This window comes from Ylistrum balloti, unplaced genomic scaffold (genome assembly GCF_031769215.1).
Source record: "Ylistrum balloti isolate Yb309-2 unplaced genomic scaffold, AGI_CSIRO_Ybal_v1 Utg369618, whole genome shotgun sequence".
NCBI classification, from domain to species: Eukaryota; Metazoa; Mollusca; class Bivalvia; order Pectinida; family Pectinidae; genus Ylistrum; species Ylistrum balloti.
Genome location: NW_026781890.1, coordinates 474,665 through 546,753, shown reverse-complemented (window position 1 = coordinate 546,753; position 72,089 = coordinate 474,665). Strand labels below are relative to the sequence as shown.

The window sequence follows — 72,089 nt, the reverse complement described above, 5'->3', positions numbered from 1 at the left end:
GACTTTGGGTAGGGAATTCGTGTCAAATCCCTGTGTCACTATAATACATATATATGGACTTTGGGTCGGGAATTCGTGTCAAATCCCTGTGTCACTATAATACATATATATGGACTTTGGGTCGGGAATTCGTGTCAAATCCCTGTGTCACTATAATACATATATATGGACCTTGGGTCGGGAATTCGTGTCAAATCCCTGTGTCACTATAATACATATATATGGACCTTGGGTCGGGAATTCGTGTCAAATCCCTGTGTCACTATAATACATATATATGGACTTTGGGTCGGGAATTCGTGTCAAATCCCTGTGTCACTATAATACATATATATGGACTTTGGGTCGGGAATTCGTTCCTAATCCCTGTGTCACTATAATACATATATATGGACCTTGGGTCGGGAATTCATGCCCTATCCCATGTGATGCAGTCCATACTCTTCCAAAATGCTGAACTTTAAGCGAGGAGTACTAACTAGCCTTCCTCACAAGGTCGAACGCCCAACTAAAGGTCAAACGACACAGTGTCAAGGAAGGCATAAGGAATTAGAAAGACTATCAGAAACAGTAGAAAAATAGTCTGATCCAAGTTCATTTTGTAAATATTTTAGATATTTGCTGAAAACAACGATTAGAAATATTATATTTCTTTTTTGATCATTCACATTTAATACTCTATAAGTTACATACATTTGTAATGGGACATTCGTTTTTGTAATGACACCGTAAATAGATTAATCGCACAGAAACTGAGAAGTGAAACTTGCAAACGCATTAATTTTATTGAGAACTAAATATTGATCAATGTTTTGTTCAACAAAACCAGTTCCACACGTGTGAAAAACGCTGTTTTGTTCAGTGTATTCTATTTAAAACTCCACAAAAGGCTAAGTCTGTCTTATTATGGCTTCATTGGTATATCAAACGTAGAAAACTAAAACATATTTAAGAATAAACTGGCTATCCCTGGTGCGGTGTAATTCGTTTGTAGCATCGTCCAACTGTATTGATAAAGTCTGTTAAAAAGAAGAGGAATCCTGGGGAGATAATGAGTCGAAAGTTACGTTCATGATGAGAAAATTATCAAATAAGCATTTGTGAAATAAAATGATTCTTGTCCGTTCGATCCAATTTTCCCTCTTACAATGAGTGTTGTGTTCGTGTTTGTCTAGGGTGTGTATTCGTTCATACTGGAGATGAACACTCTTTGTACGAGACAACAATAATAAATTGACAAGACCAGGCCACACTTTTATCAACCGTCTTCAAAGCCTAATAAACATAAGAATTATATATTAATATCCTAGCCTTTTTTCGTAGCTTGTGTTTTTCTTTTTTTTTTTTTTTTTTTTTTTTTTTTTTTTTTTAACGAACGATGGTTCTCAATAATTCACTATAATTCATATATATGGACCTTGGGTCGGGAATTCGTGCCCAATCCCTGTGTCACTATAATACATATATATGGACCTTGGGTCGGGAATTCGTGCCCAATCCCTGTGTCACTATAATACATATATATGGACCTTGGGTCGGGAATTCGTGTCAAATCCCTGTGTCACTATAATACATATATATGTTTTAGAAAAGGAAAAAATATATGGACTTTGTCGTAGTGATGAGTGACCATCCCTGTGTTTACGTATAATAAATATATATTTTGTTGATCAGTCGGGAATTACTCGTGTCCTCAAATCCCTGTGTCACTATAATACATATACTACTGATGACTTTGGTTTGGTAAGTAGAATAATGTTTGATCGGTAACTTTGGTTTCTACAGGTAATCTTACTATTATGTATATGTAGCTCTATAATCCCCTTCAGTGGGCCACACATTCCCAGATATTGGCGATGTGTTTAGGATTTCCTAATGATGCTGGACGTTTACATCAACACACTTACATTAATCAATGATACAAAAGCGTCTGGTTTTTAGACAACTTAAGAACATTCCTCCAATGAGCAGATATCTAACAAATACTGGAGGAGTGAACCTTACTGAGGAATATTTCTTTCTAAATATAACGGGGAAGATCACAATAAAGGCCTTTTTGGCGTGTGTAAAGTAACTTTAATGTTGAATTGTGTATTCTCAATTCTAATTTTAAAATGCTGAAGGACCCCAATAACACAAATAGATTCTTAGTTAAACGCAATGCTTTGTACTTCTCAATGAATGTACAACGCCATCAGACCAATTCGGGAACTATGATGATAAACTACGCTTGTGTTGGTTTTGTTTTCAACAGTTTAAAAACAGTCGCTACGACTAAAAGGTTACCTGAACATACTCCCGTAAGTCAAAAAAGTAAATATAGTGTTTCGAATTTTACGATGTGTTAAATCGTACAGTTAGTATCTTAATTAAGTATAACTTTGATCCCTACGCGCGCGCGTGTGTGTGGTTTTTTTCTCTCGCAAATTGCTTTGTTGTTGTCTTGCTTTACCTTGGTGTTTATGTAAACGAACCTAAAAGATTTGAATTTTCAATAATTGCGCGACATCCGTCGGCCTGTTTGTGTGTTCATCAACTGTTATAAAAAAACAATAATAAAAGATCTTGTCTTTATGTATGCAAATTACAGAAATGTAAGTAAATCCTTCATGGGCTACTTAAGACGGAACATTTAAATACTTTTTAAACGTGTTTTTTCGAAATGTATTTCTACAGTGAACTTGTCGAAAGGGCATTTCTTATTCACTGCTGCTCTCGAATAAATATTATGGAAGAATAGATCCTTACTGAAGCACCCGATATCTTTATGGCAGCAGATTCGTCTGTAACTTTGTATCAATATTATTTTCACTACATGCCAGTGAATTAAAAGAAAACCAAGAAAATATCAACATGTCACCATAATCTTAAGACAAATCTAAATTCAATAAAAAAAAACTTGTGCAAAATATGAGCAAAGGAAAGTTTTACATGGAGACTCATGAAAAAGTACAAGAGTAAGCTAATGCTGCTTCACCGACGACAACCGCCTTACGATTTAGTTGAGAAAGGTATGACTAAATGACATACATGTGGGTCAACTTGGTTGATTTTCTTACTAAACTCTGTTAATGGTATTGACCAAAAGGCCATAACAAAACAGAGTGTCAGGCATGAAAGGAAATAACCAACAATACAACAGAATCTTAGTCCAAACCCAACCTCGATTAACTTTAAAGGGGCCGTTGTAAAGGTTTGTCATTATCTTCATGTAGACGTGCGATATATCTGACATTGTAAAGATAAGATGTGGATGTGCGAATCCGAAAATATCTCGTCTATAGACTGAATTAATTACATCAAATTGAGGTTTATATCTGTGTCCTTATACAACTGTTAAACTCAAATATATTGTATCGTTTCTTTTTTAGATAAAGTTAAACAACTCATGGCAAGTAGATTCACAATGATTGTAAAGGCACAGTGTCGTACTGTACAAAAGGACAAAGGCACTCATATTTACTTGCACCAAAACATGCAATTAATGATATTCAATCTTACAGTCAAACATTTGATTTAATGTCTTTTAGGAGAACACGCGTTAAAGCAGTGGAAGGCATTAGAGATCTGTTAGATTAGCGATTACACAATTACTTTAAGAAAACCCACAGTAAAGTTTTAATGACATGTGGTTTTAACATTGTAATTTAAGATGTGTGCTTTCCTATATTAGTATCCCCGTTAAACATATCACAGATCCAGCTATCCAGAGGACAGGTATAATATCTTGTCGAAATGTTTCAGGTTTCACTATTACTGAAAAGTCAGCGTGCAATGAAGTACTTAACTACCTAAATTTGTCCACTTTCCTGCTCTACACAACTAACTATTGTAAACCTAGATATTACACACCTATCTATTACCCATCTAACTATTATACACATAACTATTACACACTTAAATATTACAAACCTAACTATTACACACAAAACTATTACACATCTTACTATTACACACCTAACTATTACATATATAACTATTACATACCTATCTATTACATACCTAACTATTACACATATAACTATAACACATATAACTATTACACATATAACTATTACACCTATCTATTACACACCTAACTGTTACACATATAACTATTGCCCATCTAACTATTACACACCTAACTATTACACACCTAACTATTACACACAATACTACTGCACACCTATCTATTACACACCTAACTATTACACATCTATTACACCTATCTATTACATACCTATTTCACATATAACTATTGCACACCTTACTATTACACATATAACTATTACACCTATCTATTACACACCTAACTATTACTTACCTAACTATTACACACAAAACTATTGCACACCTATCTTTTACACACCTAACTATTACACATATCACTATTGCACGCCTAACTATTACACACAAAACTATTACACATCTAACTATTACACATTGACCTATAACACATCTTACTGTTACACATTTACCTATATCACATCTTACTGTTACACATTTACCTATATCACATCTTACTGTTACACATTTATCTATATCACACCTAACTATTACACATTTACCTATATCACATCTTACTGTTACACATTTACCTATATCACATCTTACTGTTACACATTTACCTATATCACACCTAACCATTACACATTTACCTATATCACATCTTACTGTTACACATTTACCTATATCACATCTTACTGTTACACATTTACCTATATCACATCTTACTGTTACACATTTACCTATATCACACCTAACTATTACATATTTACCTATATCACATCTTACTGTTACACATTTACCTATATCGCATCTTACTGTTACACATTTACCTATATCACACCTAACTATTACACATTTACCTATACCACACCTAACTATTACACATTTACCTATATCAAACCTAACTATTACACATTTACCTATATCACACCTAACTATTACACATTTACCTATATCACACCTAACTATTACACATTTACCTATATCACACCTAACTATTACACATTTACCTATATCACATCTTACTGTTACACATTTACCTATATCGCATCTTACTGTTACACATTTACCTATATCACACCTAACTATTACACATTTACCTATACCACACCTAACTATTACACATTTACCTATATCAAACCTAACTATTACACATTTACCTATATCACACCTATTACACAATTACCTATATCACATCTTACTGTTACACATTTACCTATATCACATCTTACTGTTACACATTTACCTATATCACATCTTACTGTTACACATTTACCTATATCACACCTAACTATTACACATTTACCTATATCACACCTAACTATTACATATTTACCTATATCACATCTTACTGTTACACATTTACCTATATCACACCTAACTATTACATATTTACCTATATCACATCTTACTGTTACACATTTACCTATATCGCATCTTACTGTTACACATTTACCTATATCACACCTAACTATTACATATTTACCTATATCACATCTTACTGTTACACATTTACCTATATCACATCTTACTGTTACACATTTACCTATATCACACCTAACTATTACATATTTACCTATATCACATCTTACTGTTACACATTTACCTATATCGCATCTTACTGTTACACATTTACCTATATCACACCTAACTATTACACATTTACCTATACCACACCTAACTATTACACATTTACCTATATCAAACCTAACTATTACACATTTACCTATATCACACCTAACTATTACACATTTACCTATATCACACCTAACTATTACACATTTACCTATATCACACCTAACTATTACACATTTACCTATATCACATCTTACTGTTACACATTTACCTATATCGCATCTTACTGTTACACATTTACCTATATCACACCTAACTATTACACATTTACCTATACCACACCTAACTATTACACATTTACCTATATCAAACCTAACTATTACACATTTACCTATATCACACCTAACTATTACACATTTACCTATATCACACCTAACTATTACACATTTACATATATCACACCTAACTATTACACATTTACCTATACCACACCTAACTATTACACATTTACCTATATCACACCTAACTATTACACATTTACCTATATCACACCTAACTATTACACATTTACCTATATCACACCTAACTATTACACATTTACCTATATCACACCTAACTATTACACATTTACCTATATCACACCTAACTATTACACATTTACCTATACCACACCTAACTATTACACATTTACCTATATCACATCTTACTGTTACACATTTACCTATATCACATTTACTGTTACACATTTACCTATATCACACCTAACTATTACACATTTACCTATATCACACCAAACTATTACACATTTACCTATATCACACCTAACTATTACACATTTACCTATATCACACCTAACTATTACACATTTACCTATATCACACCTTACTGTTACACATTTACCTATATCACGTTTACTGTTACACATTTACCTATATCACACCTAACTATTACACATTTACCTATATCACACCTAACTATTACACATTTACCTATATCACACCTAACTATTACACATTTACCTATACCACACCTAACTGTTACACATTTACCTATATCACACCTAACTATTACACATTTACCTATATCACACCTAACTATTACACATTTACCTATATCACACCTAACTATTACACATTTACCTATATCACACCTATTACACAATTACCTATATCACACCTAACTATTACACATTTACCTATATCACACCTAACTATTACACATTTACCTATATCACACCTAACTATTACACATTTACCTACATCACATCTTACTGCTACACATTCATTACACTTCAAACTGTACAGTATATACATTTGATCCGTTGTTTTCTCTATATTAAGTGACTAGGTGTAGTCCCCAAATATTTCATATTCCTTGCTACTTGTGCTATATTGTATTCTTAATTTACATGATTTTTGTTTCAGGAGTACTTACGATTTGGACAATATGGTGAAAATTCCTGCGTATACGATCACTAAGGCAATGGAGAAACAACACAAAAGCAAGCGTTTCATTGATATAGATCTGAAATCAATTCCCGACCCAGAGATGTCTTCTGTTAAAAGTATAAGCTTTAATCGGACCTATACTGTCGGTGACCACTTCCATGTAAAAATCATTCTCCGGGACGTACTTGGTCGTAGGCTTCAAAGTGGCGGCGATGTACTTAGAATATGGTTGGTTAATTACAAGTTGGAAGCTAATGTAATCGGAACGACCACCTACATAGGAAACGGGACATATATCGGCCAAGTACTCCTGCCTTGGAAAGGGCATGCAACCCTGCTTGTGTCGATTGCTCAAACGAGACAAGCAATAACTTCTGTCATGTCTGTTATAAATGGTTACGGAAACCTGTACGAAATGTATGGACTTTTTAGCAATGAAGTGGATCCGTATCATGGAGAGACTGAAAAAACGCTTTGTAGTACGGTGGCCAATCCCAGAATGGGCAAAGATGTGTGCAATCTGACGTCTCAGAACTTTGGGTATTCTTGGTTCTGTGCGAAGCCTAAATGTCTCCGTTGTCAGGATTGGAAAGCAGTGCGTGGACGAATGCTCACGTATCTACCGGAATACATCGTTAATAAAACCAGGTAATGTGGTGTGATTTAGATTAGTTTCATAAACGTTATAATCAAACAGCATGGTCTGAAGCGTGTTGTTTCTTATTTTTGTTTGTGGTTTATACATATATATATATATATATGTTTGCTTAAATTGTGCAAAATTTGAACAAGACACGGCGACGTAGTCACATATAGCAATGTTTGACGTCATCAGCTTCTTTTCCTTCTGGACACCGTTGCATCATCCTCATTATCATCACAAGGTTGGTCTGGTGGCGCACTGGTTACATACTATCTTCCGCTTCGATTGTCTGAAGGGATATGTATATCAAGTGTGATTAGTATTACTTAAATTGCTATCAAGATACTCAAGCGTATGGTGATAAGGTTGATTGCCGATTGGAAGCGAGAATGATACTAATTTCGACAAAGTGCCATTTGAAGCAGGCAAAGTCCATTCTAAGCAAGGACACGCCCACCGTCCATCCTTTGACGTTTTACTTATATTTGTGTCTTGAAGTCGCCCGGCAGAGTGTAGACTCGTTTTCATACAAGGTGCTTGTAGTGAAAACTGTGGGAGTTATCGCGATTTCTTGACTCTTGACTTTTAAAGTAAACGGACTAGCTCCAAAAGCGCTGTATCACTTGTTAGTTAGGAGCTGGGAGTAACCCTAGAGGGTCCAGTATGTTAACCAAACACCGTCATTTTCTACATTTGGTGTCAGTATTCGGCGAAACTTCGTTGTATTTTGATATTTCCCTTCATTGTTTTCCTTTTTTTTTTGGTCACCGGTGTATTGTACTCGTGCTCGTGGTCGCCATTTTGGCACTTCGTGGGAACACGTGTACAACACAACGTGCTATTTTAGGGTTTTATTATTTATTTTTTATTATATTTTTTTTTTCAATAAACAAAAGTTATACATGTCTGAACTACCTAAAAGTCTAGGTAGAGTGCTGGAATTAGTATTGATTTTTGTTTCGTCTTGGAGAAGGATTCGACAATACTGAAACGGTATTTTGATAAGACATTTAAGTTCATCTTACCAATGAATGAATCAAATTGATCCCGTCAAGTGTATGTCTCGTCGTTTCGACAAGGATTTTTTAGGTTTTGTTTTCTAAGATTTGTCGATCTGTTTTACCATTAGAAGGTAGATAACTTGCGTTTGTTACATTTATCCTAGTACGGTTTGTTAATGTAATAAATGGTGGGAGATAAATGTATCCAACAGATAAAGAATGTAAGATGTGAAAATACCTAATCATTATTAAATTTTTTTCTACGTGATGTTGTTTTATCTTCATACACATTATCTAAAAGATATTTACATTTTTATTGTTTTCTATGATACGACTCGTAAGTGACCCATATCATTGTTAAAGTTTCATAATTCTATGTGCTGATTCTATGTTGTCACAGTTTTGTTATTAACTGACAGGTAATTAAAACTGTAATATAATATGAAAGGCAATAACATGTTATTGCGAGACATGCGTTCGGTCTACCTTTTCCAGTGATATTTTCTTCTATATTTATATACCATGTGCTGTCTAGTATTCTGTGCTTCGTGTTTGTGTTCAGTATAATCAATTTCATGGCCTGACGAGATCAGGCTACCATAGTAGACGTCTTCGCGTTTTAGAACAATAATATTTATGAATTAAAATCCAATAACAGATATGGTACATTTAGTGTCCTCGGCGTGTGATGATGTAAGAATGGTACTAAGAGGTTTCCTTGATATCTAGCTGTCTTATCAGCCTTTAGTTAAATAAAAGTTAGTAGGCGTTCCTTAAAACTGCAATAGTTTACGCTTACAAGTATAATTATTTGGGTAGCACAGTTCAGCATTACATATATACCTCTCTATTGTGTCCCCTTAGGTCTAAACGTCATTGTTTCGGATTAAAACCTTTTAAATTGATTACAATATAAGGGATCAATAATATATTTGCTATATAGTAACATTTGATATAATTATTAAGTTTCTTTACTTTTTCATACAGTGAAGCTATTAGTGTCTATACATATGTACAGTGTACACGTAAATTGGACATAGGTGTGTTTGTTGATATCAGGGTTTGAAATCCGTCCGTTGTTTTACAAACCGGTCGAAACACAGAAATTAGTATCATCTCATGAATTTCAGTATGTGTAATACATTATCATACGTTTCTCCATATGTCCTCGAACTGCAGTTCCAACTAGTATGACATCATTGGCGTGACTTTAACGCGCCATTTTAAAGAAATTTGCCTTGGAAATAGTGTTTTAAATTTCTGATTCCTATAGGTTGAAATAGGCACGTGTTGACGTGGCGGCGTCATCCTAACGTTTGACAGATCGTGTTATAACATCCAGAATCTTAGACCTTTATAAACTCCCCGTAATATCGATATCTTTTTATCATGTTTCCGAAAACGGTTCTTAAGTCTACTTTCTATGTCTATTTCAGAAAACAACACATGGTGCTGAAGAAACGAGTCGAACTCCAAATACATGGGGGTAACAGTAGTTATAATATATGGTTACATTTGAAACTTATTTAAGTTTTAAATTCATTTCGTCAATTTTAGAATATTTTAGTCAGTGGTGCAATATGAAATGGAAAATTCGAAAAATTACTATAGCGTAATCATAAAACGAAAAATGGAGGGAAATCTTATACCTTTAAAACCTACACGAATATATCGCAGTCTTGCAAACACACACGCACGCAACACATGTACTCATCTCGCATACATCGAGAGGCTGTCGTAACTGACCCTGGCTTTTAATAACACTTCAAGCAATATCAACCTAACCAAAGACTCTTAACTTTTATAACTATCTACGCGATACTTACAGAACTGTTTTAATTCGGCATTATCATTACAGCGATTAAGGTCAGCCATTATTTTCTGTTGTTTCAGAAACGGAAACAATGCCAAGAAGTCGTATACCTTGTGAGAATAGACCCAAGACTTCTACTTGGACTGACCAAGTTCCAACAGGATTTTACTTTAAAAACACCTGGAACTTTATCAACTGTCGCAGTCGAACGACATGGACAGAGCAGACATACCAGCAGTGTTTGAAAGGGAGACATTTACTTATCATCGGAGACTCCACCACCAGACAAATTTTTGGTTATTTAACGGATCAATTAAAGTTATCGTTTTATCCTGCGCCAAGACCAAAGGGACCATATGTTCATTTTGTATTCGGATACAATCGTCCAAACAATGTATCCGTTTCGTGGTTTCCACATGAACATCCATTTTTTAATGCACAATACTTGTTGACGAGATCAATGCAGAGTGCTTCCAAACGATTGGACAACATTGGCAGGCACAACAATAGTGTAATCCTGATTCATTTATGGGCGCATCACGTCCGAACACCTCCGCATGTATTCAGACAGCACGTCCGGGGTATTAGCAATTCTGTGCAAAGACTGTTGCTCAGGTCGCCGAAAGTGAGTATTTTTATAAAAGGACCCCATGCTACCCTAGACAGGAAATGTATAATTCCAGTCGACTACTTAAAAAGTATTCACAAACAGATTTGGGTTGATGAATTTCGGGATCTACAAGACAAGGTCATTTTCCTTGATGTGTGGGATATGACAGCTGGAAGCGAGAACGTCTACATACACCCGGAAATAAAACTTGTTAGTGATATTGTCCATACCTTTATGTCCTACGCTTGTCCATCTTGATAAATATTGAGACAAGAAGGAAACTTAAGGAATGACTTCCACTTATGAATATATTCTAGTATAGTGTTCCCCAGATTCATTTGAAATTACAATGTATTATTTTATGTACAGTCACACCTCGATGTCTTTATTATTTTATGTACAGTCACACCTCGCCGTCTTTATTATTTTATGAACAGTCACACCTCGCCGTCTTCATTATTTTATGTACAGTCACACCTCGATGTCTTTATTATTTTATGTACAGTCACACCTAGCTGTCTTTATTATTTTATGTACAGTCACACCTCGATGTCTTTATTATTTTATGAACAGTCACACCTCGCCGTCTTCATTATTTTATGTACAGTCACACCTCGCCGTCTTTATTATTTTATGTACAGTCACACCTCGCCGTCTTTATTATTTTATGTACAGTCACACCTCGCCGTCTTCATTATTTTATGTACAGTCACACCTCGCCGTCTTTATTATTTTATGAACAGTCACACCTCGCCGTCTTCATTATTTTATGTACAGTCACACCTCGCCGTCTTTATTATTTTATGTACAGTCACACCTCGCCGTCTTTATTATTTTATGAACAGTCACACCTCGCCGTCTTCATTATTTTATGTACAGTCACACCTCGCCGTCTTTATTATTTTATGTACAGTCACACCTCGCTGTCTTTATTATTTTATGTACATTCTATATCGGTGTACATTCCATGGATTCGCTCGGCAGGGTTTGTTTTGTCTCTTTAAACACGTAGGCATGTTCTATTACATATAAGCTATCTGATGGTGGATTTGCCTAGTGCAGACCAAACGCTCATTATTTCATACTTTTACAAAAAAAAGTGTTGATTTCACAATTACTGTTCTCTTTAGCTGATTTTATAATTTGCATTATAGACCGAACACCCGGTATATCGGTCTCTATGGAGTGTGTTTAATCCTAATTTCTGTTCAAAAACTGAAAACTGGTTCACCAAACTGATAACACCATTTCTAGTCCTTTTAGATGTTAGGAAATGACTTTCATTGTCTTGTTTTCATTCTGAAGAAATTATCTGTCTTGCAATTTTAACAATATTACTGATATATAATTCGATTTTGTGTCCAATGGGTTACAACAGGCCATGACTCTAATAACGCGTCAATCATGGTAGTCGATCATGTCAGTGTAAATAAGCGATAAAAGTCCGACATTGATATAAGAGTTGTCTTTCCTTGGTTCAGGTCATTTTTGAATTTCAGTATAATAGGCCTACATACAACAATCATACATTTTTATTTATTTGGTCAATCCATTCTAATTGGAGTTGACTAGTTTTAATGTTTAATGCATGTCGCTTTGTATTTTAAAGTCTGTAGCCTTCTTTATATTAACCGTGTATGGATATCAAATCTGAACGTAATAGAAGTTTACAGTAGGTGAATTTAGTATCTGATGTAGGTGAAGAAGGCAAATGTACTGATGACACCTCGGCTCATCTTCTCAAAACTGACATGTGACATATTTCTTAATCATCACACGATTTACCAAACAAGTTCAATATAATCATCTAATTAACAAACTAGGTCCAATATTGTCATATAATTCACAAAACATGTTCAGTGTTATCACATGATTCTCAAAATATCACATGATTCACAAAACATGTCCATCATCATCACGTGATTCACAAAACGTGTCCAGCATCATCACGTGATTCACAAAACGTGTCCAGCATCATCACATGATTCACAAAACGTGTTCAATACCATCACATGATTCACAAAGCTCTTCAGAAAAAATGTGTTGAGGGCAAATGCGAGATTCAATTCTTGATATCGTTAAGATCCACTTATCTTTGAAGCGTGCTACAGATGCTGAACTACACGATCTGTAAATGTTTTAATTATAAATATCAAGGGTTTAGGATTCTGTCCAGGAAGGAGGAAATCGGATCACAGTTTTTATAGGTCAAGTCTCTCGTTCCCTTACCGTAAAGAGAAATGATCTTTCCAAGGAAGGACCCCACACTTTTAAACATATTTACAGATCATTTCCAGCAGATGTACACATCAGAATTCAACATAATGGACACATCCGTTTACCGCGATCTTCATCTATATCTCAACCAAAATGAACAGCTTCCCTCCAAGTGATAAGATGAATTATTTCTCTTACATATTTTGAATATTGTACAAAAAGACAAGGGACTAACAAATTTTAATACAAATTTAGAACACGATACATTAGACCCAGGTAACGAATTACCTATATAATACAGCTGTTTTCTAGGGCTCATCACTGATGCTAAGGGTCTGGATTTTGAAACCTAAGAGGCGACAGAGGAAGACCAAAATTGATCGAAAAAGATGTCGAATATCAATGGGAAGGAAGACTAGTCTCATTATTCAATAAATTCTATAATTGTCGTACATGTCTGATGATTCCAAAAGAAAACATGTGCATGAAAGTACACATGACATGTAGGTAACCATTCCATCAGCTGTATCTACCACTTGCAATCTCGAAGATTGTACAAATGACAAAGGTTAATAACACATTTACATAGATATTTAGAATCAGAAACAAGTGTGCCGACGACCGCAGCAGCCCAACTTGACTCGGACGCTTGCTTGTCTATTGGCTGACTTGATTTTGTTTTCATACGAGGCTGAGTTTATCAAAGAACTTATCACAACGTGTCACAAAGTCTGATTTCACTTTCAGATGACAAGAGAATCGTTGTATTGATCATGTCAAACAGAAACGAAAACCAAAGACGACATACTCTTCAATATTAGCCGTTTAACTCGATTCTTATACATCGAAATCAACAAAGTTGTATGTAAGCGTGATGGTTTCGTTTTCTGTGTAGAAAATGTTCCAGTTCTGGATGGCAACAAACCTGCACCCAGCTTTGGTGTTAACATGTCGCAGATTCAATGTTAAAGGGCTGGTTCCGAGTTTTCGTGCAAAACGTCGACAACGGATAGACAAGCTCGCACACTGGGTTTTGAGAAATGCATGTTGTCATAATGATCTCATTGGCAAAAACCATTTTTTTAATTTTAAGATTATAAAAATTGTGTCATGGTCACTTACGTCAAGCGAAGAAATCATTTGAAGCATTACGAACGCAAAATGTAATGTAGCAAATATTGTTACAAATCATACAATTAAGAAGGCTAACACATCAAACTGCTTTTATATCGTTATTTATTTGCAATCCTGATACGACACATACATATTCATCATTTGGAGTAATGTTAACGAAACAATGGTTGCAGAAGCGACACGTGATTATTGAAGTACCGTCATATATTTGGTCGTCTGTATATATCAAAATTGTACACAAGCTTTGTTTTATTTCTTAACGTTCGAAAGGAACATTTAGTGGGATCGTTTTAAAGTAATGGTACAAAGATCAGCATGAAATGGTGTTCATACCAAATACACAAGTTCAAGTTTTCACGTAACGTTTTCTAAATATAATTATAGTTGAACGCTTATTAGATATTTATGAACAAGCGTTTAGTCGTGCTTGATAAACGCCCTAGTGATATTCATGGTGTAGTTATATATTTAACACAAGATGGGAAATTAATCAGCAAAAATCGCATGATTTTTGTCATTTATAATTCTGATTAAGAAAATCAATGGTATCATTCGCGAGAAACCGAATATTTCCTTTATTATACATATACCACTAGAACATGTGCAATTAACAATTTATATAGATAATTATGGATCTGAATTGTTTTTGTGTGACATATCTTTACACATTTAATTTATGATAGGCAGTTTAATGACACTTAGATTTCCTATCGATTTCAAATCACAAAAACAAAACACTAAATCTAAGTCGTTGGTTCCATGATACACTAAACTATCAGGTGGCATACTACCCTACCCTTGACTCAGCATCTCGTTACTAGCTCTTAGCACCACAATATGATCGGACCTATTGTGTCAATTGTAGCAGAATTTGATTCCTTAATATCAAGTTAATAAGCAATTTCCTTATCTCGTGTTCACGGCTCATGTGAAGACTTCAATAAGAATTAACTGATACTGGTATGTATATATATTTGATAATGTTTTACCGGATGTGATGTTTGCCTATAAATCAATAAATTTCAATTTTGATTTGCACATTTTTCCACACTCCCATCAGAAATTGTACAGGAATGTAATTCATAATGTAATTTGCAGTCTGTTATTTGAGAAATTTGATTGTCGTACTGAAGCACAACGACTCAAATTACAAATGGAATGATCTGAAATGATGGTGTACCTAGTTTGACATCAATGACACTGTGTTTAAGGATCATACATCAATTAGTTTAGGAAATTACCTTCGTGAATCCCCATGAAACAAATAATATACATAGAACTATGACTTATCCGGAACACTAAAGTATCTTTTGTTAGGTTAAACCTTTTTAGTACAGACAAAACGTTACGAGTCGAAATTTAGGGTTCTTTCGACGGTTGACAGCTACAAAGATTAGCTGAGACCGTTATAAGTGAAGTGATAATGAGTCTTGGTGATTGATAATTGATGTCATGTTGTTGTTATACACTGGTTTGATCTGTGTTGACCTGTACTTCCAAGCTCTCGATATGACTCTGAGAAGGCGCCGGTGTGACGTCATTTCCTTGACTCTCTAAGCCTGCTGTGTTTGTGACGTCACTGTGTTGGTATATTATCATCATAACAGCTAAATAGTACCCCACACTGACGGCAAACATGCACGTAGACCCGAGCCCAGAAAGTACGAGTGAAGATGGCGTGTACAGCTGTATCTTCGGATCGTTGTACCGAACAATACTTCCCATTTCTGCAAGTACTTCGCCAAGGTTAGCCCACTCCATGGCAGCTAAATGAGAACAGAAATACAGTCATTGGTCACTGTTTTGAAACTTTATATAGCTTAAAATGTGAACTAAAACGTGTATCTTGACTAAAACGTGAATCAGAACCAAGGCACGTGAATCAGAACCAAAGGCACATGACCTTTTTTTAGAATAAGAATATTTCGTAATGCAAAAATTTATAAGTCAACTAAGCATTCAAGTATATGACTTTATCAAAATTGACAGATTATAAAAATCGATATTGCATCAGCCATTTCAAAGCTATTAACATTTATCAATAAAAATATTTAGTTGGACTAGTTTTCATGCAGTGACAATGATTTCGTTGGACATTTGTGAAATAAAGAAGATTGACCACTTGGGCAATGTCGTAGAAATACGAATATGATCTGAATCCATTAATGTTGCTATGGTAATATCAATATTGAGAAAGCCTGTCGTGGTTACATCAGATTTAGTCGTGTTGGTAGTGTGTCTGTACTGTAGCTAATTCTATATCAGTATTGCAATATGCACTTGTGTGTGCTCTGTACATGCCTTTGATATCGTAATTTATAATAAACTTTATTGCATCACACATCTGTTTCGTCGCTGTGGAAGTATAGAATTTTAGAAAGGTAACCGCTTACTGCCACTGTTTATTAACGATCATAAGGCACAATACTCGTACCTATCAAATGAAGCCCGCTATTATAAGCTTAAATAAAGTTAAATCGTTTGTTTACAGCCTGTTATCTGCTCTAGAGGAGATTGTGTACACATCTAGACACACGTACACTTAAAAACAAAACACTTGATATGACTGAATATCCTGTTTCCGCGAATGACAAATCACCCTCGTTACAGTTATCCGTTTTATAATGGTTATTATCATCGCTAAAACAGATAAATCACAACCACATCAATTTAACACTGCAGCGTCACTATAATAACACATTTATACAATATTAATTTTATGACATCGTCATACAAAGTATTTTAAAGTATTATAACAATTGTACAATTAATGGAATGGTGTTCGTTAAACTTACCGCCATTCCTATCCGAGTTATCAGATTGATTTGTCAAATAACAAAGTCTGATAGAATTTAGTGACAATAAAACACGTTAACATGATTACAATTTGCTAGAGGTATAATAATGTTATAAACATGGCTTAGACAAAAAAGTATGTTTTATCCACTGAACTTACCTTACTTTACCCAGCGCAAAATTAGTAACATAAACCTAAACAACCTATTATTTCCCTGATGTGAAATTGATTATTTGAACCAGACAGATGAATTCTTTACCTGGTGTAAGATTGGTGACACGGACCAGATATATGAATTCTTTACCTGATGGTGACACGGACCAGATATATGAATTCTTTACCTGATGGTGACACGGACCAGATATATGAATTCTTTACCTGAGGTAAAATTTGTGACACGGACCAGATATATCAATTCTTTACCGGATGTAAGATTGGTGACAGGGACCAGATATATTAATTCTTTACCTGATGTAAGATTGGTGACAGGGACCAGATATATGAATTCTTTACCTGGTGTAAGATTGGTGACAGGGACCAGATATATGAATTCTTTACCTGATGTAAGATTGGTGACACCGACCAGATATATCAATTCTTTACCTGAGGTAAAATTTGTGACACGGACCATATATATGAATTCTTTACCTGATGTAAGATTGGTGACACGGACCAGATATATGAATTCTTTACCTGATGTAAGATTGGTGACACGGACCAGATATATGAATTCTTTACCTGATGTAGACACGGAACAGATATCTGAATTCTTTACCTGATGGTGACACGGAACAGATATCTGAATTCTTTACCTGATGGTGACACGGAACAGATATCTGAATTCTTTACCTGATGTAAGATTGGTGACACGGAACAGATATCTGAATTCTTTACCTGCTGGTGACACGGACCAGATATCTGAATTCTTTACCTGATGGTGACACGGAACAGATATATTAATTCTTTACCTGGTGTAAGATTGGTGACACGGACCAGATATCTGAATTCTTTACCTGGTGGTGACACGGAACATATATATGAATTCTTTACCTGGTGTAAGATTGGTGACAGGGACCAGATATATTAATTCTTTACCTGAGGTAAAATTTGTGACACGGACCATATATATGAATTCTTTACCTGATGTAAGATTGGTGACATGGACCAGATATATCAATTCTATACCTGATGTAAGATTGGTGACAGGGACCAGATATATGAATTCTTTACCTGATGTAAGATTGGTGACATGGACCAGATATACGATTTCTTTACCGGATTTAAGATTGGTGCCACGGACCAGATATATGAATTCTTTACCTGATGGTGACACGGATCATATATACGAATTCTTTACCGGATGTAAGATTGGTGACAGGGACCATATATATTAATTCTTTACCTGAGGTAAAATTTGTGACACGGACCATATATATGAATTCTTTACCTGATATAAGATTGGTGACATGGGACCATATATATGAATTCTTTACCTGTAAGATTGGTGACATGGACCAGATATATCAATTCTTTACCTGATGTGATGGAAAATATATCAATTCTTTACCTGATGTAAGATTGGTGCCATGACACTTTACCTGGACCATATATATATGAATTCTTTACCTGATATAAGATTGGTGACATGGACCAGATATATCAATTCTTTACCTGATGTAAGATTGGTGACATGGACCAGATATATCAATTCTTTACTTGATGTAAGATTGGTGACATGGACCAGATATATGAATTCTTTACCTGATGTAAGATTGGTGCCATGGACCAGATATATGAATTCTTTACCTGATGTAAGATTGGTGCCATGGACCAGATATATCAATTCTTTACCTGATGGTGACACGGACCAGATATATGAATTCTTTACCTGAGGTAAAATTTGTGACACGGACCAGATATATCAATTCTTTACCGGATGTAAGATTGGCACGGACCAGATATATGAATTACACCAGATATATGAATTCTTTACCTGATGTAAGATTGGTGACACAGATATATGAATTCTTTACCTGATGTAAGATTATATGAATTCTTTACCTGGTGACACGGACCAGATATATGATGGTGAATTCTTCTTTACCGGATGTAAGATTGGTGACAGGGACCATATATATTAATTCTTTACCTGAGGTAAAATTTGTGACACGGACCATATATATGAATTCTTTACCTGATATAAGATTGGTGACATGGACCAGATATATCAATTCTTTACCTGATGTAAGATTGGTGCCATGGACCAGATATATCAATTCTTTACCTGATGTAAGATTGGTGACATGGACCAGATATACGAATTCTTTACCGGATTTAAGATTGGTGCCACGGACCAGATATATGAATTCTTTACCTGATGGTGACACGGATCATATATACGAATTCTTTACCTGATGGTGACACGGAACAGATATCTGAATTCTTTACCTGATGTAAGATTGGTGACACGGACCAGATATATGAATTCTTTACCTGATGTAAGATTGGTGACACCGACCAGATATATCAATTCTTTACCTGAGGTAAAATTGGTGACACGGACCAGATATATGAATTCTTTACCTGATGTAAGATTGGTGACACGGACCAGATATATGAATTCTTTACCTGATGTAAGATTGGTGATGGACCACGGGTGACCATGACCATATATGAATTCTTTACCTGATAAAATTTGTGACACGGACCAGATATATGAATTCTTTACCTGATGTAAGATTGGTGACACGGACCAGATATATTAATTCTTTACCTGATGTAAGATTGGTGACACGGACCAGATATATGAATTCTTTACCTGGTGTAAGATTGGTGACACGGAACAGATATCTGAATTCTTTACCTGATGTAAGATTGGTGACACGGACCATATATATGAATTCTTTACCTGATGTAAGATTGGTGACATGGACCAGATATATGAATTCTTTACCTGATGTAAGATTGGTGCCACGGACCAGATATATGAATTCTTTACCTGATGTAAGATTGGTGACATGGACCAGATATATGAATTCTTTACCTGATGTAAGATTGGTGACACGGACCAGATATATGAATTCTTTACCTGATGTGACACGAACAGATTCTTCTTTACCTGATGGTGACACGGAACAGATATCTGAATTCTTTACCTGATGGACACGGATATATATGAATTCTTTACCTGGGTGTAAGATTGGTGACACGGACCAGATATATTAATTCTTTACCTGGTGTAAGATTGGTGACACGGACCAGATATCTGAATTCTTTACCTGGTGGTGACACGGAACATATATATGAATTCTTTACCTGGTGTAAGATTGGTGACAGGGACCAGATATATTAATTCTTTACCTGAGGTAAAATTTGTGACACGGACCATATATATGAATTCTTTACCTGATGTAAGATTGGTGACATGGACCAGATATATCAATTCTATACCTGATGTAAGATTGGTGACAGGGACCAGATATATGAATTCTTTACCTGATGTAAGATTGGTGCCACGGACCAGATATATGAATTCTTTACCTGATGTAAGATTGGTGACACGGACCAGATATATGAATTCTTTACCTGATGTAAGATTGGTGACATGGACCAGATATACGAATTCTTTACCGGATTTAAGATTGGTGACAGGGATCAGATATATCAATTCATTACCTGATGTAAGATTGGTGACACGGACCATATATATTAATTCTTTACCTGAGGTAAAATTGGTGACAGGGATCAGGTATATGAATTCATTACTTGATGTAAGATTGGTGATATGGTACCTGCCATATCCGATGTCTATGTTTTACGAATTTAAATAAAATTCTTAAAAGTGCCATTTTGAATTACGACGTAAATTAACTTTCCAGAATCGATATAAATACGGAAACTACAATAGCAGATTTAAAATACTGTACCGGATATGAGAAGGACTGTTGCGGTCAACAATGTGACCACATACCGCAGTTTTGCTTGGGCCTTCCATGTGTACAAGAGAAATCCTGTCCCAGCTAGGCCGGCTACATTAAACAACAAGGCAAATACTTCTATCGTCTGCTCTCCTACCCGTCTAGCTAACCAGGTCTCTGAAAATACAGGCAATACATTTCCAATGTGCAACTTCCTGTCTGAAGAGACATGTTTTGAGTTACCTACCCTCATCTCTATCACGAAATGTTATCCATTTAAAGACAGTATTTATCGATTACGTTTACCTGATTATAATGATATAATTATGTTCGATAAAGTGTTTAGAAGACCAAATTTTGTAATAGATAGTTATTATATGACTAGAATTCAGTTTCAGAAAAGTCTGACATGGCGACCCTCATGACAGATGGACGTAAAAACCTTGGCCTATTCTCGACGATGTAATTATATATCAGTAAATAACTACGTAATTAACGATCGCTGCAAGTAACTTTTCTAAAATATTGTCTCATCCCCAGAATGGTCTTCTTTGTGGCCATTATGTAGAGTTATTTACAAAATAACTCGGTCATAAGAAATAAAGTTAATATTCAGCTATCATTACTGGTTTACCTACCACTGCTAATAAACGGTCTACACCAAATGACCCCGAAATATAATGAGAAATTAACATATGGTATTATCTGTCTGTGTGTATTTGGTTAATGAGTTAGCCTCACAGCCGATGTTATGTGTCGAATTTTCTATACAAATTAAAGATAATTCAGCTTTCCTAACGATTTATGGATAAATACTTACAACGAGTTATTCTAGTCAAATACAAAATATCGCCAGTAAGTGATTACCATTTAATTTCATCTTATTGTTTATCAAATATTTTTCTTTTAACTGCTCTTGGCAAATTCTTGTATTTCTTCAGCAAGTTAGTGTATTTTATCGTTCACTTTTGTAAATAGTGTTGCCTCAGGCTCCGCTTTTATCTATCTGAAGCTATCAAAAGACAAAGATATGCACAAAAGATAAAGGATGAGATCATTGACAATATCATCTAAATTTCTGACAATGAGTACAAAATTAACTTATAAGGCCTCACCCGAGAAGACGGAGATCGTGGTGTTAGCGTGGGTATTGTGATCGCCGTACCGCTCCAACATGGACTGTGTGTAACATCGCCGAGAGTCACAGGCCTGAAGATAGAACCAGCCAAAGTTTATTGTACCATGAATAACCTTGTTTTTAGCTTCATTGTAAACATTTGGTCCCTTTACAGTAAACATCCACGGACTGAATCGACCTATTGTGTTAAGTAACGTCCCAAAAGCCAACACCGCGGCGGATCCGTACACTACTTTCTTAGAAAACATGGCGGTATCAATCCGTTTTGTGGAACAATGGCTTCTAGGTCGCGATGTAACATATCAGCAGTAAAGCTTTTGTATCATATACCTATTGTCAAGGATGGTTGATTTGTGGATTGTTTGACGTGGCGCGCAGAGCACAGGTAAAATCTTATAAAACAACACTGTGTATCAGATGTACCAATTACTTATGTATTAAGATATTTACCTTTGTTTATACATTCCATATATACAGGTCAAAATTGATTCGTCATTTACGGCTCGGTGCGTCTTTGTCAGCGTGGTAAAGTTATTGTCGTAGATAACAAAAAAATGCTGACAGAAATAAACAGCGTTGTACATACAAGACTACTGTACGCTCCACTGTTTTAACGTGTTGATTTTTTCTACAGTAAGATCTCGAAATCAGGGAAATGCTGAACACTATCAAATGTAGGCCAGGTCTTGAATTAATGAAAGTTCCGAAAATCAATCAATCAATCATATCATATTTTAAATAGGAATCTATTTAAAACATAGAATGACGGAGAGAACATTAAAGAGTGGGGAAAATAAGAAACAAAGGAAAATGTCGACATACTACCTGAAACTAGGACAAAATATGCAAGATTTACGGAGAAACCTGAAAAAGTACATTTTGTAAGTACAATTAAAGTAAGACCAGGTGCTCCGGAAGAGCGAACGTCTTTTGCTTCATCAGCAACATCCAGAATGTTAATCTTGGTCAATCCAAGTAAGTAATGTCTCGTTCTCCAGTGATAACAAAGTAAACAGCAACTGAATCGCCATCAAACGAGAATCAAACACGTCCAACTTCCTATCACACAAACAAATAGTATATTTCTCGTTGAGATCATTATGACGACCATAGAACTTCCCTATAATTATCATCAATCTGTAACTCTCTAAACCCAGTGTTGTGAATTTTCCTGTAAATTGCTGATATTATGCACGAATATGGTGATATTGGAAACAAGCACTAAAATATTGAATCAGCTGCAACACGTAAACAAGATAGGTTTGGGATGGAGGGATGATGCTGTCCAAAAATGGAGAATTCATAATAGGGAAACTGAAATCACCACGCTTATCATATAACTTGAGTTTCATTGTATGAAATTCTTGTGGGTATACGATGAACATGGTCAGTGAATCTCTTGTTATTCAAAGAAAGACTGACATCAGTATACCTGAAGGTGAAACTGAAGGACATCGCATGGTTATCAGGGAGGTGGACTGTTTTATGAATCTCTTCCATAAATTCAGCCTAGAATAAAAACAATAACAAGTCAGCCAACATAGGGACACAGCTTGACCCCATAGGTATGCCGATAGTCTATTAGATGATCTTACAACCAAATTCGACGAAAATATTGTCAACCAGAAATTCGAACCTTGGTTGAGTAATTACATCTTCTATGGTTGAAATGAGATTTTTGATTAGTAAGAACATGTCAGGATCTGTTTCAGAAAAAACTGTGAAGATCTTCGTTTTTGTTGATATTGTGATTATCATAACTTTTAGATTCAAATTATTTTAGAATAGGGAGATCATGCATGTTTTATGCATATAGTAGAGAGAGGGAAAAAAAAGAATTTCGACTTTAGATGAGACATAACATAAATTTTATCGTATTATCACTCGATTCCCTTTAATGTTAAAACCAAAATTCATGATCTAATCTCCAGTATATGCAAAAAAGTAAGCACTTTATCCCCTAAATAAAATTGGCTACCGAAGAGTTTGAATACCGGTGTTTTAACTATCATATAGATTTAAGATTTACACTCGTCGTTTAAGTCAATCTCCGCAATACAGAGGCGATTAACAACGATAGCAATGCACTATATGATTCATTCCGAGTCTCGAACATTCATTTTCGCGAATCTTCTTGTGGTGCAGAAATTTCGAAAACAAGCGGTCACGAAAGTGCACTTTGTCGATAATGTGGAATTCGAAACCATTTTGGATCATACATTTGTTCCATCTGTTGATGTTCCAATACAGTAATTGAACAAGAACCACGATAGGAAAGAAATATCTGTATACCTGTACGGTGCATACACAAAGACAAATCCTGATAAAACTGACACGTCCATTTTTCAGTGTAATGGTCTACCTGTAAACAAACTTTGCACTCCAGGAAGCCGTAGCACGTGTCCAGTCATAGATGCGACAACAGTGATTGGCTAATTACTAAACTGCAATATATTTACGTGGTGTGATTTGTTGTATTAATAAATAACATTTGTGTAATCCATCACGATATAATGTTTGTGTAATCCATCACGATATCACATTTGTGTAATCCATCACGATATCTCATTTGTGTAATCCATCACGATATCACATTTGTGTAATCCATCACGATATCACATTTGTGTAATCCATCACGATATCACATTTGTGTAATCCATCACGATATAATGTTTGTGTAATCCATTACGATATCACGTTTGTGTAATCCATTGCGATATCACATTTGTGTAATCCATCACGATATAATGTTTGTGTATTCCATCACGATGTCACATTTGTGTATTCCATCAAGATATAATGTTTGTGTAATCCATTGCGATATGTCTGTGTTATCCATCACGATATAATGTTTGTGTAATCCATCACGATATAATGTTTGTATAATCCATTACGATATCACATTTGGGTAATCCATCACGATATCACATTTGTGTAATCCATTGCGATATAATGTTTGTGTAATCCATTACGATATCACATTTGTGTAATCCATTGCGATATCACATTTGTGTAATCCATCAAGATATAATGTTTGTGTAATCCATTACGATATCACGTTTGTGTAATCCATTGCGATATCACATTTGTGTAATCCATCACGATATAATGTTTGTGTATTCCATCACGATGTCACATTTGTGTATTCCATCAAGATATAATGTTTGTGTAATCCATTGCGATATGTCTGTGTTATCCATCACGATATAATGTTTGTGTAATCCATCACGATATAATGTTTGTATAATCCATTACGATATCACATTTGGGTAATCCATCACGATATCACATTTGTGTAATCCATTGCGATATAATGTTTGTGTAATCCATTACGATATCACATTTGTGTAATCCATTGCGATATCACATTTGTGTAATCCATCAAGATATAATGTTTGTGTAATCCATTACGATATCACGTTTGTGTAATCCATTGCGATATCACATTTGTGTAATCCATCACGATATAATGTTTGTGTATTCCATCACGATGTCACATTTGTGTATTCCATCAAGATATAATGTTTGTGTAATCCATTGCGATATGTCTGTGTTATCCATCACGATATAATGTTTGTGTAATCCATCACGATATAATGTTTGTATAATCCATTACGATATCACATTTGGGTAATCCATCACGATATCACATTTGTGTAATCCATTGCGATATCACATTTGTGTAATCCATCAAGATATAATGTTTGTGTAATCCATTACGATATCACGTTTGTGTAATCCATTGCGATATCACATTTGTGTAATCCATCACGATATAATGTTTGTGTATTCCATCACGATGTCACATTTGTGTATTCCATCAAGATATAATGTTTGTGTAATCCATTGCGATATGTCTGTGTTATCCATCACGATATAATGTTTGTGTAATCCATCACGATATAATGTTTGTATAATCCATTACGATATCACATTTGGGTAATCCATCACGATATCACATTTGTGTTATCCATTGCGATATAATGTTTGTGTAATCCATTACGATATCACATTTGTGTAATCCATTGCGATATCACATTTGTGTAATCCATCAAGATATAATGTTTGTGTAATCCATTGCGATATCACATTTGTGTAATCCATCACGATATAATGTTTGTGTAATCCATTGCGATATAATGTTTGTGTAATCCATTACGATATCACATTTGTGTAATCCATTGCGACATCACATTTGTGTAATCCATCACGATATAATGTTTGTGTAATCCATCACGATATAATGTTTGTGTAATCCATTACGATATCACATTTGTGTAATCCATTGCGACATCACATTTGTGTAATCCATCACGATATAATGTTTGTGTAATCCATCACGATGTCACATTTGTGTATTCCATCAAGATATAATGTTTGTGTAATCCATTGCGATATGTCTGTGTTATCCATCACGATATAATGTTTGTGTAATCCATTACGATATCACATTTGTGTAATCCATTGCGATATCACATTTGTGTAATCCATCAAGATATAATGTTTGTGTAATCCATTGCGATATCACATTTGTGTAATCCATCACGATATAATGTTTGTGTAATCCATTGCGATATAATGTTTGTGTAATCCATTACGATATCACATTTGTGTAATCCATTGCGATATCACATTTGTGTAATCCATTGCGATATAATGTTTGTGTAATCCATTACGATATCACATTTGTGTAATCCATTGCGATATCACATTTGTGTAATCCATCACGATATAATGTTTGTGTAATCCATTGCGATATAATGTTTGTGTAATCCATTACGATATCACATTTGTGTAATCCATTGCGATATCACATTTGTGTAATCCATCAAGATATAATGTTTGTGTAATCCATTGCGATATCACATTTGTGTAATCCATCACGATATAATGTTTTTGTAATCCATTGCGATATAATGTTTGTGTAATCCATTACGATATCACATTTGTGTAATCCATTGCGATATCACATTTGTGTAATCCATTGCGATATAATGTTTGTGTAATCCATTACGATATCACATTTGTGTAATCCATTGCGATATCACATTTGTGTAATCCATCACGATATAATGTTTGTGTAATCCATTGCGATATCACATTTGTGTAATCCATCACGATATAATGTTTGTGTAATCCATTGCGATATAATGTTTGTGTAATCCATTGCGATATAATGTTTGTGTAATCCATCACGATATAATGTTTGTGTAATCCATTGCGATATAATGTTTGTGTAATCCATCACGATATAATGTTTGTGTAATCCATTGCGATATAATGTTTGTGTAATCCATTACAATATAACTTCTACTTTTCGAGCTCACTTGATATTAATTCGCCTTGTACATTCTTATTTGATACTATGCTGTCCGTAATTTGTATATCGTGGAGTCTGAAGATTGGATTATATGTTGTTAAATGTGTATATCATGCGACTTCTGAATACTGAATTTAAGGGGTTTGTTTATGTCTTTGGTACACATGTATTAACCTGATGCAGTCATTGAATCGTGCTTTTGGTGTTCAAGTAAGGATGATACATAAACACATCCTATTCAAAGAAGTAAACAAAAGTGACATTCATCACACGATAGCTACGTGTTATGACAAATGTATCGTTGAAATATGAGAAAATGGAACTTTCCCATCACGAGAAAAATTCAGTTCACATAAACTGTATTTTGCGTGATACTTCCTGTACATACATGTAATCATAAAAGATGGGCTTGACCTAAATATGACAAACAAGGAAGTATTGGTGTATCCCCCCTTAGCACGTGATATTTCATTAATTCACATTTAAACGAAATCTTTCTTGAACTATGACAAACATCAGTATAACTTACAATACATCTTGTTCGTTATATTGAACAACTGCAATCAAAGTAAGTATTGAACTTATTTCACGAAGTCTGCCGTACGTGCATTAAGTATTTGTATAGCTATTTATTCATTAACTGTTTGAACACAGCTCATATGTAACATGACCACACTGTGTGCGCATATATCACGGATGTCAATTCGATAGAATTTACTATTAGAATATTCGTCTGATTCAGAATTCGAATAATGGACTACATACGATCATATTGATGTCAATTCCATATGGTAAGAAACTTTCAGACAGCAGTCATTTTACACCACTGGTACATGGTAACATTTTATCAATACGGAACAGATCGGTATTTAGATTGGCTCCTTTTTGCAATGTGATATCCGAAGTACTGAAATAGCATCAATTTCTAGACCTATTCGTCTGGCTTGATAACCCAGTTTCGAAACACAAAAAAAAGGAGAAAAAAAACATGTCACAAGAAATAATTACTGTCTTTATTACTACCTGCTAACGTTTTACAGAAAAGATCTCAACAAATGCTTTTTAAAGCGATGTCACAATACATCTTATAGGAAGTTGAGAAATGAACTTTCGCTTCTGAAAATATTGACTATTGCCTGCATTGGCGGTAAATAAAGACTCTAGATTATTTTAAACCAACGTCTTAAAGGAGAAGTTCCACTTACATTCTAAACATCGACAGATTATAATAGATTATCAGAGTGACATGTGCGTTCTCCATACGCTCAGACAAGAAAAGTCTGGCTTATCCAAACGTTAGTCTGCTGAGGCGACTAATGTGAACCTTTTCTTAAATTTTTGATACCTTGTATCTATTTTGTGCTATTGGATTCGGTTTAGACATTAAAATTTTGTTTCTGTTAAAGAGGTGGAGGACCTATAAAATGTATGCTATAATGATTTATCTAGAACCTCTTCTGTATCTGGTCTTGTTCAACTTGAATTGGGCGACTTCATTGGAACAGCCTGGATTATAGTTCTCTTTAATACTTAACTTCTGTCAATAGTTCTCTATGGATCAAGTTCCCTATACCCCGGAATGTCGTGGGAACATTAAACAGCTTTAATTTGGTCTCTCTAAAGGTCAAAACACGGAATATAGGAGGGTATAAATGTAAGGTCATGGCTCTACACAAGTCAATTCCAGCGAAATTAAGAGTATTTCCAAATTTGAAATGCCACTAGTTATTTATGATAAACAATATCTACGTCTATTGCCAGCTGTATTAGTACTTTTCTTCATAACAAAATTCCTCGCTACACATGTGGGTGTGCCAAAAAACCGGTAGTACGTCATCCTTTACTGATTATACGTAGGAGGCTAAGACTATAAATAACACAAACTTTCACCGATATCGTTATATTGAACAACTGCAATCAAAGTAAGTATTGAACTTATTTCACGAAGTCTGCCGTACGTGCATTAAGTATTTGTATAGCTATTTATTCATTAACTGTTTGAACACAGCTCATATGTAACATGACCACACTGTGTGCGCATATATCACGGATGTCAATTCGATAGAATTTACTATTAGAATATTCGTCTGATTCAGAATTCGAATAATGGACTACATACGATCATTTATTTGTTTACATCTAAGAACTGTGTCCTTTCAATATATACGATGCACACTTTAAAATGTCACACGTTCGTCAATCATTTTAGTAAATGAGCATACACTATCTGATTATAAGAGACGGATATAACTTCAATTAATTGCCATTATCACATAATTCTTCATCATTTAAGCATTATGACAAAGAGCCTTATTATTTACACATTGTGACAAACAGCTTATTTCTTTTATACATTGTCACAAACACTTTCATTATTACAAACAGCTCTATCAGTTACACATTGTCACAAACACCTACATCATTTACACATTATCACAAACAGCTCCATCAGTTACACATTATCACAAACAGCTCCATCAGTTACACATTATCACATAAAGCTCCATCAGTTACACATTATCACAAACAGCTCCATCAGTTACACATTGTCACAAACACCTACATCATTTACACATTATCACAAACACCTACATCATTTACACATTATCACAAACAGCTCCATCAGTTACACATTATCACAAACAGCTCCATCAGTTACACATTATCACAAACAGCTCCATCAGTTACACATTATCACAAACAGCTCCATCAGTTACACATTATCATATACAGCTTCATCAGTTACACATTATCTTAAATACCTTCATCATTTACACATTGTCACAAACACCTCTATCAGTTACACATTATCACATACAGTTACATCATTTACACATTGTCACATACAGCTCCATCAGTTACACATTATCACAAACACCTCTATCAGTTACACATTATCACAAACAGCTCCATCAGTTACACATTATCACATACAGCTACAGCATTTACACATTGTCACATACAGCTCCATCAGTTACACATTATCACAAACATCTCTATCAGTTACACATTATCACAAACAGCTACATCAGTTACACATTATTACAAACACCTTCATCAGTTACACATTATCATATACAGCTTCATCAGTTACACATTATCTTAAATACCTTCATCATTTACACATTATCACAAACAGCTCTATCATTTACACATTATCACAAACAGATCCATCAGTTACACATTGTCTTAAATACCTTCATCATTTACACATTATCACATACAGCTCCATCAGTTACACATTATCACAAACAGCTCCATCAGTTACACATTATCACATACAGCTCCATCAGTTACACATTATCACATACAGCTACATCAGTTACACAGTGTTAGAGGTACCATTTTGTTTGGCTGGCACGAAGTTTGAAACTTACTGGAGAGCGATAATTCCAGGCCTCCACCGATAAGTCTCTGGATGAATGGTACAGGTGAAACAGATGAATTTTAGCGATCTTTCGGACGTCAATATTTCTAACGACCTCTAAAATTGATGTTTGAATATCATTTTCAGGTGTGAATACCAAGTCGCCAAACAAACATTCGAGTATTCGTTATAATCCTCAATTTATATAATATCTGAACATATCTATATATTTTACTTATCTATAGGTTGATATACTGTAAGCAATTTTAGTTAATATTGAATAACAATATATTGCAGATTCACGAAGTTTAAAACAACAATGAAGTATTTGGTGATTGTTTTACCTAATCTGTGTTTGTTATGCTATAAGGATTCTTGCGAAACAAATAATATATCTTCATTTCAACATATACGTAGAAATTATATTGTGTAAGTAATCTGAACACTAAATAACAATGGTTTTGATACTTAATCAACAATTTTTTCAGATATAAGATTTACTTTTGTAATAAAATACCTTAGGACCATACTATAAGATGTAATATAATACAGGACCGTACTATAAGATGTTGTAAAATACTACAGGACCATACTATAAGATGTGATAAAATACTACAGGACCATATCATAAGATGTGATAAAATACTACAGGACCATACTATAACATGTGATAAAATACTACAGGACCATACCATAAGATGTAATAACATACTACAGGACCACACCAGAAGATGTGATAAAATACTATAGGACCATACCATAAAATGTGATAAAATACTACAGGACCACACCATAAGATGTAATAACATACGACAGGACCATACTATAACATGTGATAAAATACTACAGGACCATACCATAAGATGTAATAACATACTACAGGACCACACCAGAAGATGTGATAAAATACTATAGGACCATATCATAAGATGTAATAACATACTACAGGACCACACCAGAAGATGTGATAAAATACTATAGGACCATATCATAAGATGTAAGAACATACTACAGGACCACACCAGAAGATGTATTTATCTTCAATCTATTTTTTTTTTTTTTTTATTAAATTAATGTTAATACAATGTGTTAACAGGAAACATCAAATCAGACAATTTCTCATTTATTTTTTATTTCAGACTCACAATATGATTCGTTTTGCTATTCTCCTAACAGTCACGTGCGGAATGTTAACACCCAGGTCGAGTGGTTTTTCCGTCCTCAGACAGGAACCAGGTAATCGAAATGAAGTATACATAGATTCAATTTGATAGAATTTGGAAAAAATAAGTTTCCGTGCAGTCAAATCCTTAATAGTAACAAAAGATTAAGAGGAACTTATTTATATATGAAAACAAGATAAAATATTTTTTAAAAATGTAAAAAAAAAAAAAAAAGAAAAAGAAATTATGAGACACCCAAGTAAATAACAAACTTATTATTGCAAATACGGATCCTGGATGTGTTTCATCTGATTGCCAGCTCCTAAGCTTTTGTAAAGAATTCCTCATCATAATTTTTTCATTACCTTATCGTCCCCTGTTCTGAACCTTAGGTCAAAGAAATCAAAATTATAAATCCCAAGTTTGTTTATTATTCTACAGCCCGGGACGTCAATGATTTTTTTTTCATTTGAATTTAGATGATAAATTATATATATCACTGATTCACGTGGATTTGGTCTTGCCATTAGGTAAAACATTGATTTAACGAGGTGACTAAATATCTCGTGTTCTAAGAGTGAGTGAAAACACACTTGTTCGAAATTCAGTTTTAGTGTTCAACCGGGAAATCAATAATTTTTCTGTTCATTGACATTTACAATAAAGACTCTGGGATATTATTACAGTGTTCCGTCATCAAGAAACATTCCCGTGTTAGTAGTGTTGTCCCAGTCTGACGCCATGTTCTTAAGACGCCATCTGTAAGGAAGCATCGTAATTAATTAGTTTAATTTGGCTGGAATAAGGTCTTATAGGATTTGATGACATAATTCTGCATGACTTTGTAGTGGAATCACAGGTACTTGTGTACAAATAGAACTAAAGCAACTTTGTAGTGGAATCACAGGTACTTGTGGACAAATAGAACTAAAGCAACTTTGTAGCGGAATCACGGGTACTTGTGGACAAATAGAATTAAAGCAACTTTGTAGCGGAATCACGGGTACTTGTGTACAAATAGAATTAAAGCAACTTTGTAGCGGAATCACGGGTACTTGTGTACAAATAGAACTAAAGCAACTTTGTAGCGGAATCACGGGTACTTGTGTACAAATAGAACTAAAGCAACTTTGTAGCGGAATCACGGGTACTTGTGGACAAATAGAACTAAAGCAACTTTGTAGCGGAATCACAGGTACTTGTGGACAAATAGAATTAAAGCAACTTTGTAGCGGAATCACAGGTACTTGTGTACAAATAGAATTAAAGCAACAATGTAAAATGTTATTGTCATGCGTTTTCGAAGTAAAGTATCAGGGCGTTAGTAAATGGTTTATTCTCTTTTAACTTACCACGTCTAATGAAAATATTCATCATTAAGTCCACAAGTACATGCGAGTGGAATATGACCGTAATTTATGTGTTAAAGAAACTAAAAAGTTTTGAAGGTTTTGAAAGAACTTTTCTCATTTGTCAACACTAAATATGTTCTTATTGAAGACGTTAGATTTGATTAAGTTGATAGCAGGTATTTCAATAAAAAGTATTCCTCTAAGCTTTTTGACTCACCGTTAATACTTAATTACAGAATGTCGGCCACAACGACCAACAGTTGTGACAGATCAGTCCGGTCAGCCATTGATCACATGCTCTAACAACAGCACGGTCGCTACGCTTTCTTGTCGTGTAGACTTCCATTGTCACGAACACTTATTGATAGACCTTGTATGGGTGGGCTTCTTTGCTCAAACCACCAATCACCAGGCGAACGATGAGAAGGAAACGGAAAATCGGACAACGGAAATTAATTACCAAGGTTATGCACTGGAGACGGAACCAAGATACAGGTCGACGACACGCAGAATAGAAGGGTTGGTCTCAAACACACTGTATTATTATGGCCTAATGTTTGATTGTTAAATCAAATGCACATATTACCTTAGCAACATCTGTACAAACGACTTACCTCGAAAAATACCCATAGAGTTTTCATTTTAGTTTTAGAATGGCAGCCTTTATAATGGTGGTACATATACAATACACCAGAAATCATTAAAACTCGAATCCAAATACAACGGCAACGATGTAAGACAAAAACACTTATGGAGACCAACAAATACTGACACGACAGAACCTAGTCACAATATTCTACCATGGTGTTATTCATCAAATCCCTGAACGTACACCTTGGTCATTCTTAGACAAGCAAAACAAGTCTGGATCAAACAACCATAAAACTGGATCATTATAGAGAGTTTACATGTCCATGTGCTAGTCTTAAAATATCACCAACTCAGCAATAGTGTTGTTCCATTGTTTAGCATAAAGGGGTAAGATACCTGAGCGAAAAAACTACTAGAGCAGCGATTCACAAGATGATGTTTATTTCAGCGTGTATGATCGCTGTTGCCATATTATAAGTAATTTATTAGACTGAAGATCTAACTCTGTATACGATTTTCTTTAGCGTTTTATGTTGTATATATGTGCCATGATACCTTACTTAAAAAATGTTTAGCCAGTGTCAACCATAATATCATCTTGGCGAATATATCCTTTCGCACCATACACCTCCTTGTCTGTTTTTCTTATTATTTATATTTTGTTTTGCTGTCCTATATTCCTTTTATTAAATACTGCATTCTGTTTACAGCGAAGGCCATGTACTAGAGGCGTTGTTGGAGATCACTTCAGTGACAGCGGAGGATTACAACAGAAGGTTTAAGTGTGTGGTAGTCACAGAATACAACTATGAAGCAATGGGGAAAACGCCACCTGATATTCAAAGCCATCTCTGTTCCAGTACCCATCTGACACCAAATTATCAATATTTATCAGGTAATATTTGTCTTTCATGTTAACCTGAACATGGGTTTCTACGAGCTTGTTTAATAATTTTTGCCTTTCACAAACTGCATTTTTTACACATGTAGAATGCTTATAATGATATTAACGTTGATTATGGATGCATTTGGTAAAAGCAGCATAAAATATCCACACATCACTTCAGGAGGTTTATAACACGCTTCAATGGGTCGACAGGTTTTTTTATAATGTGTTAGATTTTCATATGATATAAATAATCAAATGTACAATCTCACATATTATGGAACTAAATGTGTAGTATTTAAACTTATAACTCATAATCGATAAAATAAATAAAAATTAGGATGCATTTTCATTAGAGGAAAATTGTGCAAAAAAGTGGTGGAAATTCTTCTATCAAATTGAAAGCGATATAAACGTTTTGTTTGTTTTTACAATATAAATTTGTTAGGATTACTCAAACAAACCAGTAGAATCGTTTTACTTAGTAAAGTATATTCTCAATAAGTCCAACGAAGTCACAATAATGAAATTCAAAGTTTCTGCGTAGTATCGTTTTTTCCAAACTCAGAAGGGATTTGTGTAATAATATCTGCAAAATTATGTCTTTTTTAAAGTTGATTCTTGATATAACGGCGCTTATATTATTGATTTCTTCATTTACCGCCATCACAATGGTCTTTTGTTTGAAACACTATCAAATGGAAATAGTAAAGCAGAACTCATTTACACATGTTTTCTTGTATTCCACAGCCAAAAACTCAGCAGGAACTCTAGCCAGTATTGGAAGTTTGTTCCTTATGGTCCTGTGGAGCATCGAGTTAAAATACGTCTGAGATATGTCAAATACCTTGTCAAATTATTTGTTGTATAAACATGTTGTTTTAACAATAATGGGGTGACGGATTATGTTTTGTTTATCACATGATCGCTGAGTTATTAAGAGGATGTGGCAGTTTTTCATTAAACTGTTATGTGGCATGTTGTAATATTAGAAGATAGATATGAAAACTGTAAAGTCCTGTCGAATCATAGGATATGTGGCTGATTTTAAGGTTTTTTCGCTGACATATTGATTTTTACAACAAAATTTCTATATATATATATATATATATTTATTTCTTAATGTATTTTTACACTTTTAATTCATGTGCAATCAATGTTTACAATATTACCTGTTAACTGAGTATTTGATGTTATATACAAAAGAACAAAATATTACCTTAGTGTATCATCTTAATTCAAAATAAAAATGTAAAAATGATGGAGTAATCTTTTTTACTACTTATAAAACCTTGGCCAGTCCTTTGACTACTTATATAACTTGTGAGGTAACCTTGGCCAGTCCTTTGACTACTTATATAACTTGTGAGGTAACCTTGGTCAGTCCTTTGACTACTTACATAACTTGTGAGGTAACCTTGGCCAGTCCTTTGACTATTTACATAACTTGTGAGGTAACCTTGGCCAGTCCTTTGACTACTTATATAACTTGTGAGGTAACCTTGGCCAGTCCTTTGACTATTTACATAACTTGTGAGGTAACCTTGGCCAGTCCTTTGACTACTTATATAACTTGTGAGGTAACCTTGGTCAGTCCTTTGACTACTTACATAACTTGTGGGGTAACCTTGGCCAGTCCTTTGACTACTTATGTAACTTGTGACGTAACCTTGGCCAGTCCTTTGACTACTTATATAACTTGTGGGGTAACCTTGGCCAGTCCTTTGACTATTTACATAACTTGTGACGTAACCTTGGCCAGTCCTTTGACTACTTATGTAACTTGTGACGTAACCTTGGCCAGTCCTTTGACTACTTATATAACTTGTGGGGTAACCTTGGCCAGTCCTTTGACTACTTACATAACTTGTGAGGTAACCTTGGCCAGTCCTTTGACTACTTATATAACTTGTGACGTAACCTTGGCCAGTCCTTTGACTACTTATATAACTTGTGGGGTAACCTTGGCCAGTCCTTTGACTACTTACATAACTTGTGAGGTAACCTTGGCCAGTCCTTTGACTACTTATATAACTTGTGAGGTAACCTTGGTCAGTCCTTTGACTACTTACATAACTTGTGGGGTAACCTTGGCCAGTCCTTTGACTACTTATGTAACTTGTGACGTAACCTTGGCCAGTCCTTTGACTACTTATATAACTTGTGGGGTAACCTTGGCCAGTCCTTTGACTACTTACATAACTTGTGACGTAACCTTGGCCAGTCCTTTGACTACTTATGTAACTTGTGACGTAACCTTGGCCAGTCCTTTGACTACTTATATAACTTGTGGGGTAACCTTGGCCAGTCCTTTGACTACTTACATAACTTGTGAGGTAACCTTGGCCAGTCCTTTGACTACTTATATAACTTGTGACGTAACCTTGGCCAGTCCTTTGACTACTTATATAACTTGTGGGGTAACCTTGGCCAGTCCTTTGACTACTTACATAACTTGTGAGGTAACCTTGGCCAGTCCTTTGACTACTTATATAACTTGTGAGGTAACCTTGGTCAATCCTGTGACTACTTACGTAACTTGTGAGGTAACCTTGGTCAGTCCTGTGACTACTTACGTAACTTGTGAGGTAACCTTGGTCAGTCCTTTGACTACTTATTTAAATTGTGAGGTAACCTTGTCCAGTCCTTTGACTACTTACATAACTTGTGAGGTGACCTTGGCCAGTCCTTTGACTACTTATTTAAATTGTGAGGTAACCTTGGCCAGTCCTTTGACTACTTATGTAACTTGTGACGTAACCTTGGCCAGTCCTTTGACTACTTATATAACTTGTGAGGTAACCTTGGTCAGTCCTGTGACTACTTATATAACTTGTGAGGTATCCTTGGTCAGTCCTTTGACTACTTATATAACTTGTGAGGTAACCTTGGTCAGTCCTGTGACTACTTATATAACTTGTGAGGTAACCTTGGCCAGTCCTTTGACTACTTATATAACTTGTGAGGTAACCTTGGTCAGTCCTTTGACTACTTATGTAACTTGTGAGGTAACCTTGGCCAGTCCTGTGACTATTTACATAACTTGTGAGGTAACCTTGGCCAGTCCTTTGACTACTTATATAACTTGTGAGGTAACCTTGGCCAGTCTTTTGACTATTTACATAACTTGTGAGGTAACCTTGGCCAGTCCTTTGACTACTTATATAACTTGTGAGGTAACCTTGGTCAGTCCTGTGACTATTTACATAACTTGTGAGGTAACCTTGATCAGTCCTGTGACTACTTATATAACTTGTGAGGTAACCTTGGCCAGTCCTTTGACTACTTATATAACTTGTGAGGTAACCTTGGTCAGTCCTGTGACTATTTACGTAACTTGTGAGGTAACCTTGGCCAGTCCTTTGACTACTTATGTAACTTGTGAGGTAACCTTGGTCAGTCCTTTGACTACTTACATAACTTGTGAGGTAACCTTGGCCAGTCCTGTGACTATTTACATAACTTGTGAGGTAACCTTGGCCAGTCCTTTGACTACTTATGTAACTTGTGAGGTAACCTTGGCCAGTCCTTTGACTACTTACATAACTTGTGGGGTAACCTTGGCCAGTCCTTTGACTATTTACATAACTTGTGAGGTAACCTTGGTCAGTCCTTTGACTACTTACATAACTTGTGAGGTAACCTTGGCCAGTCCTTTGACTACTTATATAACTTGTGAGGTAACCTTGGTCAGTCCTTTGACTACTTATGTAACTTGTGAGGTAACCTTGGCCAGTCCTTTGACTACTTATATAACTTGTGAGGTAACCTTGGTCAGTCCTTTGACTATTTACATAACTTGTGAGGTAACCTTGGTCAGTCCTTTGACTACTTACATAACTTGTGAGGTAACCTTGGCCAGTCCTTTGACTATTTACATAACTTGTGAGGTAACCTTGGCCAGTCCTTTGACTACTTATATAACTTGTGAGGTAACCTTGGTCAGTCCTGTGACTATTTACATAACTTGTGAGGTAACCTTGGTCAGTCCTTTGACTACTTATATAACTTGTGAGGTAACCTTGGTCAGTCCTGTGACTACTTATATAACTTGTGAGGTAACCTTGGCCAGTCCTTTGACTACTTATATAACTTGTGAGGTAACCTTGGCCAGTCTTTGACTACTTACATAACTTGTGAGGTAACCTTGGTCAGTCCTGTGACTATTTACATAACTTGTGAGGTAACCTTGGCCAGTCCTGTGACTACTTATATAACTTGTGAGGTAACCTTGGTCAGTCCTTTGACTACTTATATAACTTGTGAGGTAACCGTGGTCAGTCCTTTGACTACTTATATAACTTGTGAGGTAACCTTGGTCAGTCCTGTGACTACTTATGTAACTTGTGAGGTAACCTTGGCCAGTCCTTTGACTACTTATATAAATTATGGGGAACCATTTGCCGACCCTTTGACTATTTTTATGAGTTCCTGGGTAGCCTTGGTCGGCAATTTGACTACTTATTTGAGTTGTGGGATGATCAAAATCATCTTATTTATACAATGATATACTTTTTTAATGATGTACACTATTGATATGTGCAGATCACGCGCTGTCAGTTTGTTAATAGGCCAACCTTTCATACAGATATAACGTCGCTTCTCTTAGATATTGTATGTACAGGTAAGTCACTTACTGAAAAAGTAACTGATGGGAAGTGTTCATACTAACTACTAATATATCATTGTATCTATGATGGTATTAGGGGGGGGGCTACAATTCTTACTGACAAAAACAATGCTGATAAGCATGACATTATAAATGAATTAATCCTGATGTCGCTACAGACTATTCCTACGTGTACTTTTACAGATGATTTTCAGATTTAATTATCCGTCCTGAAAGTGTGATAAAATGCACAATCTAAAGTTGTATCCTTTAACTAAAATACGTCATATTTTATTTCCATTTCTTGCCATCATTAGACGGTCCTCCTTCCGTTTCTCGGATATTTGGTGTTTTCGCCGAGGTGCTCGAGAAGTGGACCGATAGGCTTGACCAGGAACAGGTCTGCTGTCACCATGTTGCTGTCGTAGCCTGGTAAGGTAGATGTTTTCGCAACCTCTTTGCTCATCCTGCTGCATGACTAAGGGCAATGATGCCTACTTGTCTGTCGTCACTTGGTGCCTAGCACTGAGTCTGGTGACCACACCACGTGTCTTCCGTCTCCTATATGTTCCGGTATGCTTCTTGCTAATGTCACAGGGGCCTGCAGCAATGCTTCTCGGGCAGAAGGTCTTGTGTAGTATATATATATATGTAGCAGCAAATAGTTAAAACGTAACGCCTATCAAAACACACAGAAAGAAAGATCGGAAATTTAACCGAAGAGTAATCTAGTCAAAATAATAACTGAAAAAACAGAGTGCGAAATCCTCATCATGTTTCTGTAGTGCAGAAAACACGTGGCTTAAAGGGAAGGGAAAGAACAACGTAAACTTCCAGGTCAAAATGGATTCTTTCTAAGTTCGAAGGAAACTTTTGGAAAAGCAATGTGTATTTTAGCTATCGTTGTTCTTTTCTACATTTATTCCTTTCTTTCGTCCTTTGTTTATTCGAAAAAAAAAAAAAACACCATTAACTATCTTCCCATTACCTATGTCATACTTGTGTCCAGTATTGAGATACCAGAAAATATATGACTGTATAATATTTGTGCGTTATAAAACTACAGCTCGAGTGCAATATATAGATGCTCTTTTCAGTGAAAATACAGACACAAACAATTTAATACACTATATATTATTATATATAATTACTTAGAAAAGCGAATCACTAATGTACATGTTAAGAATGTGTAGTAGGGTGCTATTTTGTAAATTGGCTTTGTAAGGTATTTTTTTAATATAAGTGAGCAAGTTGCGGTCCCGTGTTGTCTGACGTAATTGTAGGTCTTATTTTAAAATGTATTGTAAACCGGCTCTGTGATATGTCAAAGGGCAAATCTATTTTTATCGGACTGCCCAGTGGTCATCACGCAAGGCGCGCGGTAAATTCACACTCCCGTGGACTTTGAATGATGACGGTTGGGTTTTATTGAGAGAGGCCCTTTGTCGTCCTTTGTTGTTTGGAAATTATAATCCGCTGTTTCGTTCTGTGGCCAGCTAAACCGTCATCCGCGGGTTGTGTCGCTTAAGCCCTCTTCCCTTTCTGATTTCTGATATAAAAAGTGGATTTTTATGTATATTGATATACACATAATAAATATTTTGTGATATTATACGTCCTTATAGTAAGAAAAAGAGGGGGAAATATATACATCAGAAATTCAATATATCACTAATTCCTGATATCGTAAATGAATTTTAATGCATTTTATGATGTTTTAAACCATATCAACCTTACATAAGTAATTTGGCTTTTTATACCAGACAAAATGCACAGCGGCGCCTCAACATACAACAGATTACTTGTAGTTGTTGTTGGTCACAGTACGAGTTACTGCCCGTATATTGAAGCGTTTGTGTGATATAGAAGCGCACCTGTCAAGATAAATTATCGATGTATTTATCAAAACAACGTTCAATATTTACTTTAGTTTGTCTTTTTTGATCAAATACTTCTTATGATTTTTATTTTGATATTCTATTGTTTTCTCAACGTGTCATTAATAAGTTCATTGGGTCGAGTTTACTGATTTCCTATTGTTGTTATGGAGATACGGCTTCGTCACGTGACCAGCAACCTCGAGACTCTATTGATAAAACTACTGCTATTGTAGTGCTTGTAGTTTATGGACATTATAGACGTTCAGGATGCATAGAAGTTATCAATCCATCCTTCCTACCCACAATAAATTTCTTCAAAAGAGGTGGGATGATACGTACTACAATGAACACCGAAGAAAGGTGAGTTTATGGACCAGTTTAAGTGATCTCTTGAGAGTTTACAATCGGGCTAGTGAGAGTCCTGTTGGGTGTAGATTTAATCTGTCGGGCTAATCTTAAGGTGATCGATATCTAACTACTGTAAAAAAAACTGATTTATGTACAGAGTGGATTATTAAGCTACCCGCACACTTTATTCACATAGATCATTTTGTGTCGAAAACTTATAGTAATTAAAGAATTGTTACTTTAAGGATTTGTCAAGTATCATGCACAATAATTGGCATGTAAACAGATCTGGAGATTTAAGTGCTTGTGGTTGATATAATTCTTGTGTTTGTATTTCTGTTGCTAGAGCATTATAAATTTACCAGTAAATGCTGTTTGTTATATCAAACTGTACTAAAGGACACAAATATGTGTGATTTTATAAGAATATTACATATATTCATATGATATCGAAATTTAATTTATGAAGTTTAATACCAGTAAAGTTTTTCGTGTTCACACGAATTCTACAATCGATCATTATAATTGATATTGACTTTAACTGTCATTATAAACACTGGAACATATACACTTACATTAACACTTCAATTCCAATCTGTTTAAGTAGGAAACTAATTACAATTCCAGTGGTGATTTTATCATATGCATGTATAGATATGGGGTACTTCAAATAACAAAAACTCTGGAAAGCTAATGTGTGATGCCTGATCTTTAACTGATTTTCTTTTTTTTTTTTATTGGTTAGTTATTTTTCCAATATTAGATGCTAATTAAAAATTGACCTGTGAGATGTTATCAGTATAGCATGACAAGTGTGTTATCATTCATGTCAGATAGAATAATATATCATTCTGAAATAATTATCAGCCCTCGCCATGGCAACATTTCTTTCATCTTTTATGATAACTATGGTGTATATTTTCATGAGCAGGTGCAGAACAACCAACAGCTTTTGTTTGTTTTCTAATTATTGCATGAATTCACTCTGTCAATCGATATAACTAAATCATTTGACATGACATAATTTTGAATATGATACACATGTATATCCTACACGTATGTTGAAAACAGACTGAAATAAATAATTTAGTATTTCACAAGAGCATTTATCGGAAATACATGATATAACATCACAGGTGTGTAGCAAACAAAACATCACTTCAGATATTGATTTATTACCACTTTTGTACTGTGTGCAACATGAAAACCAATGTATTACAGAAATACAAAAAAATCAAATATGTGTCCAATCATTTAATTAACACATATAATCCACAATTCTCAAAGAAGAAAGAAAATGCCTGCAGCATCCCACTGGATGTCTTTAGAGCCAACATATTGTGGGACACCTCATACAGATCATTGGTGGTTTCTCTTATGCCTTCTGTTAGAAGAGCCCAAGAATAGGGTCTGCTGTATTCCATTACATGTTTGTCCCCTCCCCACACACCCTCACCCCTTCCCCCAAGAAGAATTGAAGGTTTCTCTCCATGCCTAGGAGACCATGAAGAGACCCCTATCACAACAAACACTCTGAATATTTTTCTTTCGTTCCTGTCTTGATATTTCTTTCTATGCCTTTTCTACTCATGGTGTCCATCTTGACACCAGACTTCATATAACCCAGGCGGTTGGTGTCCCTCTTGACACCAGACTTCATATAACCCAGGCGGTTGGTGTCCCTCTTGACACCAGACTTCATATAACCCAGGCGGTTGGTGTCCATCTTGACACCAGACTTCATATAACCCAGGCGGTTGGTGTCCATCTTGACACCAGACTTCATATAACCCAGGCGGTTGGTGTCCATCTTGACACCAGACTTCATATAACCCAGGCGGTTGGTGTCCATCTTGACACCAGACTTCATATAACCCAGGCGGTTGGTGTCCATCTTGACACCAGACTTCATATAACCCAGGCGGTTGGTGTCCCTCTTGACACCAGACTTCATATAACCCAGGCGGTTGGTGTCCCTCTTGACACCAGACTTCATATAACCCAGGCGGTTGGTGTCCCTCTTGACACCAGACTTCATATAACCCAGGCGGTTGGTGTCCCTCTTGACACCAGACTTCATATAACCCAGGCGGTTGGTGTCCCTCTTGACACCAGACTTCATATAACCCAGGCGGTTGGTGTCCCTCTTGACACCAGACTTCATATAACCCAGGCGGTTGGTGTCCATCTTGACACCAGACTTCCTATGACTCTGACTGTTGTTAGGATGTCAAATCCTGAAGAAACATATGCCTGGTATTAGTTGTACTGTGGTTTACAGTCATTTTCAACTGAAATAAAGACTATATCAAGGAACTCTTAGAAAAACAATGGGTTTAAGATATATAGATGTTAATACATGTGAGCAATTGTGTATATGTCTCTATGTGCAATTTGAACCCAAATAAACAAGGATTACATTCTCCTTTTTTGTGATTTTCAGGTCAGAACAGCACATTCCATGGTGGACACAAGAGCTCCACCCACATACATGCATCTCCACTTGAAATTGAAGAAATTACAGGTATTTATTGTTGTTCCATTGTTTCTTACGACATCTAATGTAATTGTTCTCTGACAATCAATTGATATACAAATATTTTCATTGATAGAACCATTTTTAGTCTTATAACAGGAAAATATCAAATTGAAGTTACCAAAGATGAGAAAGAAAAAGCTTAGAAATTAGTCAAACAGGGAAACAGTATAATTAATTAGTCTATGAACTCAGACACCACAGTAGGAAATCACAGCATGACAACTCTGTTCACATGTCTAGCATTATACATCAAATGGGGCTTTTTCAAGGGAAAACATGCAGAAGATAGTCAGATAGTTGCAAACATGGGAGAGATACTCATACCGAAGACTTTAAATGTGTACCTCTCATTAAAAAGATTTCCTTTTTTTTTAATTTCTTAAATGTATCATGAGGAATTGAGAAAACAGATATGTGTAGGTTTGTACAATATTCAAGAAAATTCCTGGTTACAAAATAAAATTTTATCAAATCTTACATGTTTGAGGACTGCATAAATCTAAGAATATGACAGAGAAGCTGACAAATAAGTTTGCAGTTTAAGAAAGAAGAAAATTAACCACAAACGGATGGTTGAGTTATGTTGTTTCCAAAACAGCATATTTTACCTCCAACCTTTTACCAGGAAACATTTCTCATCTCTAAATAGTTTTCTTCTTAAGTGCTATGTTTCCGTTTGAAATCAAAATAAGTCATTATAAGGTTTATGGTATGTGGTAAATGTTTTTAATCAGTTCTTGTTTTAACTTGCAATATACATATCTATTCTAGTTTCTTTTACAACGCACAAGGGAATTGACATACTCTCTATCTTTTATGAGTTTATTATGGAATTATCAATATAAATTGCTCATTAAAGGCACAGAATCTATGTGGGATTTGGAACATACCACTTAAAAAGGAAATGACAATTAACGGCTAGTAAATTGTATGTTGTGTACCAGATTGGTTATTGATTAGAAAAAAACTTTTAATTGAAATAACCAACTCTTCCATCGACCTGACTCTGTGGAAGTAATGCTGCCAAACATCAATTTTTCATTAATGGAAAATTCATGTCATTTGTTCAGGTGTTTTTGCCACATTTTACGATTGCTTTCATCATGAAAGTGATACATTTCATCACCTTGCCAAACAAAAAGGAAAAAAAAATATTTTGACTTAAAAAAATCAGATATAGTCACATACTGAAAATGAGTACTTCAGTATTGTAATTCTGCACTGAGAATCATAAAATCAGCATTCTTTGTAACTGTTTTAGAATTTCTTACTAATGCTGACTTCAACAACAGTAAATTATTTATCCCACCAAACAGTGTTGTCAGGGACAGATTTAGTGAAAGAAACATTCACACAAACCTCATTTTGTTTCAACTTGAGAAAGAGTAATTACCCATACAATGAAGGTCATTATTATTGCCCAACCTGTAAAATTTAAGACTTGTGGAGGGTGAAGTTTAGTCAATAGACCAATTGTATGCATATTTCTTACCATGGAACCACACAACAACTCCACCTTTCACCAACACACCCAGACAAGTACCCTACATTTATAAAATAATACAGTATTGAAAAGTCTGTGTATATATCTTAAAAGCATGGTCAACTTCAAATATTTATGAAATTGTTGAAAATCTAAAACAAAATTTCTCCAACTGTTTGTTTCTGAATGTTTGCACATTGTATTTAAATTGACTATCATGTAATATCTGTTTATTTATTTACAAAAAGATATTTGTTTTGAAAAAGTGTTTTATATCCTGATCAAATCATGCATGGAATACATATACTGGTAAATTTATTGAAAAAATCCTGTGCATTAGAAAAGAAATTACAGAAATTTCCTAATATTACTTAACTATATGTTTGGTAAGAAATAAACTGACATTCAAGCAGTGCTGAAATAATTATCTAAATAAAGAGAGGTAATTGACTGACTCTATTTGAATTAATTTGAATTTCTTGACAGATATTTTTTAGGAGTTAAATGTCTATATTTATCAGCAAAGCTTACTAGGCTTCACAAGACATATTCTGTAGGTTTAAATGCCTGATCCCCCACAAAGGGTCTGTAAGTGTCGTTTACACAATTCACTTACAATAAGTCACAGTTAGAGTTTACAATAAACCTAAGTGATATGAAATTTAAATCCTCGTGACTAGAAATATTACTGGCTTATCACTGGATCCCTGTATATTTATATGAGTCGTAATGTGATATAATTTGAAAATAAGCTTTGATGATTCCTCTGTTTGTATCCCTGTTGTCAATTTAGTGCAACCAGGTAGAAATAAATTAAAATGTAACCCACTGGAGCTGGAATTTACTACCTTGCTATAGCTACAAAATGTGAATTGTATGCTTTATGTCTAAACAAAATCATGTAATTTAAAAAAAAAAAAAAATTATCAATCTTGTTCCACATTCATTAAATAGATTATTACATATAAATGATGCCGAAGCAATTTAACTTTACATTCCACAACCCTGTAATATTGATTTAACCAAAGTAAATTGCTTTTCAATGGTAAATAGGTCCACCTGCTTATATAACAATAGAAGATACCAGAAACCGCTTTAAAAATCCATTTACCTTAAGCTAGCTTAAGTTTAAACATATACATAGCTTTATATTGTAAATTCCTCTATTTGTACAGACAATCTATCATGTTAAACTGAATTATTGTTCATATTACACTATGGTTTCAAAACATAAACCTCATTAAACATTCTCAGAATTTTCCCAAACTTATCAAAGGTCAAAAGTCTTTAAAAAGAAACTTGAGATTTTTAATTATACATATGGTACGTCATACTTGAAGTTAAAAAAAGTTCAAAGTCCTAGAGGTTAAAGGTAACATTGAAACAAACATGTCCAGTCATAGTTTGTACAAAGGAGTAGCTTATTTTCAGTTTAGTATTCATCTATAAAAAATAATACATTCAGACCTGTCATCTGCACAGTGTCAATACTGATGATGATAGAGACTTGGAAACAGTGATTGTTTGAATCCTGTAGAATTAAAAATTAATGTTGCTACAACTATAACTGGTGTTATATAGACACATAATCAAGTTCTACCCTAAAACTGTGTTTACTGGTGGTATATAGACATGTAATCAAGTTCTACCCTAAAACTGTGTTTACTGGTGGTATATAGACATGTAAACAAGTTCTATCCTAAAGCTGTGTTTACTGGTGGTATATAGACATGTAACCAATTTCTATCCTCAAACTGTGTTTACTGGTGGTATATAGACATGTAATCAAGTTCTACCCTAAAACTGTGTTTACTGGTGGTATATAGACATGTAATCAAGTTCTATCCTAAAGCTGTGTTTACTGGTGGTATATAGACATGTAACCAATTTCTATCCTCAAACTGTGTTTACTGGTGGTATATAGACATGTAATCAAGTTCTACCCTAAAACTGTGTTTACTGGTGGTATATAGACATGTAATCAAGTTCTACCCTAAAACTGTGTTTACTGGTGGTACATGTACATAGGGGCAGTAAATATATCTACACATGCAAAGTTCACCATATTAAACCACATGAATTCCCACAACAAATATATAATCAACATGATAATTCCAATGTTACTAGAGTTTTTAATTCTGTCAGTGAAGATAAGTTCAGTAAAATGATATTTGATCTGCATCGTCATTGGTTAAAGTTCCACAATTTTATTTGTAGTTAGAGGAGGAGAGACTAGCAACCATCGAAAGGGATAACAGGATCTTACTAGAAAAGATGTCCTATATAATGAGGACGAAAGGACGGGTAGAAAATAGGAATAATTACGAATATAAAAGGTGAGTATAGTATAGTAGAGTATAGCAATGACTGTTTCAATGATTACAGGATTTTACTACCATCATACATCTGTATAGAGCTATAAATCCATAGTCTTTAAATACCACGATAAAGGGAGCTAACTCATCATGTAAACTGTAATTTTGATGATTTTGTGACTTTTCAGTTTAAATCGTGAGAAACGTCAGCGTGAACTTTTACGTGTGACAAAAGAGAACCAGAGTATTCTCACACGAATCACGAGTCGAGAACCAGAATACAGCGTGCAGCGATGGAACACGCAGTGGGAAGATAACCAGAAGTTTATGGATAACATCGCTCAGTTCCCCAAGGATTGGTGGACAGCACAGCAACAGGTGTGTACTTTAATGTTGAAGCTGTCACACAAAAACAACATACCGAGGCAAAATCTTGATCAGAATTTTTCCCCATCTTTTCTCTGTGCCCTACAGATGTCCTTCTTTCTCTGACCATTGTATGTCTAAGTTTATTAAAAATATACTAAAGGAAAAAATCTTATTTTAAAAAATCCTGCAAAAAAAAACTAAAAATAAAATTCAGCAGTCACATCAGCTAATAAATGTAAAGAATTCTTATTTTGTTTTTCTTTGTAGGAAAATGGGAGAAAAAGAACAGGCAAGTCGAAAGAAAAATCAACAGTATCAAAGAGGGCAGCCTCATCTCAGTCGAAATCTGAGGTGAGGAAGTCACCAGAACCTAAAGTTCAAAAGAAGGAGGAGGTCAAAGAGGAGGAAGAGGGAACAAAGAAAGAGGTTCAACAAGAGGAGGAATAGGCCAAATCATCTCATACTTATGATAGTCACTTTAAGGTGAGACCAAGCAGGGATGAGCATCCAATGGAGACCCTACTTGTGTAATATACGAGTAGTAGAGAGAAAGCATTATTTATTAATTAAACAATATTTTTGTTTAATTAATAAGTTTTTAAAGATTGAAACTTTTTCCAGATTAGGACCAACCTGGATATTCATTGAAAAGACAGCATGTCCTGTTTTGGCGGTCTCAGTCCATTTAACTGCCATCTGTATTCCTCAGTGATCGTTATATTCCTGGTTCTCATTGAAACATAATCAGGACTGTTATGTTACATACTGCTAGATCAGTATGTGTGTGAGGTTGTTCCGAATGTGTGCATATAGAGTGCAACGTATGCATGATGATTGTTCACTTTTAGCACATTTAGTTTGCTGATTCACCTCTATCAGAAATTCGGAAACCGAAATTTAGGAATGTATTTATGTTCTGATATTTGTTTTCCTCTGCCTAATAACCAGTGTTGATATAGAATTCTGACACTGAATTAGTTTTAAAACTTCTAAAATATCAGGCCATTCCTCAAATTTCCAACAATTTTTTTAACTAAATTTTGTTTCTACGATATACTTCATGTGTATTTTATTTTTAACTTCTACCTATCTACTTCAGATGTATTTAAAAATCATAAATACTAACACTTATGAATCATGGATGCACATTGAAAATGCAAGTGATAGTATTTACAAAATAGTATTGTTCTCCAAATACCTCAAGTGATGTCAACACTACTGTGTATATTATACAAGATTGACCATGCTGAATTCCATGGTATGTGTATTTTGATTTTGATCATTTAAATACAACTTGAAACGTTCAAGGCCTGAGTGAAAAAAAAAAGTTAAATCTTATAAAACTTCTGAAATATTGATAAAAATATACTAAACATGAATAACAATGATAGGACATATTGATCTGATCAAATAATTACGGTACAAAAATTGAATTTTAACAACAACACATGTTTTTCACATCTAATTAGTCGCCATGGTAATTACTGAATCACACTTGCGATTATCAGACTTGATATATAATTAGAAAAGTCAATATCTTTAATTTGGTTGTTACGTTGTTAGAGAATTAGACGTTTGTTTTTGTTTGAATGTATTTCACGTGAAAGTATTAATTTTAGTTTGTGAATTTTAAAATGAAATTTTGAGTATTTTTGATATTTTGACAATTTTGAAAATGTTTCATATGTATACTGTTGTCCCCATTGTGATAAATGAATATTGTTCAGCAATAACAATGTTAACATGTGGTCAGTCTGCATGTGTACCGGTCAAGTTAAATAGTGATATAACAGAGTATTGGCACAGATCAAGTCTTCAAATCATGGTGATGAAGATGTTTACTTCCTTTTTATAATGGAAAGGTTTGATGAACAGGTGACATTTATATATAGTGTTAAACATCAAGTAATTTGCAAATCTGAATTACAGTCAATAAACATGTACACAATGATGAATTTGTCTATACTCATAAGAAAGTTTAGAATATTGACTTGATCTAAAAATATAATTTTCTTTAACAGCTATGTAAGTAATATATAACTTTAACATTTGAAATCATACAGAATGGACGTGTACTGTCTGTAAATTTCCTATATATATTAACATTCTATGAAATCTTAAAATCAACTTTCAGAAATTGATTTTTTATTTCTATAACAACATAATAATTAAAGCTAACAAATTATAATAGTTTATACATGTAAGTTGAAAGATGTGAGCTATCAGAAACTTGTGATTTACAATATATACAATTATTTATGCTCACAGGAAGAGGGTATCTTTCTGCATAATACTGCAGGCAACCATAAAAGGGAGACAAGCAGTCTAATACTGTGATATTCTGAACTATAAATCTTGAGTTTATTGTAAAGTTTTTTTTTACTTTTTTATTGCTGTTATACTTTTCTATGATAATAAGAAGAAAACATAAAAATGTTTGATACAGTTCAGTGCTCAGCACATTGATCTTTACTGAGCCACAGGCTGATTATTAAAGAAATTAATCTAGTTCACCACAACCAAACACCATTGGGGTGTTATGAATTTCCCAATATCTTTACTAAATAAACTTAATTTTTATTTAACAAATATTTCATAATAAACTTCTAACTAATTTAGTGAATAAGCTAGATGTGTGTATTTTGTTTGCATTTGGTTTATAACAAAAAAGGACTTCTGTATTTATACAGAAGCAATTAATTTGCTTCAAACATTAATGTATATATCAATATATAGAGTCTGAGTATCAATGGTTATGATGCTCATCATATATGTCCATTTCAATATTTATCACATAATTGGCCTGTTATACACTCATGTTGCATATATGTCACTATTGTAATATACCCTGCAGCGTTTTTCATTGGCTGCAAAATCAATTGTGATATCCTAATGTGGACAGTGATATTAGGATCTTGAGTTGAAAGCAGCTGTCTCCGTTTGATTTTGTCCTTTGTACTTTGAAACCTGTCAAAATATAACTTCACTTAGTTATATGTGATAAAAAGTATTTCAAATTCCTGTTCATTCCATATGTGATTTTATGAGACTTGTCTTAAAGTTTAAAAAAAACAATTCATATTGTTGTGGACATTGGCATGCAAAAATTAAACTTTAAGACATGTTTTATAAATCTTGTATGAAATGAAAATTCTTTCAGGATCCTCTATGTGTAATATATACTACATAGTGGCAGATACAGTCTTGATAAGCCTGTTGTTAATCAGATTTTCATGTGTAGAAGTTGACAAAATTTTGAAGAATCAAAAGATTGGAGAACCTTCCTAAATACTGAAAAATATCAATCACCACAGCAGAGCAAGTTTATTTTGATTTATAAACGAAAAAGAAACAGTAATGGATATACAGGAATATTCAGATTTTGAATGGTGCAGTAAATTAAAAACTCAGACTTAGAATAAGTTTTTTTCTATTATGATCTCAGATTGTGAAAGATGACAAATTCCTTCACGTCAAGTTTGAAAATTTATGTTTCAAGAAAGAAAAGTTTTAATTGTCAGAATATCAAATTGTGATTTGAAAAAAATACAAAAGTGACATTTACATGTTAGATTCTATGAATTATTGAAATAAGGAATCTACGATTTTTAAAAAATTAGTATTATGTTTCCTTGTAACCTGCTCAAGCACTTGTCAGTATTGTATTAGTTTTTCATTCAATCTCTAGAAGTTCTGTGATATCCATGTCTTTCCTGATGTGACAATGTATGTACAAAGTCCCAACTGTAGGTAACCTGTGCTTATACATTTGTTTAAATATACTATATTAATGATATATAGAGCTATGTATCTGAAAACAAACTGATACAAAACGTGTTTGTTGTATGGTATTATATATAGAGCATAATTAAACTATGCTTATTTACTTAGTGTACAAATTTTTAAAGCAATAAAATTTCAAAACTGAAAAAAATTATAATTTTGTACTTTCTATTATTGTCTTCAATCTTAGAACTGTGTCATGATTGTACAATGAAACAGAGCTTGTTTGTAGCCTTACAGGCACTTACTGTTAGCTGCCATCACCCAGTCCTAAGCTGCAATATTCATCATTTTTCTACCTTAAACAAGAGATCCAAGATGGATCTTCACATCCACTATTGTCTAATTTTAATTGCTGGGTGTTTTCCCTTTCCTTCTCTACTTTCCTATGTTTTTGTTTTGAAATTCGAAAATTTAGAAAATAGCATTAATCATCTTTTAACTGCAAAAATCTTAAGATGGCCACCAGTCAGACATTTTGTTTTTGTGATTAATCCCATAATCAAAAGTGCATGACCTATGACCAAGGAGAACCTACATACAAAATTTAGAAAAGACGATACAGTATTTCACAAGAAACAGCGCCAGCAAAAACTGACCCAAGAGGAACCCATCTATGAAATTCTAAAGAAACAGCGATAATGAAAATTGTTTATAGATGGATGAAGGTCACAGACATGGCGAGATTTTGATAATAAACAATATGATGATGGTGTGTTAAAGATGAAGCAAATTATTTGCCAAAATATCCTATAATTTTCCTTATTTTGAAGAGATTAACAGTTGCCCCTATACATTGACCATGCCTTACAACATGTTTTTATTAATTAGTTAATAAACATTGACTCTAAACACTTAGTTAGGTGGGAAAATTCATCTCTTAACAGGAAAACAGACAGACTACAGGTCATGGGTGACACCTGAAAATAGTGACAGACTTCAGGTCATGGGTGACACCTGAAATTAGTGACAGACTACAGGTCATGGGTGACACCTGAAAATAGTGACAAACTCTAGGTCATTGAGGACACCTGAAAATAGTGACACACTATAGGTCATTGAGGACACCTAAAAATAGTGACAGACTATAGGTCATTGAGGACACCTGAAAATAGTGACAGACTATAGGTCGTTGAGGACACCTGAAAATATTAACAGACTAGAGGTCATTGAGGACACCTGAACATATTGACAGACTATGGGTCATTAAGGACATCCGGAAATAGTGACAGACTACAGGTCATTGAGGACACCCGAAAATAGTGACAGACTATTGGTCATTAAGGACATCTAATAATAGTAACAATTCTTCATGTATTCTTTATCTTTGACCTGAAAATGATTTTTTTTTTCAAATAAAAACATCAGAGTGACGAGATGAAAACTACAAGGGTCATCCATATTTTGCTATTAAGAAAAGTGCAAATATATTCCTGTATTTTTATGTTTTCTGCTGAAATCCACAAAGGGACATAACACATTAAGTTTAGTTCAGTTGACCACTTATTGCACTGTTTCTCACCAAAAGAGATTCTGGACTGGAATGCTGTACAAGTGTCTGGTTTGATACTTACTTGGAAAACACTACTCCCTTTTCTCACTGGTAGAAAGATCATCACAATCTCAACTAGTAAATAACCTAATATATAAATACCATACATTTTTATAGGACAATTCAAAGAGTAAAATTTAACACAAAATAAAAAAAATTATTCTGTTTCTCAAATTTTAATGCCACTCATATCCAAATCAGTACATCATGTCAATACATTTGAAATTTCAACAAATATCAAAATAAAAATCAAAGCTTAACAAACATTCAGCTCTCGCTTAGAGTCATGGAGACTGTAATAGGTAAACTTAGGTATTCAAATAATGATACCAATGCCTAGAACTTATCAGCCAAATACAAGTCAACCTTCCTCTAAATTAATTGGCATCATTGAAAAATAGGTCAAAACCTGGCCTTACAACCTGCAGCAGTATATATACTAGGGTATACAAGTACTTTCAGCTGGTGAAGAGATGCACCATTAAAGTTTGATTAAAAAATATATCAAAACAGCTCATGAATCAGAACTGAACACCAAGCGTGAACGGTGATATGAACTTTGGTAGTCCATTGATGAAATATTTCTCCTTACTTAAAATTTGTTATATAATGGAGAAGGGTTTGTATTCAGGTACAATTGGAATCTGCAACATTTGTTTGTTAGGTTAATTGCCATGTGTATATTTAGGACCATTTTGAGGTAGAGTATTTGTGTAATAGCTGGTGGCTACCTCACTGAGCAACATAGGAAAGGCCCTTACCATCCAAAGCAACTGGAGAAAAGTTTCTTGCCTCATGACACAACCATAATAGCAAAGGCTGGTCCGTTTTACAGCTGAAAAAATCAAATTGACATGGATGGAAGTGTTATACTGCATATAATGGATCTGCATCTAAGGGTTGTAATAGACACAATGATCTGCCATGGCCCCTATTCTGTAATGACTAAAGGAGGAAAGTTCATCCATTATTGATCTTATTTTTTCCCTCTCTTTTTTCTTCAAATAAAAATATCTTTTAAGTCATGAATACACTTTTTAAAAATCGAAATAAATATTGACAAATTTCTTTATAAAGAAACAGTGACCATCACCTTAGCTTGGAACTCTGAAACACAAAGTCATTTGAAGTATTTAATGGTGTAATTTGATCAAATCCCTTCATAAATAAAGACATCAAAGTATTTCTAAAAAGTTGTAATGGTTATCCTGAGATTGAATTAAGAACCTTGAGACATAAACTGCTTTAGGTCTTCTCATTAAAACCCTTTCAGATCTGAAGTAACTACAAGTCATGGCATTGAATGATTTTCTATAAATAGTAACAGAGGCTTTATGCTTGGCCTTAGAACTACATGTGTGTCATAGTTGACTTTTGCAGAAATTTGATTAAATTCACTTGAGAACTGACATCAATAGATGCGTCATTGAATATTTTCTATAAAAAGTAAACTGACGACCTTGACTTTGGAACTCTGAAACACAACCTCATTCGATTTGATCTTTGGACAAGGTTTTATCAGTATTGTTTACAAATAATGTTGTAAGATTGATAACAGGTTTACATCAGGGATGAAATAACAAAGGAAAGGCATTAGGTAACGCTATCGTATGTGTGTATATGCACACTTTTAGGAAATTATTGTTTTTCAAAACTGTAAAACACAGCATACACAACAATAAGTCATACTCATGGAAGTTTATACTTAAACTTGGGTCCATACAATTTAATAGAAGTAGAATTTATTAGGTTTAAAAATCCTCATGATCTTATAAAAATCATTGAGTTCCCTAGATCAAAGAATACCTACCACATCAGGACTGGAACAAATAAGGTTGATAACCTTTTACCAATACTGATGGAATTTAATTTACTGACCAACTCAACTTACATTGTTTATGTCATTCAGATTGCAAGGTCACACCTTTTTCGTGCAATGTGTTGGCCTAAACAATTTTCTATCCCAAATCGAAACCCTTTAAAACCTTCTTTATTAAAAGCGTTTGAAGATGGAAGTGAAAAAAACCTGAAACTCTATATACTAGTAAGGATAAACAATTTCATGCCAATTTTTATCAAAGCTTCATTGTTCATAAGCATCATCACCAACAATTACTATCCAAACAGATACAGGTAAATGAAAATGACTTTATATCAATTTGCCTTGTCTAGGGATAATCAGGTCAAAAAAATTTCTTCATTTTCCTTTCTCCGTCTCAAAAAAATTGTAAGACATTTTACAAGGTAAAACACCCATTATCCTCAAGTTAGACAAATTTTGGTGGCAGGGAGTCTGGCCGCCAAGTGTTACATGTAACTATGTAATAATAAAAATTTTGGCACACACTGAGCCTCACCTACAAGGGCTACATGAGACCATGTAATCATAAAAATTTTGACACACACTGAGCCTCACCTACAAGGGCTACATGAGACTATGTTAACAAAATATGTGTAACCCACCGTAACCAAGGTCACATTAATCACCCACCTACATTATGTATCTTTCATTTTTTTCTATGATCAATTATTTTCATGGAATTTAAGCTGTAATTGGTATATCTTTAATAGGGATAGACTAGATAAGATATTGTAAAATCATTTCTTGGAGGATCTATATTCCTTGATTCTGATCATAAGTCCATGAACTGTTGAAATATGTATATATATATTTATGTTGAGATTTTCTATCTTCAGAATCAAGTGTCCACAAACAGGTGACTTTTTCCAAAAATCATGAAAATTAAGCTCCACAAATTTATTAAATCTCACACAACATTAGTCAACATTATTGTATACAAATGATTTTTTTTCTAGCTTCCACACATAAACAAAGGCACCAAGTCTTCTTACTCATTACAGTGAGAATACCATGGTACATGTATCTTGACATTAACATTTTTATTTCACTGCCCTAAAAATATGCTGATAAAATCTTACTGTTCATTGCATAGAAAAACTGTGATAAAATCTTACAGATATGTCATGTTCACTGCAGTGACAATATTGATATATTGGAGGTCTGATCAGCCACCACTAGTTTTCTTACACCATTTTTCTCGAAAGGTTTCATCCAGTTAACTTTGTTTGAATGCTGGATCTCTAACACTTTACAAGCACTGGATACATTTTCATTCCTCTGTTCCTGGGGATGAGTGTGACCATTGGTCAAAGGGCTGGCACCATTACTTTCACTGACATTTGGTGTTGCTTCAAGGTCGTTCCATTTTTCAAGGTCCCACAGTACAACACAACAATCATTACCTCCGGACACAAGACACGAGTCAGAGATGAAGTGAACCTGTGAAGTACCTTGAGAATGTGCATGCAGACTGCAAAACTCACGAATGTTTTTTCTCCTCATGTCAAACAGAGAGACTAGTCCATTTTCTAATGCACATGCGAGGTAATGTCCATTACTTGAGGATGCTAAGTTGTGTATAAAGGGTGGATTAACCATGTAGGCCTCCACATCAGAGTTTGTGGTCTGCATTTCTTGCATATTGAACTGATTCAAACACTTTGGCCTTGAAAAATCCCAATGAATAAGTTTACAGTCTAGACCCCCTGTTATAACCTCCCATGGTTTTTTTGGTCGAAAACACACAGACGAACATATGTTAGTGTGTTTGTGTCTTAGAGTTTTATACACTCGCTTTTCTTGAATATCAAGAATTTTTATTTCACCGGAGTCATCACATGCAGCAAGAAATTTTTCTTTCTCATCCAACACTATCTGGTTCACTTCATCTTGATTCACATTGAATGTTTCCACAGGTTCTGAAAAGTTCTTCAGGTCAAACACACAAATTTGGTCATCAAAAGACGAGTAAAGAATATTTTCTTTTTCCTTAGAAAAACTGACTGATCCACAATCAGTATCTGGGTTTACATACTTATGAACAAGTTCTCCACTTGTGGACCAGAGACAAACCTGGCCTCCCTCTCCTCCAGATACAATGTTGCTACCATCCTTTTTCACATCCACACACAGCACAGTACTGGTATGGCCTCCAGATAAGACTTCAGTCATCCTGAAAATCAAAAACAGATTTATTTTTTTTCAATATGATTATCAGGTAAGTATAGTGATGTAATCACAAACTAAATCCTGATGAGAGGAAAAGACTAGTCAAATGCTAATGGCCTACTACCTTCTACATGACTATGGATTTAACAATGCCAGGGCTAATCATGGAACATGGTTTAACTCATTTCTTCATGTCCTACAAGGTTACAGATACTGGTACATATGGGCCTAAATCAGCTGAAGGAGCCAACTAAAATATTTTTAGTATAAATATGTGATTAAGGATTTGTACTAGAGCTCAATTCTTTCTGTAATACAGGTACTTCTTTCGAAATGGTTCCCAGCAGTAGTCAGATGTGGTAGGTGTAACTACAGAATGCAACTTCACTGGGTTTGGCATATACCTGATCTCAACATCTAGAGGACAACATCTTGTCATAATCTAGGTTCTAAGTAGCTTGTCTTTGGTAATCATTTTAATTGCAACAACAGGCTAAAGTCAGCGGGATATTGATAGGATATTGGACATGCGTAGAATGGGCCAATACATTCCTGTCTCTTAGTTGCCTCAATGACAAGTCCCAGAAGGATGAAACAGCTGTATGGCTTATTCTATTCATTATTCAGCTATACTATATCTAATTCTATATTTGTATTGAAAACAGATATATAACTTAGAATATAGAATCAATCTTTATTTCATAAATATATATATTATCATGCTTCACATTCTAAAAAAAAAAATAAGAAAATAAAATCTTTCTTGATATTTTTAACATAATTTATAATTAGATACACTTTGTATCTAAACAAGAACTTCATTTGAATTTTTTGGTTATGATGTCTGACCAAAGTTTGTCATCTTGTCATTATTATTGAATTTCTACATATATACAACACTATAATACACATTACTATAAATGTATCTTTTACTCTTATACTTCTCTTCCCTCAACATTGAACTATGAATATTTCGACCACCAACATATGATACTGAACTTTGGACTTTCTCACAAACTCGAGAACAATCTAGATCTTATATATGTATATCTTTTACCATACATTTATATCTAGATATGTGTTCTGATATAAAATAAAGGTAACTCTCGTGACTATTAAGAAAACGCTATCGATACATAACTTGTTAAATATGACCTACCTGATGAATAGAAATATGAACAATAGAATACAACAGCCGAAAGCTTAAATCAAGTGTTGACAGCAGACAAACAAGTAATCAGTGAAACAGGCTTCACAGTAAGGTAGTTTTGCTTTCTATTTCTATAGATAACCGAGACCTAAATATGACAGCTGATGTCATGTACGATATGCACCAAATACAAAACCAGTATGAGCCTCACCAGTACAAGATACTCTATCATAGGGCTCTTTCTGGTATCATATCAGCCCAATTTCGATGTATACATATTTTAATCTTTTTGCCATCATTATCATTACATATAAATGTCAAAACGAACTCAGCAGGTTGCAATGAAATGCTGATAATTATCATACATTGATGAAATGTGTTGATACAGCTTTGGTTAACGTTTTACATTGAAAAAGAATTAATTTAGTATAAATACTGTAAAATCAGTTATTTTTACAAAACTCACTTTTTAAAAAATCAAAACTTATTTCATTGGGAATCGTATTTTGTGGAAAAATATATCTCATTGAATCTATTTATACTAATTTGATCAGTTTATAGACATTTGAATTTGTGGATTAAACAAACCCTCACAAACAAGAAAAATAAATCCTCCAGGAAAATTGATGTTATTTCATTATACAGTTTGTAGTATGAATAAGAGTCCATTAGGGCCTGTATCACTCACCTTGTTTAGTTCACTAAAATTTCTTCACCTAAACTGAATGAAAATCATTTAACTGAAGCATACTTGTTTCCATTATTAGGCCCCACTCCTCTGCTTAATGGGGATCAGATGCACCAATCACACAAAATTAAGTTCCCTTCATCTGGGAATGTTTCAGATCCAAAATGATAACATTACTTTTTGAAATTACTGCGTCAACAAATTTTGAGAGAGGGATAAAAGTGGTGTCCTCAAGTTATGGTCTTGTATGAATGTATTTACCTGAGTGAGAGCTTCCAGTGATTGTGTTAGTCAAGTGAATGTGTTGTGTATTGTAATTTAATTATGTTGGGTTATTCAGGTACAGTTGTCAGTGTAAAAGCATGTTGACTCATTGCACATGCTCTCTTTTCTCTTTCAAGACCTGTACAGAAGAAACAAGGTATTTTCCCTACTTAATCTTTATGCTTGGTGTCTGATGTCGGAGAGATTACTAACACTTGACATGTTCTGGGAGTAGGGTGAATGCTGGGAGCTTTTGGATGTGGGTGCATGGCGTTTGACACTGGGAAAGCTGAAAATTGCCGAATATGCCAGTACTGGCAGTTAGGTGATCTCGTCAGCATTGAGAAACATGTATATGAGGTGTTCTCGTAATTTCCCACAATACCAGGATCCCTGTGCATTTTCCACCAATCTATGTGTGTTTTAATTTGTGTACACAATAGACTACACTGTCATCACTGAATTTCTGTTGTTTCATCATTATCTATCCAGTGGATTGCTACAGCCAGAACCCTTTGGACTAATGATTGAGGTTTGTACCTTTGACTGCAGAGCACTACTGTACATCATCAAATCAAGGCCTCGGTAGCTAGGTTCACTAATGCACTGATAGTATGACTATGCTGTAGTGAGTGTATCGAATCCTTAGCATCAGACCACTTTCTCCTAGAACATGGATTATAAATGTGAAAATGGCAAGGATAGAATGATGTCAGCAGGTTCGTTATTAGCCCAACGACTGATGGCAACAATGGTTTTCCCAAAAGCATTGTTTGTCCCCATAGCCACAACATGATAAAAGTTCTACATACTACCCTTAGAATTATTATCATGAAGTCAGGAGGTGAGTTTTTAACAAAGCCTTACTGAGTGTAGCAGTTGATAGATCTGATGGGAGTTTGTTCCAGTCTAGGATAATTTTGGAAAGAAAAAATAAATATTTTCATCAGTCTGTTAACACTTAGTAGTGTTAAAAAGATAAGCAAGGATGAGGGAGTGCGAGATAGAATTCTTTGAAAATCGTTAAAAAAAACAAGGCAAAAAGGTTGTGGTAATTCTTATATCTGAACCAGATAGTTAGACGTCCATACATATATCTCGATGCACTAAAGACAGACATGCTCTTTTTTTCTGCTGTAACTCTGACCAATACTTCTACTAGCAGCAATATACCACCCGGATGAAGAGAACTTTTCTTTAGCTCAATTGGGTTAGCCAAAGGTCCTTGGTTTGAATCCTTAACATGAGAGTTGAAGTTAAATATCTGTTAGCTTTATTTAATTTTCTTGGTGATGTGTGATTAATCGTTTTATGCATTTACTTAATATCATCGACTAAGTTAATACCGTTATCCATCGCATGTTCTAACATCTCCTGAATATCCGAAAGTAGGACATAAATAATGTCTGTATCGCTTTTTCTTTTTATCCTCACACGGTTATGAACAATTACTATCATTCATATATGGATTGTGACAAACCATACACTTCTCATTGCTCAGCTTCTGGAAACTTTACCTGAAATGTCTTCTCTTTTCGTCCCTTAACTTGAGATTATTATGCGGAAATAAAGGTAACGGATGTTATGCTTGTTTGGTAAGGTCGCGTCGCAAGTATACTCGAATGGGTTGAAATCTCGCGATAGTTTCTGTGAGCCGAGAGGGATTTATCATGGCGGCTAGCTGTTGTGGGGTGAAGAAACAAAAGCTCAACAATTCGATGCCATCGATTTGTTGTAATGGCTCCTCGGTTCATCCGAATACCTTCAAAAATGGCTATAGTGTAGCCTGTCGCGACATGTGTTACTTCTGTTTTGACGTTTTGCACAGTTATTTGCATAATTACGATCCGCCCAGAAACCCACTTTTCACCAACGATGCATAGTAAGTTGTACCAAAACAAGCCCCAGGGTTCATCTGAAAACCGTCAAATTTCGAGTGTTTCTGTTTGGATATTCAGCTGTTTTGAGTTAGTTTCTTACAGGAAATAGATGCACGTATAGATATCATTAGAAAAAGAGTCACTACTTGACATATTTCAGTCATGAATTAGAAAAGTTAAGGAATGACAAAAGGAACTTGTATTTATGATTTGGACGATTCCATATGTGTTGTGGGGATGTACAGTTACCAAAGTGTATACAAACAAACCTCAGCTCCACGAAGAAACCTTTGTGTATTTAAATCTATCGTCCGGATCGCCCTTCTTCCTGACTTTATGTTGGTGATTTATCTAGATCTAGCAGATTAATGATACTGTCTAAATGAAGAGATAATTATGATGAAGATATTATTAAAACGACACCGACAGCTGCTGATCAGCTGACTCTAGACTACAGTAGTTCTAAGGAAATTTAAAATATATTGTATGGCACCTAACAAAGAAATTATAAACTGTGAATCAGTATTGAATATATCTATGTGTTTCTTCTTCTTTTAATAATTTTTAAAGATGTGAATAAATTTTATACCAGTTCTGTTGGACAGTCATTTGAAATTGGAATTTGGTGATTTTTTCACTATTTTAGTCCTATGATTTTGTTTTTGTATTTCTATGACCCATATGCTTATGATAATGTATGCGTATCAGTTTAGCTTCTCACCTCTATTTTATGTATTTTACATCTGGAGATCATATCCAAATTAAATGTTAAAGTAACTTTGACATTTAAATTAGTGTAACTTTGATATTTAAGGCTCTTTACTGTGTATTTATTTATTGATCAGTTTCCAGCACTAGTAATCAATTGTAAGATTAAATTGTGTTGGAAATAAGACCAGGTGCAATTAATTCGACTTTTGTATACACATGCTTACACTGTAATAGTATGTTTACATCATGTCTTACTGTTATAAATTTTAAAGTTAAATGCCTTGTCCAGCAGAATTTGACTAGAAGTTTAGTTGGTCAACATATAACTAATTATATTGAATTGAGACATGCATTAATTAATACTTACTTATATGATTTCATGTATGTTTACAACACACTAATTTTATATAGCTAGCAATATCATTCCTGTTTCATGATTTTCAGTCTTACTTCAGTAAGACATATATCATATGTTTACTATACTGATAAAACCATTGTCGTATGTTTGATAACATAAGTCTGAAAGTACCACAAGTTGATATCAGCCTAAGTGATATCATATATTTGAACATAAAAATTATTGGTTTGGAAGAAAACCATTTTTTTCCAAAATTTCTGGATGGTGACATTTCTGGATAGATTTCACTATGATAAACCTGTAAAATGTAAGCAGCTAAGCATGTCCAGGACTAATGATGGAAAAGCAATTTTAGCACAACTTGTGACAAGAATTGTTGATTGGAATGAGTTTTAAAAACAAAAACACGATAAAAATACTACAGGGCTCTCGCACCCCATTTTGGGACTGGGGCCCACGGCCCTTAGAATTGGGAAAAATAGCAGCATTTTCCTTAGAATTGGGAAAACTTGGGTTCTAAATTGGGAAAAAAAATACTTTTTTGCATTGGGAATGGGGCAGAATATCGGCCCCAAGTTATATGTGTTTAAAGTTTCTGTATTTTGATGTAAAGCTATCCTGAGGGAATTCGAAGCTGTATCTAACTTCTGTGTGGAATTTTCTCAAACTTTTGAACTCAAATAATGATAACAACAAATTAAGAAAGTGAAAGAGAGTTATAGAAAAAATTATAAATTCATTAAGGTAATACCATATGGTTTTGATAATACTTTGCATAATTTTAATTAAATTTTGTCCATTAAAATTTTTCAGTCCATTGTTTGTCACATGGAAAATAGGTAGTAATCGTCGCCTCCGAGGATGTATAGGAACATTCTCCGCCACCAATCTTCACAGTGGCCTCAGGGAATACGCTGTCACTAGGTAAGTATACTTGTATATACCAGCAATTATGCTAAAAGAATGGATTATGGTCCCTAAATATGAAGTATACATGGTTGTATAGATGTGTACTTGAAACTTTACATTCTGGTGTAAAGGAATACACACCAGGTAAATATGATATACATGTTATTAGGTACATGACCTGGAATAATCAGTCCTCTACTCTGGTTGAGAGAAATATACCATTTCATCATATTTACCCTGTCAGAAGTCTAGCATCTTTTAATCACCTTAACCCAGGGAATTTTGTGTATAAGATATATATATGATAAGCCCAAGGGCCAAAATATTACTGCAGTTTCATGTTGGGGGATTGGCTTATTACAGAACACTTAATGACAGTGTTTGATACATGTGTAGCCTTTATATCAATCGATAAAATACAACTAAAACTCAGGTATAATATATGTTTCACAATGGAGTTAATTATTGGCAGTCAAACACGTTAGGTACAGATATTTCATTTTTATGTGTTTTAATCTTCAGAAATTTTTGCATGGATGATGATCCAAAATTTTTGCATGGATGATGATCAATGTATTATGATGATGATGATGATGATGATGATGATGATGAATGTATTATATTGATGATGATGATGATGATCATGATGATGTATGATTGTCTACAATGTATTGGAAAATAAAAATAATTAATTTTAAAAAAAAAAGAAATTTTTGCATGTTATTGCATGTAAAAGTTTTGGAACTTCTTTCTGTTTTACAGTGCTATGAAGGACAGTCGTTTTAGTCCTATAACTAAGGACGAGTTTAGCAAACTACATGTATCTGTGTCCATACTCACTAATTTTGAGGATGCCAAAGACTTTGAAGACTGGGAGGTGAGTAATATCATGGTTAAATTAATAATTATACATTATAGTTTATCATGATGACTCACTCACCAGATTGGGCCTATATTATAAGCATGATATTAATTGCCATAGCAAAAAATAATTTGGAGGAATGCCAAGGTTGGGTGCTTGGGTTCATCCCCCTGACATCATGGAACTACTTGCAGAAGGTCTCGCTTCTTTTTTCATTAATTAATTTTTATTTCATCACATTTATTCTTCTCTCTTCCACCATTCATTCATTCATTCATTAATCTCATTAATATAGTATTTCATTTTGCTGGAAAATAAAAAGAAAATAATTTGAACCCTTTAAAAAAAGTTAATTGTCCTGGAGGCCTACTTAGATTTTGTTCCCCAAAAATACACCTTCACAGGTGCATCATGGATAAATGATAAACAAGAGATCCCAACTTTAACAGTTGTCTGAATAATGAAGATATGAGTTTGTGAATTAAGGGTACACAATGAATCATTAAAGATAAGTCCCTCCTGAAAATTAATGGTTTTACTCTATATGACTCTATATGAGAGGATAAATATTGGACAAACTAGCTACTTTTGAATTTCTGTTTCACTGAGAATTATATTTTCCTAAAAGGACTACATATTTGCCTAAAGTCAAAACAACTGTTTTTCTTGACTGAAAATGTGATTAAGGTAAAGCATATTGATTCATAGTAACTAATTATAAGTTCATTCACAAAATGTGTCACATTTCTTTGTTTGTTGAATTTAGAATGTTTTGCAAGTCATTTAATATGGCCAGAAATAGTCTTGTGTGTAAACTTGTGTGATTGGTTTTGTTTCTTTTAAAGGTTGGAACACATGGCATTAGGATTGAGTTTTTAAATGAGAAAGGTCACAAGAAAACAGCCACATATTTACCAGAAGTTGCCATAGAGCAAGGTAACAAATTCTTTTCAACATCTTATACAGTGCAGTTCTATATAATGTTATTGATGATAAACCCAGTGGAGGAGTGAAGTGTGTGAATGCATGCTTTTATCATGTAGTGTCTCATCATACACTCATTATAAGATCAACATTCCTACTTTCATCAGACGTTCAAAAATGATTTTGTAAAGAGCGTGTTAAGGCGCTAATGTTTTTAATAGTGTTTCCTTGTAAATTATAAGGTCAAGATTTAGGACAATAATTTAGGATTTGTAGTAGCGAAAACAGGCATTTTTTAATTTGACTTTATGATTAATGAAAAAAGGGTTATTCATTCCTCTTTATTTTGTCTTTAATTTGTTTAACCTGTTTTCAGTACATGTTGTATTATATTTGTTTTAACAAGATATTTTTATTAATTGATGGTTTTAATGCACAAATTCTTCAATTTACATAGAAAAATATCTGAAAACTTTCTGGCTAGTCACAATTTGAACTGTAGATATTTTTAAAGGACATAGGACTTGTTTTTTTTTTTTATTATTTTGTATTTTCTATTAATAATGACACAGTGGTTGCTATAATTCATAAGAAGCAGCCTCTCCCCACGCTTAGGTGAATAAATATAACCTATGAGATAAGCTACCTGTTAACTGAGTGTTCTGATATGCATATTCTGTTGGGGATAAAGTGATTGATGGATTTGTGATGTCATTAGTGACCCCCTGTTGATAGTTAGCCATTATATAGCTTGTACATATAACCACAGATCAGTCAAAACTCTTGTTTAATTCCATATTTTTCAAACATTAAATATATTTTTATTGATTGCTATATTTGTAAGAACAGTCCTTGTAAAGGTATAGGTAAAGAGAGGGCACAAAAGAATGCACTTGTGAAAAGTTTTTTTTTTTTCAGAAAAATATTACTAACAACACTGATCATGTTGACAGAATAATACATTTTTCCAAAACTTGTTATGAAGGGAATAAAACAACAAACAAAATTATTTATATTTTTGTTGTCTTGTCAGTGGTGCAGTGTGTAGTGAGCGGTTGCTGCATTTGATTTGGCAGATGTAATGTAAATACATGACAGAAGAAATGTGAAAACATACACTTGTGTGATATAGTATGGAAAAGCCTTGACAAAAGTGCTTATCACAAAATTTGCAAGTATTGCCAGACCCCATTGTATAGGTTATGAACTGCTGGTCAGATATCCTATCATGTCTCATCGATTGTTTTGTCCCTCTAGGACAAGTCAGTGATGCTAAGGGCCTAAATTTTGAAATCGAGGAAGTGACAGAGGAAAATTTACAGAATGAATTTATAGGTCACCTTAGACAAAGTCTCAGGGTGACCTATTGCAATCCCCTTTTGTCCGGCATTGTACATTGTAAACTTTTAACATTTTCAACTTCTTCTGGAAAACTCCCGTACCGATTTCAATGAAATTTTACAAAAACCTTCCATTGCTAAAGGAGCACCAAAATTTTAAATTGTACGGTCCTCAACCCCCAAGGGCCTGAGGGGCAGTGCCAAAGAGGGTTAGATTGATTGCAACTTCAAAAGTCTTCTTGTCAAATCCTAGATATAGTAGAATCAAGTACTCTTCATGGATGGAAGGCTTTCAGATGTTTTACCAAAATTGTAAATTTCATGACTCCAGGGTCTCACATTTCTCCTTAAGGAGGTGGTAAAATTTATTAAAGTTTATAGAGGAAATTTACATTTTTGAACATTATTTGTTTATTTTCTATTGGAAATTATTCAAACTTGGTTAGAATTATTTGTTTTAATGAGTGAAGTTAAATGAGATGCACATATTGACCTCAACTGACCCCAAGGGGCTGATGGGTGGAGCCAAGAACAGGTCAAATTGACTGAAATTTCAAAAATCTTCTCAAAACTCAATTGTAATTATCCTTGTGGTCAGTGTTCCCAGGTACACCAGTTAATCTGTTACATGATATCAGTACAAGTGTGTCGCAGTGTTAGATATTGGTAATTGGTCAGAACTGATCACCAAGTATCATTTTCGAAAGTTAAAATAATAGGTAATTGATAATGATATACTTAGATTGTAAATATGGACGACAGTTGTGAGATTAAATAATTTGAAAATCTCCTAGTTATACATAAAGACAGAGACCTAAAAATCAGGACTTTTTGTCAACTGGTGTAGAATTTGGTTGTCAAATCCATGCTCTGATTGCTTGGTATGGACAGAGAATCATATATCTCATATGAATTTACACATTTAAACCAGGTCACAAGTAAAATCAGCCTGTCATATGGCGAGTTCGTTACCAATCTGTAGTTAAGAAAAGGTTCATATTTGTGTCCTATGTCCTTTAATACCAAATAAATATATTACACATTTTACTTCTTTTTTTCAGCAAAAAGGATACCAAAATTTAGAGTTAGTACCTTGGTCTCAATAAACCTCATACATGATAAATATACATTGTTATAAATTTCATTCTTCAGCTTTATTTTGTGTAAACCTTACATTGTGGAGTCTTTTATTGAGAATTTATATACCAAGTTAACGATCAATATTAACAGGCATTTTATTGTTTTACAGGATGGAACATTGAACAAACTATAGACTCTCTTCTCCGTAAAGGAGGATTCCGCGGACCTATAACAAATGATGTTCGTAGGAATTTACGATTGACTCGATATAGGAGTGAAAAAATAATGGTAGCTTACGGGGACTATGTAGGCTCCAAACAGAATGGCCATGCATGATGATAGCAATGTACAGCAATGTACCCTGGCAGCAGTAGGGAGCACAACATTGGCGAAAAACTCCTCATTCTTCACCATGGAATAGATGTCGGAACACCTGAAAAATCTAGTACAACTGTATTCAAATTATTTGTGGAGAATATGTAGATATATGTTGTATCACTTCAATATGTCTGATGTTTTAGGAGCTGTTGGCCTAATCCATGGGAGGATGACAAAATCTTACAGCGCATATAAAATTTCATCAGCGAAGTCCTTTTTTAAATAAGACAGCCTTAGAGATAAAATTACAAATCCAGCAAAACAGCTCCTTCAAAAGACCTGACTTTTATTTCATTATAACATTGACAGTTTTCTAATAACTTTTATGAATGTGTGGTTTAACCTCTGAAAAAATGCCTAGATTTCTAGAAATCAAAATATTTCCATTGATGTGCTGAATTTTCTAGGGCTGGTTGACAACCTTAATTTTCTATCTAAGGCTGATTGATTCCCTTAATTTTTCTATCTTGGGTTGGTTGGCTCCTGAATTTTCCTTCTAGGGTTGGTGTGCTCCTACAAACATATTGCTTATTGAGGTCAGTCATGATAAAATCTCTAAATACTCAGGTTTTGGCCAAGTCAGGAGTATTTTGAGTTGTTTATTGTCTTCAGAATCAACACAACATATACATGCATATAAATATGTAAGTTACATTTTATGTGTGTGCTTGGGTATGATTTCCATGAATTGATATTTATGTATGATATATAAGTATATGAAATTGTTGTTATAAATCATTGGAAGAACTTTGATCTGGAAACATTCACATCGTTTCACACCATTTATTCCTGAAATGTCACCAACATCGACAGACACCTTTTTTTTCCTCCTTTTTTCGACACGACAATAATTGTTAACTTAACAATAATTTTTCAAACTTGTAGAAAATTTTTCAAATTAAATAAAGATAATTGAAAGTATGAAGAACTCAAAAGAAAAATTGCAGGTCAAATGTCTTGTTCAAATTGACCCAGTTGTGATCTCTCTGATACTGTTATTCTCGTGGTCAATTTGGTGGTGCTATTGACTGCTAACGTAGTCATTGGCTTGTTGTATAGCTTAGTGTATTAGTTAAAGTAGAACCTTTTATGACATTTTGAGCTCATTATATAAATATTAATACATTTTTTCATTAATCTGAAATCAAGAGTAAGCCGAACATTGTCAGAAAATAAAACAAAAACCGTTTATAAATACAGTTACCATTGTTTGAATTAAGGAGGGTCATAAGCTCAATTTTTATTCACATTTTATACCATGCACAAGAATGGTTGTAGAGACTGAATAATAATATTCAACCAAACTTGAAAACACTGTAAGACCCACCTCCAAGCTGGTCTCTTCCCTTCCCCCACCCTCCATTTCAACCATTTGCCGCCTTTTTCTATTTAATAAAACATCGGAGACGGTCTCAGGGAAACATATCTGGCTGCTTTAGATAGAGTTAGAACTGGCTTGTGTGTGTACATGTGTGTGAGTCATTTTTGTATCTGTGTAGGGTGTAATAGTAGGATTGTTGTAGAATAAATGACTGTTTCAAAGTTTAATTATTCCTTTGTATAAGCACATTGAATTTCTCTTGAAGTAAATTTGCACCATTCTTAAAAGAATACATTAATAAATTAGATACTAATCACTCTAAGCAGTTGTTACCTAATAGTGATATTTATATAGGAATATAGACTCTGGCCCTCACAATATTTTGTTTCACTATGCGATAAAGGGTTTCAAGGTAAAATCTTTTAGCGGAATAAATATGATGCTTAAAAACTCTACTGATCCTTTGGTTTGATCAGTATTCCTATACATGTACAAAGTCATAAGTCCCCTAGTGATACCAATGATCTCGTATGATTGAAATTCTCTGTTTGGTCCTTTGGATCTTCCAATGATCTCGGATGTTATAAAGCTGCCTATTGTTTCATGGTTTTACCACTTATCTAAGTTGTTACAAAGCTGCCGATTGGTCTGTCTTTCTATCAATTGAGAAAAATGATACAAAACTGCCAACTGCTCCATGCCTCTTGCAATTGTAAACAATTTCTACATAACTGCCTATTGGTCCCTGGTTCTACCAATTATTTTAGGTTACTTGTGATGCCTTTGCTCTTAGATAGTGTAAAGGAGAGTCCACAGATGTCATGGGAAGTTTGAAAAATCAATTGGTTTTTATTTTTCCCCTCTTAAGTTGTTAAAAAGTCCTCTAGGCATCTAGGCAGATGGACTGTGATAATTCTGATTCACATTTTTTTTATCTCACATTTAATACAACTTTTATACTTCACCTATGGAGTTTTTAAGCTAATAACTGGTAATACTTTAGATCTAATACTTCTGTTAATATAGACTTGTTACATGTGTGTTTGTTGTTGTTTTAAATGATACAGTGTTGATTATATATGCATGGTTTTATGTGAGTTACTTTCCATCCCATTTTTGCCAGATATATTTTTTGTGTTCTTGGTTAGTTGAGAAATCATCAACAGTATAGATGTTGCCACTGATTTGCCAGAACGTTGATAAATATTTATTAACATGTGCAAAACATACTGACACATATGCATACACAAACATACAACACTCAATTTGTGTTCTGCTTCACATATCATGATTGGAAGACCAATATATGACATTCTGTGGTGTGTGACTGGTCTGTATACAAGATGTCATCATTTTGCATCGCTGCCAGAATATTTGCTGTACATGCAAAGTTAGGAACATCAGTTTTTAATTCTACAATGTCATGATTATAGTGATTGTCAATTTTAATAAAAACTTCAGTTTTATTTGTTTTGTAATATGATAGTATTTAGCATTGAGGTAGAGGGAGATATGTTTATTAAAAGGAGATCATTATTTTAACAAGTTTTCTTTAGAGTTTGTAACATGGTCTATGTATAACTATTACTTATGATCTTATTGTTATTACAAATATAGAACAGACCATAATAAACTTTTTCAATAAAACCTTGTCACACTGCCACTTAATTCAAGATAAAACCTTGTTATATTGCCACCAGTTGTCCTAGAAAAATATTGGCATTATAAAAAGGTTTGGCAATGTACAAGGAGAAACTTGAAAGATATATTAAAAAACTTTTTAGAAAAAAAATGGAGAGAGCTATTATTTAGACAGAAAACATTTGTGTATTTAATTGAGGTGGATATTAAAGAAAGGGCATTACTTTTGGGTTAAATATTTTCATCCCAAAATGAAGGTGTTATTTTGAAGTAGGGTTTGATTCTCTGACAAATGAGTAAGATTATGTTGATGATACTGTATGAATGTCTAGCTGTTCCCAGACAAATGAATTTACAACACATTTACTGGTGAACTGCAGCTTCATTGCAAAATATCTTAAGTTACAATTTTCTATAGATTTAACATAAACACACAGAAGGATACTGGAACATACCTCTGAAGTAGCAGTTAAAGTTGGACATTATTCATTTTGTTTTCTATAAAGCTTGGATGGGTTGGTTTGGTACCTCAAAGTGGTCCCCATTCCTTACAAAACTTTGCAAACCTGTGTTGTGTATTTCAAAAAAAGGCATTATTTCAGCCATGATCAAAAATAACAATTTTAATTGAATGTTTAGAGGCAAATCATAGTAATTGAATTACTGTAAGTTTTAAAAAAGTAAATCTTGTGGACCTCGTTTTTGTGTATTTGTAG

General features: G+C 34.2%; 6 protein-coding genes across 8 annotated transcripts; 4 read left to right on the top strand and 2 right to left on the bottom strand.

The window, feature by feature from the left end:
* The first annotated feature begins 2,910 nt into the window (after window positions 1–2,910).
* On the top strand, window positions 2,911–11,335 carry LOC132549063 (NXPE family member 4-like). Its single transcript, XM_060212966.1, has 4 exons — window positions 2,911–2,957; window positions 6,987–7,658; window positions 10,091–10,140; window positions 10,548–11,335. Exons 1-4 carry the CDS (start codon window positions 2,911–2,913, stop codon window positions 11,333–11,335), a joined length of 1,557 nt encoding a protein of 518 aa, XP_060068949.1.
* Window positions 11,336–15,088: 3,753 nt separating this feature from the next.
* On the bottom strand, window positions 15,089–22,528 carry LOC132549400 (uncharacterized). Its single transcript, XM_060213331.1, has 3 exons — window positions 22,258–22,528; window positions 21,152–21,319; window positions 15,089–16,194 (listed from the first exon to the last, which is right to left on the bottom strand). The coding sequence occupies exons 1-3, from the start codon at window positions 22,526–22,528 to the stop codon at window positions 15,890–15,892; spliced, it is 744 nt and encodes a 247-aa protein (XP_060069314.1). The 3' UTR covers window positions 15,089–15,889.
* A 5,581-nt stretch (window positions 22,529–28,109) lies between these two features.
* On the top strand, window positions 28,110–36,159 carry LOC132549353 (uncharacterized). Of its 2 annotated transcripts, none has more exons than XM_060213292.1 (5): window positions 28,110–28,168; window positions 32,107–32,203; window positions 33,719–34,001; window positions 34,784–34,968; window positions 35,710–36,159. In XM_060213292.1, exons 2-5 carry the CDS (start codon window positions 32,116–32,118, stop codon window positions 35,790–35,792), a joined length of 639 nt encoding a protein of 212 aa, XP_060069275.1. In that variant the 5' UTR covers window positions 28,110–28,168; window positions 32,107–32,115; the 3' UTR covers window positions 35,793–36,159. The 2 variants fall into 2 exon arrangements, with proteins under 2 accessions (XP_060069275.1, XP_060069268.1); XM_060213285.1 differs by lacking the exon at window positions 28,110–28,168 and adding an exon at window positions 29,430–29,522.
* Window positions 36,160–41,715: 5,556 nt separating this feature from the next.
* Window positions 41,716–49,432, top strand: LOC132549378 (sperm axonemal maintenance protein CFAP97D1-like). The gene is made up of 5 exons (XM_060213309.1): window positions 41,716–41,808; window positions 44,240–44,320; window positions 48,036–48,154; window positions 48,322–48,511; window positions 48,770–49,432. Exons 1-5 carry the CDS (start codon window positions 41,716–41,718, stop codon window positions 48,947–48,949), a joined length of 663 nt encoding a protein of 220 aa, XP_060069292.1. The 3' UTR covers window positions 48,950–49,432.
* Window positions 49,433–53,994: 4,562 nt separating this feature from the next.
* On the bottom strand, window positions 53,995–61,509 carry LOC132548815 (WD repeat-containing protein 53-like). Of its 2 annotated transcripts, none has more exons than XM_060212711.1 (2): window positions 61,487–61,509; window positions 53,995–57,871 (listed from the first exon to the last, which is right to left on the bottom strand). In XM_060212711.1, the coding sequence occupies exon 2, from the start codon at window positions 57,868–57,870 to the stop codon at window positions 56,827–56,829; it is 1,044 nt and encodes a 347-aa protein (XP_060068694.1). In that variant the 5' UTR covers window position 57,871; window positions 61,487–61,509; the 3' UTR covers window positions 53,995–56,826. The 2 variants fall into 2 exon arrangements, with proteins under 2 accessions (XP_060068694.1, XP_060068702.1); XM_060212719.1 differs by lacking the exon at window positions 61,487–61,509 and adding an exon at window positions 60,510–60,575.
* A 130-nt stretch (window positions 61,510–61,639) lies between these two features.
* Window positions 61,640–69,039, top strand: LOC132549303 (nuclear protein AMMECR1-like). Its single transcript, XM_060213229.1, has 5 exons — window positions 61,640–61,851; window positions 63,732–63,842; window positions 64,590–64,704; window positions 65,535–65,625; window positions 68,203–69,039. Exons 1-5 carry the CDS (start codon window positions 61,640–61,642, stop codon window positions 68,367–68,369), a joined length of 696 nt encoding a protein of 231 aa, XP_060069212.1. The 3' UTR covers window positions 68,370–69,039.
* Window positions 69,040–72,089: the final 3,050 nt, after the last annotated feature.

Coding starts and splice junctions, on each gene's coding strand:
- LOC132548815 (XM_060212711.1), bottom strand. CDS start 57,870: ATGACTGAAGTCTTATCTGGAGGCCATACCAGTACTGTGCTGTGTGTG.
- LOC132549063 (XM_060212966.1), top strand. CDS start 2,911: ATGAGCAAAGGAAAGTTTTACATGGAGACTCATGAAAAAGTACAAGA. Junction 2,958..6,986: donor ACTCATGAAAAAGTACAAGA/GTAAGCTAATGC, acceptor TTTTTGTTTCAG/GAGTACTTACGATTTGGACA. Junction 7,659..10,090: donor TACATCGTTAATAAAACCAG/GTAATGTGGTGT, acceptor TGTCTATTTCAG/AAAACAACACATGGTGCTGA.
- LOC132549400 (XM_060213331.1), bottom strand. CDS start 22,528: ATGTTTTCTAAGAAAGTAGTGTACGGATCCGCCGCGGTGTTGGCTTTT. Junction 21,320..22,257: donor CACGATCTCCGTCTTCTCGG/GTGAGGCCTTAT, acceptor CTGTATTTTCAG/AGACCTGGTTAGCTAGACGG. Junction 16,195..21,151: donor AACAGTCCTTCTCATATCCG/GTACAGTATTTT, acceptor GTTCTCATTTAG/CTGCCATGGAGTGGGCTAAC.
- LOC132549353 (XM_060213292.1), top strand. CDS start 32,116: ATGATTCGTTTTGCTATTCTCCTAACAGTCACGTGCGGAATGTTAACA. Junction 34,002..34,783: donor ACGACACGCAGAATAGAAGG/GTTGGTCTCAAA, acceptor TTCTGTTTACAG/CGAAGGCCATGTACTAGAGG. Junction 34,969..35,709: donor AAATTATCAATATTTATCAG/GTAATATTTGTC, acceptor TGTATTCCACAG/CCAAAAACTCAGCAGGAACT.
- LOC132549303 (XM_060213229.1), top strand. CDS start 61,640: ATGGCGGCTAGCTGTTGTGGGGTGAAGAAACAAAAGCTCAACAATTCG. Junction 61,852..63,731: donor CTTTTCACCAACGATGCATA/GTAAGTTGTACC, acceptor AAAATTTTTCAG/TCCATTGTTTGTCACATGGA. Junction 64,705..65,534: donor AAGACTTTGAAGACTGGGAG/GTGAGTAATATC, acceptor TTTCTTTTAAAG/GTTGGAACACATGGCATTAG.
- LOC132549378 (XM_060213309.1), top strand. CDS start 41,716: ATGCATAGAAGTTATCAATCCATCCTTCCTACCCACAATAAATTTCTT. Junction 48,155..48,321: donor AATAATTACGAATATAAAAG/GTGAGTATAGTA, acceptor GTGACTTTTCAG/TTTAAATCGTGAGAAACGTC. Junction 48,512..48,769: donor GGTGGACAGCACAGCAACAG/GTGTGTACTTTA, acceptor TTTTCTTTGTAG/GAAAATGGGAGAAAAAGAAC.